Here is a 72,089-nt window from a genome sequence, read left to right as displayed (position 1 = left end):
AAAAAAGGGACAACATATATCAATGTATGAAAAATCAAATATTTACTTATAATATTGACATTATTTAATTACTTTCAAATACCTCGGGGGACGCTCCAGTAGCCCGGATATACTGCTCCTCAGTAATCAACCCGTCATTATAAAAGTGCTTCCTTGTATCTTCTCTGCGATGGTGGCGGTGGTAGGTTGTCTCGACAGGAGTAGGGTATCTACCCACGATATCAAGCTGCAAGATGACACAATTTGCGGAGGGGTTAGTACAAAGAAACAACCTCCTAGTAAACTACATAAACAATATAATTTGAGATCGATACTTACAAATTGGGCCTCCCATGATTCAACACCCCCTGCTCCAAAATGCACACTTCCATATTGCTCCATTTGGATCGTTTGTGCCTCCACGTGCTGCATACTAGGTTCCTCCCTCACTGACTTCATTGCTTTCTTTCACTCACGCTTGTGAGCGATGTGGGGCGGGCCCTTGGTGGTTGACCTCCCTTGAGCCTGGCAAGCTCTGCTAGTGCCTGCCTCTTAAGCAAACATCTTTTATTGCCAAGTATCGTCACAATCTTTGACTTGGCCCATTTATCTGTGAACTGAAGATTGGGGGGGTTAGGATACCTAGAGCGAATAGCAATGAGGGTCTCATCATCCAACCTCTTTGGCTGGTCTTTTTAGTGGATAAAGCAATCTCTGTAATTGTTAGCAATTACAGAGTGCATTAAGGTCATGATGTCCTTCCCCCGTGTATCCATCAAGATGCCTCCTATCTGAGTGATGTCATAGAAGATCGTACCATCACTCGGAGGCACATCTAAATCATCTGAATCATCCTCGTCCCCACCACCACCCCTGCCAAAGCACTGTGCCATGCATCCCCCATCGCTCTCCCTGCTACTACGCCTACTACCGTGTCATGTCGAGCTAGTACGCTGGCCACTCGTAGCTAGAGAACCGAGTCTCGACTGCACAGGAGTACGCCGATGGCTCTACGAGATAGAAGGACCTCCTGATGGCATGGGGGAAGGGGCATAAGACAGCATGGGGAAAGGGGCTCGACTGTGTAGCCGGCTGGGCTGTGCTGACTCCGCTGGGGTAATCTCAGCTAGTGTGGGGTTGGGGTGGTTTGGAGTCTGTAGTGCCGACTCTTGGGGGGTGTTTAGAGTACCCGTCATGTAGCCGTATAACTCCTCAGGACTAGGAGGGTGCCCTAAAAGGTTATATAACTCTCGAAAGATGGTCTCCCGAAGATCAGGTGAGCCTGAAGAGCTTCCTGGCCACATGATGAACTGGAAAAAAGAAAAAAAGAAGATTACTGATGAGCTGAGAAGAGAAAAAGAAGAGAAAAAGAGAGAGAAAAATTACCAAAAAGAGAGGGAAAGAGAGGATAATAGAGAAAAGGAAAGAGAGGCAAACATAGGAAAAGAGAGGCAAATCCTTTTCTTGGAAGTGGAAGTGGAAAAGGAAAGGGAAAGGGAAGAGGAAAGAGAAAGGAAAGGAAAGGGAAGGGAAGAGAAGAGAAGGGAAGGGAAGGAAAGAGAATGGAAGGGAAGGGAAGGGAAGGGTCTAAAACTATTGAAGCGCGTCTATAGATGCATCTGAGAAGCGCGTCTATTCTCGCATATAACAATGCATCTATAGACGCGGCTATCTATTTCTGAAAACAAAGTAGACGCGTCTATAGATGCACCTGTAGACGTAGTTTTAGATGCGCCCTGAGACGCATCCATAAACGTGCTCTGACAGATTGACTATTCTAAAAAGTCGAAAAGGACATGCGCGCGACACAAAAGCGTAACACTAATACCAAAATCATTCATTTCTTGGATACGACAAAGGACGAATCCAAAGAGAGCAACTTTCAAAGAAGATCAACCGTAAAGAGACTTACCTTGGATAGAGGTATGGAAGCTTCTTGTCCTTCTTCAAAGTTGCTTCTCTTCCTTGTTCACCCTCTTCTCCTGTGTGCTTGGAGATGATTGTGTAAGCCTAGAAGTAAGTGTGGGTGCCTTCCTCTTAAGTGTCAAACTGTGGATCTGTGAATAGCAAAGCAAGCAAGCCACGCGAAGCTTATGTGAAGAAAAGCAAAGCAAGCGTGCTAAAAGTAGATTTGAAAACCACATCTATAAGCGCGTCTAATGGCGTGTCTATACACGCATCTAAATGCACGTGTAATTGCGCATCTAAATACATAGAGTAGACACGGTTTTAGATGTGCCTATAGACGCACACCACAGAATAGACAGACACAATTTTAGATGCGCCTTTAGACATGCCACAAAGTTTTAAGATTAAATATTTGAAGAAAAGCAAATTTTTTTGGGTTGTTTATTTGTAGGATGTGTTCATCTTCAACAAGTAGCTCCAGTGAGGATGAATCCCTTCGTATCCACCATTGCAAAATGTGGTTGGAGCAAAAAATCAAATGTATGTGTGATCGATGTCAAGGAAACATGTATCGTGCACGCAGGATTACACTCAATCACATCTCAAAGTATGGAGAATCGATGTGACCGTAAATATGGTAAGTGTTAAAGAGTTAAGGTTGATTGAGATACCTATGGGTGTTCATATGTTTGAGTTATGATTCCGTTTTAATTTGATACAGGATGCAGTGCCACACCCGCATATGTTGCCATATGCTCATCGTGAGGAGGCGAAGCGTTGGCGATATGCGGTGGGATCTTCAGGAGGGACCGTTACGGATGCATGGAGTGATGGTGATAGTAGCCCTCTGCCATTACCTCATGAAGCCATGGAGGAGGTGTTGTTTGATGATGTGGTGCGGGATTTATATGTCCATCAATCCGAAGGGAGGGATGATAGCATGGAGCAGGACGATCTTTTTATCGGAGCATCGACTCCACTATTTGAGGGATGCACATTCTCTATTCTACGTGCCTCCCTTGAGTTACTAAACGTGCAAACCATCTATGGATGGAGCAATGCAAGTTTGAATGCATTACTCAAGTAAGCTTCAAAGTCTATTTTGCAAACATGGTGGATTATGCTAGTGGGTCAATTACTCGAATGCTTTTCCTCATTTATGGTCTTCATGTGCAGGCTATTGTGTAAAATGCTTCCAAGGGAGAATAAATTACCAACCTCAAGAGATATGGCAAGGCAACATGTGACCTCTCTTGGAGGATTAGATTACAAGCGCATCCATGCATGCGTCAACAATTGCATTTTGTTTCGTGGACTACATAAGGATGCAAGAGAGTGTCCTACTTGTGGAGAGGCAAGATATAGAGCAGATCTCAAAACTTTGGACGTGCCTCGTAAGGTTTTGTGACATTTTCCCATAATTTCTTGCATCCAACATATGTTCAAGTACAAATCCATTGCAAAGCTCATGTCATGGCATTCCTCCCATCGATCAACCGATGGCAGGTGGAGAACTCCTGCAGACACTCCTGCATGGAAGCATATTGAAGACACATGGCGAGCCTTCAAGGAAGAACCTAGGAGCTTGAGACTTGGATTGGGTATGGACTTGAGACTTATATGCAACTAATCAACCACCTCCTCGTGGGTTCAGTTCATACTACCTACTAGCATTTCTCGTAGTGCATCGAAGGACGTGAAGGATTATATTTACAAGATGGACGAGCTTGTGAGGTACTTTACATGATACAAAATATGATGCGTATCAATGCTCCATGCAAGGTGTTCATATTCCTAATATGGTGTACTTTTTCATTTCTAGGTATGTGAGCTCAAAGGAAATAGATCCCACCATGTTTGAGAATGCTCCAGTTATGTCAGTGGAGGTGGTTTGTTTAGTGGAGGAGACATTTCCACGTTCTATTCTCACAAGCCAACTACATCTTATAGTGCATTTGGTGGATGAGATTGCTATATGCGCTACTATACATGCTCAGGGGGGTCATTCATTATATGTAACCCTATCACGTGAGTTCAATAGAAGGATATTTTTAAAATCTAAAATTTACAAAAATTAATATACATAAGGGAGTTTTTTAAATGATTTTGGAAAAAATTTACAGATTTGTATAGAAAAAGGGTACATTTTATTAATGGAAAAATTATAGATAAGGGATTTTACAAATAGGCCTTGAACGCACGTGTTATTGAGGGTTTATACATAGTGACCCCCCCAAGTATACATGCATGATGGTTCTTCTTCCTCAAGTGCTTCATGAAGACCTTGAAGGGCTTCGTGAGACAAAATGCAAGACCCGAAGATAGCATGGCCGAGGGTTGGTTGGTACAAGAGTCACTTGTATATATTTTTGAGTTTCTTGTTGATGTGGATAGCTCTCTCCCACGACTATGGAGAGATGATGAAGACCTAAGGATGACCTCTATTGTGCCTCAAGGGAAAGGACGCAACAAAGTAATAGACACGGAGTTGCTTAATAATATCAACCTCTATTGCGTGCTTAATAGTGATGTGATGAAAAGATGGGTGACAAGATACAAGGATGCAAAAGAAAGAAGACAAGAAGAAAGGGCCCTCTTTCGTACACACCATGGATCTCGTGTGCAATACCCTCAGTATCTAAGAGCACTTCCAAAGGATAATCATGTGGATTGGCTACTTGATGAAATGGAGAAAGCAGAGAAAGACGAGGGGATGCATATCACAATGGAAGAATGGGAGTATGCTAGGGGATGCATGAGCAAGGTTGGTATATAGAATGTTATGCATAAGTTAGGAGCTTTCAATAATTTAGATTGCTTATTTAATTGATTTTTTCTTGGTGTAGTGCACTATGTTCAATGCTATATGGTGTGAGGGCAAGCATTTTCGAACACAACGGATTGATGATAAGAGAAACACACAAGATTGCGGCATCATTGCTAGCGTTGAGGGAGCCAATGGAGCCATTGATGATTATTGTGGCATAATCCAAGATATTATTAAGCTTGACTTTCCACGCTTCTTTGTGTATGTTTTGGATGTAAAGTGGTTTAAGGACGTGGTGGAAAGAGGCCCTAATGCAATAATAAAATGCCATGCAAGTGGCTTTGTAACTATTGACTCCACAAAGTTTTGGCAAAGTAGGAAGGACACACTAGTACTACTGCAACAATGTGAACAGGTACTGTGCACACATATAAAAATACTCGCTTTTAAATATTTGATACCTTCGATGCAAGGAAAATAACATGATTTTGTGTTTGAATTAGGTTGTCTATCAACCAATGGTGGATAATAATAGATGGTGGCATGTCATACCTATTATGCCTTGTTCCAAAGTGATGTATAGTACATTTCCTAATATGGAGCATATGGAGGATGATCATGGCCATGGAGGTGATGATGACTGTGATACAAGAGAGGAGGATGATCATGAGATAGGAGATAGAGGTATTGAGGCCATTACCCATGAGGACGAGCCTACCATTGGTGATGCTGATTTCGATGAGCACATGAGTAGCACAAGTAGTAGTGGGTTGAATGTATTTGTAGATCTAAACACTTGTTTGGATTTTGAAGTAGATAGTTTGGCAAGGGTTGATCTCATTGAGGATGAGATTGAACCGTAGCCCATCATTGATATTGGCAAAACTAATATTTTACATATTGTCTCATTCTCCTCACCTTACTTAATTCTTGTATATGTGGGCTTGCAAAAAAGCATTGATGTTTTTGTTAAAATTATGTGCTTTGGTAATCATGGGCAATGTTTGGAAAGCACTGATTACACCAAAATCTCACTTTCTGTATTCTCTGTTTTGTGTTTAAATACACATCTAATTCTCAGTGTAGATGCGCTGATAGACGCGCTCATACACGCGTAAAAAGATGCTCTGACAGATGTAGTATTAGACGGGCCCGTATTTTCTCAGTGTAGATGCACTAATAGACGTGTCAATACACGCGCAAATAACCAACCTATTAGATGCACTCTTAGATGCACCTGTAATTTCTCTATTCAAGCAACGCTTATAGATGCGCCCACTATTTTGTGCGTCTATCAAGCGCGTCTATAGTTGCTTTGTGTTGTTGTGAACTTAGTAGGTTAGACTCTATCCTAAAGATAATACTACTTCACATGAAAATCCCTTTAGAACTCACACTCTATTCCTATATATTTAGACTCTCTTCATGGACTACGACAGTCGAGTCAACTACCTTCCTAACTCATTCCCATTAATTGTTGGGCCACTCTTGTTGATTGGCCCATAAATTCCCCTTAACTCTATGCCTCATGCCTCTATGAAGTCTGGAGTCGCACCATTTGCCTATTAACACTCGATTGGGAAATTTGGGAATCTCCCAAGTCCCATATTAGAATAGCCCAAATTCCCAATAAAGTATTTTCTCATATAGAAGATACAAAATTTTGTCGGTGTGTCACCTGGTTGCTCTTCTCGATCTGCGCCTCTTCTTACAACCAGACACCTTGCATGGTGCCGCTCTTACTTGGCTTTTGGTCATAAGCCTTCGTTATGCCTTTAGTTGATTGGAGCACCGAGCCGTTTTCCCTTCTTCATATTGTTACGTAACTTGTGTGTAAATAAAGTTAGTGCTGTATTTAAATTAATATGGCATTTTATTACTTATGTATTTCTATATAATAATTGTGGTTTTGCTATTTAATCCTTTAAGTTATACTAGTTGAAGTTTGTTCTTATGTGCAAAATTTGATTTCTAACTTATAAATACTTTACTCCCTATGGTTGACGGTCATTCTAATTAAGTTCTTTCTAATTAGTCAACCATATGGTTTATGGTCTTTTTTTTTTTTGCTTTTTAAATCCCCTTTTTTTAGCATTACATTTAGTTATGTATTTATGTAAAATTCGATAAAGTGGTGCTCCTTATATATATATTTATATATATAAGTTAGTTAGTTATTTATATTTTTACATTCTTTTTGTTTTTTTGTTTTCCTAATACTAGGTTAAATGTTTTTAGGTTCACATGCTATATTTATGATAGCATATTGCATGTATTTAATCTGACATTTATACATATATATAGTGTATGTTACACTTTGATAACGTTGTGTTAATTTTTGTTGTTTATTTTCTCGTTATTCATTCTTAATGATTGGTTTATTTGCTTGATGCCTCTCAAACATTTTTTAGTAGGCTTACTTAATTAGAAAGTCGCGACCTTCCCGCCTCCCTGCTGCTGCAGCCCCGTCGCCCACGGCCCCTCGCTGCCTGTGCGCCGCTTCACCCCCCTCCCCCCCTGTCTTCCTCCACTTCCCCTCCCTCGCCCTCCTCCACCTCGCCTCGCACCCCTCTTCGATCTGATGGCAGCAACGGCTGGAGTTCAGCGGAACCTCCCTCGCCTGGGCCTCCGTAGACCTCGCTTGAGCAGCCTCGATCGTGTAATGGTGGGTTCACCTCTAGCGACAGAGCTGGCCAGTGGCGGGTTGGGTGGTCTGCACCCTTTGCCCTCTTGTTGGGGCATGCTTCGTTCGCGTAGGGCTTGTAGGTGCAAGTTGCTTTCTCGTGCCACCCGTGGCTTGGGGCATTGCATCTCCTCGGAGGGGAGCATTGTTGGCTGTAGCCTGCTCCTCCGCCCCAGCGGCTTGCATCACCTGCACCTTCATCGCAGCAACAGGAACATCTTTCAAGAAGCGACGTGTGTGCTCGGGACCTTTTGTCGAGGAAAGGTTTGGTACTACCTCGAGCTCAAGGAGATAGAGATGCGAGATGCCTGCTCCCATGGTGGTCAAGAGCTCTTCTTGATGGTCAAGCTCGACAACAGGGATCCTGGCGCTTCCGATCTCGGAGCTACACCGGCTCGTGGAACCTTGCTACCTCGATGTGGCTTCACTGCTTTCCTCCCAGCAGGGGTTCTTGATCGTGGTTGGCACCTTGGTCATGGTCGGCCTCGATTGTTGGATGTTGACTCAGAGGAGTCATATCAGTTGATGGTTCACTGTCTCGAAGACCTTCTTCCCACAGGGCGGCGGCTCTTGGCTCTATCCGCAGGGTTGCTGGACTTGATCCCTTCTCTTGGGGCTCTACTCTTTCTTGTTGTACCAGGAGGCACCCCAACTGGGTTGAGGCTTGCAGATGCATGGAGCGGGCTACTGGAGTGCGGACTCGCCCCCCGCCAGGCGGTGGTTGCTCATGCAGGCGGGTCTTTTCTTGTTGGTGCCCTCGGGCGGGCTCGATGGAGGGGAGCTCAGCGGAGGAGGGACCCTTTTTTGCTTGGGTCTCCAAGCTTCTCAAGACTCAGAGCTTTTCTCGAAGATTCTTTTTCCACAGGGCGGCGGCCCTCGACTCCTTCCTCAGGGATCCCTTCTCCTTTGGCTCTACTTCTTCTTGTCGTACCAGGAGGCTCCCCATGTGGGTTGAGACCTGCAGGTGCGTGGAGCGGGCTACTGGAGTGCGGACTCGCCCCCCGCCAGGTGGTGGTTGCTCATGCTGGCAGGTCTCTTCCTATTGGCACCCTCGGGCGGGCACGATGGACGGGAGCTCAGCGGAGGAGGGATCCATACATGCTTGGATTACGAGTATCTCCAGGATTCACTTCATCAGGGATTATTGGTCGGCCTCGATTGTTGGATGTTGACTCAGAGAAGTCATATCAGTTGATGATTCACTGTCTCGAAGACTTTCTAGTACTTCCAGGATTCACTTCATCAGGGATCCGTAGCTTTTTTGGTTTCGCGGTTTACTGGTTTTCAGAAGACCCAGACTAGGATTTTTTGTTTTGACAGCATTTTGCAACAGTCTTTTGCTTGGCCCTGTGTGGCTTGTAGTTTCGCAGATGGGAGTTATCCCTGTGCTCCAGCATTGCTGTTGAGTCTCTTGTATGCCTTTTCTCGAAGTAATATAATTAGCCCTTCTTTTTTCAAAAAAAAAGTAGGCTTACTTAATTAGCTTTTGGCTTATTTTTATGCTTTTGTTTGGCATGATTGTGATTTTTTTATAAGCTTTGGTTAGTAAGGCGAATAAAAGCTTTTAAACCCTTAATTATTTTCCAACTTGTTAAATTATTGTCCTTATTATTGTATTTTATTAAATCTATAATTTCCTCAAGAGGGTGGAGTATCCCCCTTGAGCACTAATTCTGTCTTTCATTATTGAAGCTATTATTTTTTTTAACCCAAAAATTTAAGAAAATATGGGTGTAGATAAACCCCCTTGCTTTTTCAAAACTTTTGGTAGGGCATAATGTTCCCCCTTTTTTTGAATGTTTTCTTCTGAGGGTGTGGACTATATGGCATGATATTTTCAATAAATTACTTGTGAATCTAGATGGATGTCTATGTTCCTATGTAAAGCAATAACACACCAAGGAATACAGGCATTACCTGACTACCCAATTGAGACTATGATGTTCTAACACCTAGTTTTTCTCACTACAAGACAAAGCACCCATAGACGCGCACATAGACGCGTTTACTGAACTAAAAAAAAAACTTACGGGCGCGTCTATTTTTGCGTCTGGAGACCCGCATCTATCAGCGCGTCTATATATCAGACACACGTGCGTATAGACGCGCACTTAGACACCTAAATAGATGCGCTTATAAACACGTTTATAGACGCAAATATAGATGCTTGTCGAACAGACAGACGCGTAAATAGACGTGTTTATAAATGCACTGATAGACGCACCCTTTTTTTTTTTTAATTTATAGAATGCTGTGTATGTTGTGTATGCTATATAGTTACAAGAATCCCATATCCACATTGTGTAATTCAATTCTTATAGCCAACCGCATTTTAATTACAATTCCAAATAAAACATTACAACTCCAAAACGCAATAAAATTGAAAGCACAAAAAGTGCTTGTATATACATATAGCACGAAGCTAAGCCACGTCATGTGGCTTCAAGTACAAAAAATAAGGAAGCTAAGCCACGTCATGTGGCTTCAAGTACAAAAAATAAGAGGAGTGTATATACAAGAGGCATGAAGCCAAGCCAGTGGCTTTAAGTACAAAAAAGAGTAGCTAGCACTACTTCTACGACTAATCTATGTTCTCCATGTCCTCGCTCCCTTCCACGCTCCCTTCTGCACTCCCTTCTGTGCCTCCTTCCTCGTCTTCCTCATCGTCTTGTGCACGCGGCTGTAAACAAGGGACAACATATATCAATGTATGAAAAATCAAATCTTTACTTATAATTTTGGCATTATTTAATTACTTTCAAATACCTGGGGGGCCGCTCCAGTAGCCCGGGTATACTGCTCCTTTGTAATCAACCCATCATCATAGAAGTGCCTCCATGTATCTCCTCTACGATGGTGGCGGTGGTAGGCTGTCTCCACAGGAGTAGGGTATCTGCCCATGATCTTAAGCTGCATGACGACACACTTTGCGGAGGGATAAGTACAAAGAAACAACCTCCTAATAAACTACATAAGCAATATAATTTGAGATCGATACTTACAAATTGGGCCTCCCATGATTCAACACCCCCTACTCCAAAATGCGCACTTCCATATTCCTCCATCTGGATCCTCCGTGCCTCCATGTGCTGTAGACTAGGGTCCTCCCTCGCTGACTTCATTGCTTTCTTCCACTCACGCTTGTGAGCAGTGTGGGGCGGGCCTCTTGGTGGTTGACCTCCCTCAAGCCTGGCAAGCTCCGCTAGTGCCTGCCTCTTAAGCGAAGATCTTTTATTGCCAAGTATCGTAAAAATCTTTGACTTGGCCCATTTATCTGTGAACTGGCGATTGGGGGGGTTAGGATACCTAGAGCGAACAGCAGCAAGGGTCTCATCAGCCAACCTTTTTGGCTGGTCTTTGTAGTGGATAAAGCAATCTCTATAATTGTTAGCAATTACAGAGCGCATGAAGGCCATGATGTCCTTCCCCCACGCATCCATCAAGATGCCTCCTGTCTGAGTGATGTCATAATAAATCGTACCATCACCAAGAGGCACGTCTAAATCATCTGAATCATCAAGATATTGGCAGTACAACTTGAGGGCTACATGTTATAGATGGCGTACTTACTACTGCTGAAGGTACAACACCACCACTTGGAAATGCATCCCACATTTTCTTCAATGCTTCCAAGGCACTAAGTAATTCTTGGGATCCTTCAATTGTCTAGTAAGGGCTTCAAGAAGTGCTTGTGCGTAACTCATAACTTGTAGACCACATCATCATTCTTCCCTTTGCACACAACCTCTATCAAATTGTTTTCTTTAATGTTGATGGTTGAGACCATGCCACCATTTCTTAATGCCTTTGGAGAATATTTCACGCTTGACACATTCTCGGCAGTGATCACCGTGCTCCATAAAATACCAAGCATGTTCAAGATATTTAAAAGGCACCGTGGAACCAAAACTCGAAGCCATAGTTTTCTGCAAAGCAATCAAAAATAAAAAATGAGAATTACAATGATTTTCAAACTCAAAATATTTAAAAAACTACTATTTAAATATTTAAATATTAAATATTAGAAATTAATTGAAATTTTAAAAGTTAAAATATATTTTTAACAATATATTTTTATATTTCTAGATACTATTTTTTTATCTAATATTTTTTTACATAAATAATTTAATTCAAAATATTTTATAAACATAGATAAAATAAAATAATTTAATTTTTCTAAAATTTTATTTTATTTATTTATTTAAAATTTTGTTTTATTTATTTATTTTTTTAAACTTAAATTTAATTTTTTTTAAAAAAAATTTCGTAGGAGCTCGAAAGGACCCCCCACTCTCCTTAAGGGGAGGGGATTAACCCCCCCCCCAACCTGTTGCACGCGCAACAGGTCGGCCTGTGCGCAACATGCCCCCTCCCTTGGGGGGCTTAGGGGAGGTTGGATCAACCTCCCCCCTGAACCTGTTGCCCGCGCACTCGAGGGGATCACTGATCATATGTAACCCTATTACATGAGTTCAATAGAAGGACATTTTTAATATCTAAATTTTACAAAAGTTAATTTACATAAGGGAATATTTAAAACAATTTTGGGAAAATTTTACAGATTTGTAAAGAAAAAGGATACATTTTATTAATGAAAAATTTACAGATAAGGTTTTTTAGAAATAGGCCTTGAACGCACATGATATTGAGGGTTTATACATAGTGACCCCCCCAAGCCTGCACAATAGGTTCAAGGGAGGTCGCGGGCTAGCCTGTTGCACATGCAACAACTTCAAGGGGGGGTTAATCACCCTCCCTCCTCTCCTCCGCCTCCCCGCTCCCCGCCTCCCCCTCGACCTCTCCTTCGCCTCCCCGCTCCTTGCCTCCCTGCTTCCTGCCTCCCGCCTCCCCCTCGACCTCTCCTTTGCTCCCCCGCTCTACGCATCCCCTCTCCCCTGCCTCGCCTCACCAACCCCTCCCCTCGAGCCTTGCTCCCCCTCCCTCGGGCCTCGCCAACGCCGCCTTGCCTCCAAGCCCCTGCCTCTACAAAAAAAAAAAGGTCGCCCCAAAGGGGAAGGGGAGGGAGGGAGAGGATTCAGTCGTCGAAAGGGGAAGGGGAGGGAGGGAGAGGAGGGCTGGAGGAAGGGTGAGAGGGAGAATAGAAGGAATAGGGAGAAGGAAGAGGGAGAGGGGATGAGAAGCAGGAGGAGAGGGGAAGGGAGGGGAGGGGGAAGCGGGAGGAGAGGGGAAGGGGGGGGAGGGGGGAAGCAGGAGGAGAGGGGATGGAAAGCGGGAGGAGAGGGGAAGGGAGGGGAGGGAGGAGAGGGAAAGGAAGGGAAGGAGGGAGTACCTGGGTGGGGAGGTGGTGGAGGAGCTCGAGGAAAGTTGTGAGAGAGAATGAGGAGAAGTGGAGTTTTATAGGAAATGGGTAGCTTTTAGGTCGTCAGCTTTTTTTTGTTTTTAAGGATTTTTTAGTTCTTTTAGGTTCACTATAAGTAGAACGTTCTTCATTCTCTCTTTTATTCAAAGTTCATTCTTTCACACTCCATGCTTCTCTCCTCTCATCAACATGTTGTAGGATTCTTAAAAATTTCAAAATGTTGCAAGAGGTGAGTTCATTTCCAATCTATTGCGTATGCAAGAACTTCTAAGAATTAAGTTTTTAAATTTTGATTTTTTTTTCAAATCTGATTCTTTTCTCAAAAACTTGTTGCGTACGCAACAACTTCAAAAAACCATCTTTTTCATTAAATCTTTTTTCCCATAAATTTTCCTCTCTACCTCAAACTCTCACAACCTATTGTCACAAATTTCTCTCAAACTCAAACTCTCCCAGCCTATTGGGCACACAATAATTTTTCCAAAAAAAAAAAAAGAAAACAATCTATTACAAATTTCTCTCTCAACCTCAAAACCACTCAAACCTCCCTACCTATTACGTACGCAACAACTTCAAAACAAAATTTAATCATAAATCTCTCCAAAAACTCTTCTCACGACACTTTATTAATGTGAGAAATCCATTTATAATATTTTTACTCCATGATATAATTAATTTTTATTAACTAATGTTAAAATATGATTTTGTTAAAAATATATATTGTTAATCTATAAATAAATATAATTATTGTATAAATATATATTATTAATATTATATGTTAATAACATTTAAAATTTTATACTTTACATACTAATAACCTTAAATTTTTAAAAATATAGTTAGTAAAAGAAATACAATAATTAAAAAATATAACAATGAAAATATTTTTGAAAGGGAGGTGTTCTAGCATATGTGCTTTATATCATACTTATTCTTCAAACAATGAAGAATTAGTGAATGTATTTGTAAGGTAGTTATTAATATGAAAAATCTCTACAATATTCTTCCTGCTATTAACTAAATATTAAATTTTAGTTTTAATAAAAATATACATTATTAACTTAAAAACTAATATAAATATAATATAATTATTGTATAAATTTAAATAAATATATAAATTATTAATATTATACATTAATAACATTTAAAATTATGTATATTATATACTAATAACCTTTAAAATTTAAAAAGGTAGTTAATCAAAGAATTGAATTAATTTAAAAAATAAGGAAATATTAAATTTCACACACATGCTTTAGCGTGTATGCTTTTCTTCCATGTGTATAATACTTGTTAGCCAAAGAATCAAGAATTAGAGAATGTATTTGTAAGGTAGGTATTTAAAACCATAGAATCTAGAAGAGGTTTAGCATACTTGCTTATCTTTGTTACAGTATATAATACTTTGCAAAAGCCTTAAATTTTGTTTAAGGCTTTACACAAAACTACAGTATCATTGAATCCATTGGGATATCATTTTTCTGCTTTAGCAACACAAGATATCCATGGTATGAAGCCATGATATGGAATACATATTTCTTCTGAATATTTCTTATCACATACTTCTTCATTTCTTTGGATACACCATGCAGCATGAGTGTAAGAAAATATAAATCGGTGTGCTTTTAGCCTATGTGCTTGTCCCTAATCAGTAGGATACTTTGACTAGGTCTTATAATTACTTAAAGTAAATGATGGCCCTCAATGTAAAGATATGGTCCATTGTTGCATGTCCCATAGCTCTATTTCCCACACTCTGCGTCTTAAGTATCATGAATGTCACAGGTGGATGTTGAGGAGGGGAGTGGAGGAAGGGCTTGTGACACAGGATCAAACGGAGCCTGCCAAGCCACTATATGTCATTGCTCAGGGGCATGTTCTGTATTTGTGTTTTCAGTGGAGTGCATTAATCGTAATGGGGGTTGATTGGACGTTGATGGAATGTTTGTTGGGTCATTTGCACGTATGGAGAGTAGTAAGTCTTCGTCAAAGACGATAGTCCTGGAGTAAAAGAAGCGTCTGCGATTGGCATCATACAGCCTGTACCCTTTCACTCCATGAGGTTCACCATAGTCAACAAGGATGGCTTTGATGGTGCGGCGGTCCTGGAGTTTGTGACAATGATCGGAAGGTACAAAGGCATAGGCAATTGATCCAAAAATACGCAGATGAGCGTAATTTGGGGGTTTTTGATACCACATTGTGTATGGGATTGCATTTATGCTTTGATGGTAAGTTCGATTTTGAAGGTAGCATGCTGTTGCAATAGCTTCCTCCTAATAGGAATTGGGTAAGTTTTCTACTTTCAAAATGCTGCGAGATGTGTTTACGAAAGATCTATTCTTTTGTTTGGCTATAGAATTCTGTTGAGGAGTGTCGGGTATCGTGAGACGTTGTTGGATTCCGTGTTCTTGACAGAAGTGACGGAATATATGCGATGTATATTCTCCATCATTGTTCGATTGGAGAGCTTGGATTTTAAAGGGAAGTTGGTTTTCAACTAGTCCTTTGTATGCTTTGAAGTGATGGAGAACTATGTCAGAGTGCTTATCTTTTAGAAAAGCAGTGACAATGAATCTTGTATAGTCATCTATAAAGGTGACAAAATACTTGTTGTTTGTTAATGATTTAGATGGTAGTTCACATAAATCACTGTGTATAATTTACAATGGATGAGTTGTTGGGGTTCGTCCCTTCATGAATTTTGAATTGCTCATTTTTTTGAATATGCAGCCTTCACAAAGTGAAAGTCGGCTTGACTATGGAATGTGATAATTCAACGCTAGTCAGTTTGTCGAGATGAATTTCATTGTTTGAATGTTTAAATGGCCCAAGCGGTAATGCCAGAGCAAAGTTCGATAAGGTTGTGGGTTCTCATGTGTGGTTGTTTGGCACTTCATGAGCCAGATAAGAGCTACGCCCCAAGAAGTAGAGACGACCATACTTGGGGTAGGTTACTACATAGTTTTGACGTGTGGAATGTCGATGATGTATCGAACAGTGTGAGTGATGGAACTATATAAATGTGTTTTGATCTGTAAAATTTACTGACAGATATTAGATTTTTAAAAATGTTTGGAAGAGGTAGGGAGGAAGGAGCAGGATGGGGAGTTGCTACTGTTGATGGGTAAAACCAAAATAAAGTAGTCTGCTGAAAAAAAGGCCAGGTTTTTTGGTAAAGTCATTTAATTGTGTTCTTGCAAGAAAACCACATACGGCTTCATCATATGTACATAATGGCAGAGGAGACATGAAGTTTTGGAGTCATAGAGGCCTTTGATATTATACAGTACACATTCGAAAGGTGCATTCATGGAGATTTAGGTTTGAAGCCAATTTAGCTTTAACATTATCTTGTTGGGGTAACAAAATAGAGTGTTGCATAACTTGTTGAGCTCATGGTTGTTGAGAAGAGTTAGACATATAGCTATTTGAGTAGAAATTGCAATAGCTAGAGTGGACATGAAGTTGAAGGAATACAGACGCAGAGTATGATTTTTGATACTGTGAAAATTTTCAATGACAAGAAACCCTACATGGGTATAGAACTTAGGTATGAAGTTTCAATTCCATCATTCAATGTCCTCAAGTGCAAGTACTTTGTGACCCATCATCAAGAGAAAAAACTAAGGTTCAAGCATGCCTCACAGAGAATGTTTGTAGCACAATGGCCATTCCAAAGATGAATTCTTTTTAAAGCAAACTGCATTGTCTATGCTGATGGACTCTAATCAATGCATTCATGCATCCAACATCTCAAGAGTTCTTCGAGTTCCTAGGAGCAACTTGTATCAGGCAAGATTAAGATTACATGCCCATCTTGATGATGGTAATGGACTATTCTCATTAGTTGCATGTTCGAAGCAACACCATACTATCCCAATCCCTGATGATGGTGATGGACTATTCTCATTGGCGCATATTGGAAGCAACACCATACTATCCCAATCCGTGATGAAACAAAGGAATTCATACCATGATGCCCATCTTGATGATGGTAGTGGACTACACCATATTATCCCAATCCTGATGAAACAAAGGAGTTCATGCACTCATTTTGGGAGACCGAGACACCTATTTCCCTTGATAACAAGGATATTTGCCAAAAAAGAGATCATAGAAATAGTTACATTGCACCGACTTGACAATCTTGAACTACAATATAGTAAAGTGCATCATACATTAACACTTGCAATATAGTACAATATAGTAAAGTACAAGTTACCACTGTCATTTCTCAATACCATTTTCATGTGTTATTACCACTATTATATGCTAGTTAGTGCTAATAATGCTGGTAACTACGTGTCATATGCTAGCCATCACATGCAATGCTAGTAACATGTCCCACTTAATTTACCACCTGCAATGCTAGTTACCATATGCTAGTTAGCGCTGGCAATGCTAGTTACCATTGTCATATGCTAGCCAGTACTTGCAATGCTCGCTACCACCAACACACTCAATTTAGCTCTCGCAATGCTAGTTAGCACCTACAATGCTGGTTACCCCCTATCATGTGCTTGTTGGCACCTAGAATGCTAGTAACCATTCACATATGCTAGTTAGCCCCTATAATGCTAGTCACCATTAGTAGTTGCCATTGTCATATGCTAGGTACCACTCTCATATGCTTGTTTTGACTGTATGCTTGTTTCTACCATCTTTGAGTCCTATCCCTCATATGATACAATATCCTTGTTAGCATCTAGCCAAGTGTTTGACTTTGGTCTTCATTGTGTACTTTCAAGGAATGGAATAGAACCTCTCTTTTCTCACATTCCCTTGCTTTGAGTGTCTTTGTTCTTCCTTGTGAGTTGTCTTATGATTGCTAGTTCTCCCTCACTCCCATCCCCCTCCTTCATGCTCTTCTCTCCCTTCTCTCCCCCTCCCCCCTCACTCTCCCTTTTCCTGTGGAATCACTTGCACATGACTCGTAGATGCTTGGGTGACACGAGCAGCTGTTTGTGCATATGGAGCTCCCATAGTTGTTCAAGAGTAGAGGTTTCGACAGCATTCCCCAAGATCCCCACAACACATGAGTCATCTCTGGAGACCCAATTTTGGGCACCGTTGTAAGAGTTTGAGGTATGCTTCCGTAATGCACAAGCTTCTATCGATATCCACCAATTGCACAATGATTATAGCTTATATAGAGGTGTTGTTAGTGGATTTGGATGGAGAGAGCAAAAACTTCAAAATCTCCAGAGAGCATCAAAAACCAATCTGTGATTGTGCCAGACTGGCAGTTGTTGCTATATAATGCAACGACACTGACACATGGAGTAACAATTGGCCACCCAACCCCACCCACCTCATGTAACTTCACATGGTAGTTAATGAACTCACAGCTATCACTTCAGAGGTCAACCCTCACTTTACAACTAGCGCAGTAATTGAGGACTTGTTGTTGGAGAGTGGGAGAGAATAGATGTATCATGACAAGAGGGAGTGAGAACACAAATGGGCCAAAGAGTGTGTTCTATTGATTGAGAGGGAAGCTTCTCTTTTATAGAATGAGAGAGAGAGTGGCCTAGATCGTAGGCATATCTCCTACATAATAGGCACCTCCTCAAGTGGGGCCTTGTACTGCATCACCACCTGTGTGAGGGTCCATAGCACTAAGTGTGCTTCTCTACACACACACATATAATCATATGACTGCTACTAGAGCAAGCCCTTGATCACACATATCCCAATATTCATCGCTTTATTGGTAACACAACAACTTTCAACTTGCTACTATAAGTAGTTGTTGCTATAACACCCGTTGCTTTATTCAGTTGTTGCTTTATTCACCTGCTGATATATTGCTAATGTAGCGAGACTACTGCTTTATTGGTAAAGCGATGACTGATAACCCAATGACTTCTTGAGTCACTGCTTTAAGGTTAATGCAATGATTGATGCTTTAAGGGTTGAGAAGTCCCAAAGACTAATTTTGACTCGGTAGTTAGGCAGAGTAGGCAACACATGCACCTGAGGTCTGGGAGGGTGATAGGAGTTGAACCCGAACCGGAGGATAGCGCTTCCAATAACATCCTAACTGGTCCAACTTGTGCCACACTATGAGTACCATCTGAGATCTCAACCTTAAGCTCATACTTAGTGTAAGATCCCATGCACACTGAGTCCTCAAGTTCAAAGGACACTATGAGTTTCGATGTTGAGATGGGAAAAAACATGAACCTAAATCCTGGAGCCTCTATGGCTCCTAACTCTAGCTCTATAAGGCCCCAATATCCCACTCCTTCTACCATAGATTTGCGAATAAGGGAGTCATTCACCAACCTCATTGGATCATTCAACTTGGCCGATTCTGACCAAACGTATTGGAACTGTTCTTCACAAGGAATTCCAAACCTTGGGTACCTATTTATCGGCCTTGTAGTCCCAAAGGGCAGAGGACCGATCATATGGACTTTGGGGATAATACCTTCCCAGAATCAAGGGCCCCTTGTCCCAATCTATTTGCAATGTGGGGGGCTCTTCCTTCCCCACGATTTCATCCTATAGGCTGGTTCCAAATGTGAATTTACCCGTACCAAGGCCCATACTGATAAGACCAATAGAACCAATCCCACTAGTATGCCGGCTCCAACTCCCATGAGGCTAAGACAATCCATTCCAATTCCTATCAAGTTAACAAACCTTTATAAATGACCCCAAGGACTGACCAACTTTGGCACTATTGCTATCACTCAAGCACCTCAGCTCGTACCACAGACGGTACTCATTGATGAGATGATGAGGATCCTAGTGCAAGCACTAGGAAGGGGTTGGCACCACTGGTAGTCATGGGGAGGGATACTAATGCCTCATGCAACCACCCGGTCATGATCTCTAAGCTCATCACTAAGTTCTTAGGTCCTGTCTCCCACAATGAAAGGTTTGAACAAATCTGCAAGACCTTTGGAGACATTGGTGACCTTGATAAAGTGAATGCGTTTGGGATTAGCCTTGATGGCAAGGCCAACCAATGGTATAGAGCCCTAGGGCTTGAAGAAAAGACCAACTGGAAGACCCTAAGGAAGGCCTTCATAGTAGGATTTTCTCCCACAGGCTCGAAGTGGGAGCCCGATCAGCCAATTGTACGAAGTTAAAGCAAAAGGAGCATGCAACCTGTCGAGAATATATTGCAAGGATCAAACATCTAAATTCCTATTGTGAACCACACAAAAGGATGAGCAACGAGCGTCTACTGCCTCGATTCCTCATAGGATTAAGGGATGCTAAGTTGCATGATCATCTATTCACCCTAAATCCCACATCCTTCGAGCTATGTAGCAAGATTGCTGCGCTCCTGGATGATAACATGAAGGATAAGGCCCAGCTTAGGAAGTCACTGGTTGCTCCTTTAGTAGTGTCTCATTCTAGCAAGAACATTAGGTCTATCAAGGGCAAGGATGCCACCTAAGTGACTAAGGGCATAGACATGGACGAGGTAGCCACAGATCTTTTGAATTGAGTAGCCCAACAACTCAAGGGTGGGTTGGGCAGGGAAGTCCCAAATAATCTGCACTTGTTTCCAAGGTGAGATAGTGTGTGGTGTGAGATATGCACAAGCAACCACCCAACAAATGAGTGCCCTTGCCTAAGGGCAAGGCCGTCACTCTACTACACTCATTGTGCTAGGTGGGAAAATCATGAAATTTCACAATGACGTTAACCTAAGCCAATCCCCCCACCCATGTACCAACAATGGCAACCACTGTCCTTATCGACGCCACCTAATCCATATAATCAGGACTAGGCCAACCAAGGGCTAGTTTGGGCTTAAAATTTTCCATTGCCACCACTAGGTCTAGGTCCACAACTCCGACCACCCTCAATCACTCCCATAAACCAAGTAATCATCGAGGAGCCACCAAGCAAGTGGAAGGACCCTAACTACATCTTACCAACACCCAAGTCATCTCCCTACGAAAGTCATGTGTATCAAACCAGTCAAATCAATCTTATGTGATGCAAGACCGAGTAGTACATTCTGGTGTATCAAATAGCTTCCACAATGTAGCGAGCTAGGGACATAAACACCATGAATTGTAGGTCAGCAATCCAGTGTTATACTTGCCAAGGTCCACACCATGCTAGTGAGTGTTCGTACAAAACTATTGCTAACTAGGCCATAGGCTATTATAAATGTCAAGGGCATCACTTGCTTAAGGATTGCCCATACAAGGATGCTCAAACCTAGGTCGACCACAACCGATTCGAATACCCCATTGTGTTTTGGTTGTGAGGTGGATCATCTTTATAAATATTTCCCTATGGGAAGGACGGCTCCCAACCCAAAAGCTAGTATTAACTTGCTAAGTATTCAAAGGGGCCAAGTATCCTCAGTATCACTGAATGTGATCACAAGGGACCAGGCCAAAGCCATGAGTAAGGAGCTCCATGTAAGTAGGCCAATAGGGAGAGGATGGCATGTTCCAGTCTAAGGGCAAGGGCTGGGTGAATGCAATTAAAGTGGGGGAAGGTTTAGATCAAGTCATTATCCAAAAAGCATCCAAAGTGGCTTGGACAAAGAGACTGCAATAATATCCACCTCAACATCATGAGGACCTAGTTGATCAAACATGGGAACCCATCGCACCGTGGTCTAAGGTAAGAGGCAAGGCTAGTGAGACAAAGTCGTGAAGACGGGATGCAAGCCCAGTGCGTCAAAACGTATACCTTAACTCGACCACCAAGAAGCAACACTTGGCTGAGGCACAACAGTTAGTCCAGGATTATCAAGAGAGATTTGAAAAATGGCTTAAGACTCTTAAGAATATGGACACCATTCACCCCTAAGAAAAAGATAGTAAATTAGCTTGAAATGAATGCCAATCATCTTCACTCCATCTATCTTAGTTGGAGCCTTGGGGATGAGCCTTGGTGCACTAGGTAGTGGTATTGCGGCCATATTATCAAAAGGCGTCTCTCAAGCGACTCAAAGACAGGGGTGGCTCTAATGTGCTAGCAAGACAAATGTAGGGAGTGAGGCCATGGGGGGGTTTCATCTTAACCCATCTCTCTTAAACTAAGCCCCCCTTAAAAACAATAAATAAACAAGCGTGCAAAAGTGAGCGTAGCCCCTCCTAGTGGTGCTTTTGGATGTAAAAGAGAAAACAAATGATTTCTAAAGGCAGTTGGCTATTAAAAGGAGATTCCATAAATGGTGATTAAAAAATATAACTGAATTATTATTTTTGATTAATTAACTTTTTAATTGATTAGTTTCATTTACAACACAAAACTTATTTTAAAAAATTTTAAATTACACATGGAAATTCACAAACGAGTTTCATCCTTCACAAAGGAGTTCCAATCCTTCAAATATAGCACTCCCTTTAAGGAAGCACTAACTTTAAGGAGATAGTGCTAATAAAACAAGAGTGCACAGTTGCATGCGGCATTGCCTCCTCATAAAAGCAAGCCCTTGTATGTAAAAGAAAAAGCAAATGATTTTTAAAAAGGCTTTTTTAAAAAGGCTTAAAGGGCAAATTTTGTAGGTTGATCTCCATATTTTGCAATTTGAAGCATATAAGTTAATTTTTGTTTTTTTAATGACCCTCTTTTACTTTTTTTAAAACTCACACACCAATTTTGAGTGAATCTGCCCTAGCTCTACCCTACAAGCACGAGGGCTGGAACGTGGGTCGCCGCCCTTGTAGGTTGCCGTCGCAACTTCTGCTGCGTGCTTAGAGGAAGTGCTATGGTGATGGATTGAAACTCTTATATGAATTTCCAAGTGTGGAGTGCTAAAAAAGCTAACTAAGGTAGGATTCACAATCGAGCGCGGATGTCCTAGCAAAAAGGATATCCGCGAATAGCATGCCTTTATTTCAATTGTCTGCCCTCAAATGGTTTCACAAATGGGCGCAGTCATGCTTATGTGGCATCCCAATACAGTTTGGGCAGAGGATTTTTCTTGGGCGGCAGTCCAAGGCCGCCCAAAAAAAATTGGAGGTGGACAGAGAATTTGCTATGATAACCACTTGGCCACTTCTCATTTGCTGATATAGTTAAATTTATATGTTTGTCCGGCGCCCGATTCTGTGAAAGTGCTTATGCCCAATTGGCCCGTGGTCCAATGTGAGGGCCCATTTGCGAAAACTCCCTAATATTGAAGCTTAGAAGCTTAATGGTTTCTTGAGATGCAAGTCTATTTTGGAATGCTTTTTGTGCAAAGATAATCCTTATTGCTTCTACGCCATCGAGCATGCGATTCTGTGCTCAATTCAAGAGCTTCGAATCACATTTGAAGAGGTGAATTTGCAGTTTGGAGGAATCAAAGCTGAAGATGGTGCATTTGGGTTCGTGGGGCGGTGTCCAAATTTTGCAATCTGAGGACTTCCATGTCTTGGATTGTTGGCGGAGGAAGTAAAAGGGTACGTCTCGGCCTTGTCCTTATTTATACTCTTTCGTTGTTTCTCCAAGAGATTTGCAGAAACATGGAATCACTGTTGGTATAGGTGTCGTCTCAAGCTTTAGAGAAAGGTTTTGCACGATGTTGATGCAAGTAGGCGGAGTGGAAGGTAGTCGGCCAACCTTCTTTGAGATGGCAGCAGCCCAGCAATTGCCTGCCAGTTTGCGAGCAGCTCTGCTCTACTCTTTGGGGGTGAGTTTTTCTTTTGTTTCTTTCATGTTCGATGCTCTTTGTGAATACTGCGTTAGTGCAAACTTTTTAGACTTTTGCCTCCCCTTAGAAAAATTTTGTACGAGCACAAGGCTTTCGAGTGTCTAAAACTTAGTCAATCAATACATAAGCCTGTCAGGAATGAGTTTTTTCAAGAAGATGAGGCGGTTATTCTGCGTACAATAGTAATTGTATACTATCTTTTAGATCAACTTGTTGGTTTCTCTTTAAGCGAAAGTAAAGGAACTCATTTGAATACCCGAGAAAGAGGCCCTGGTAAAAGATTGGCTGGAGGAAAAGGGGGGAATTGAAAGCCATATTTTAAACCCATGTGCAGGTTTTGGCACAAAGGAGACCGATTTTACACAAAGTTCTTGATCATAGCGATGAAGCTTTTGGTCTTCTTATGCTCGTACTTGAAGCTCACAGTCTTCGGACAACTGGTTAGAACCTGATGTTTTCTGACTAGCGATTCATTGCATATTTCAACCTGTTAATTCTGGAGATATTGCTGCTTGAATGACTGAAACACATGTTTTTCTCGTAAATGCCGCGCATGTGCACAGATGCCTCTTTTGCAGAGTCACTCTATGGTTTGCGGAGAAGGCCTGTAGCCATAACTTCAAGTCGAAATGAGCAAGGGTTCAAGAGTGCTTTTCTAACGAGGCGGCAGAGAATGCTCTCACTGTTTTTTCTGGTATATGGTGGAATGCACCAATAATGCAATTAAAAGTTTCGGTAGTGTCAAATTATATGTTTTTTAAAGCGGTTTATAAATTTCATGGACAAGACTTTTGCGAATTCATGCCTGAAGGTTTCTTCAATACAGGTCGGACTTCCTTACTTGAGATCCAAAATTCAGGCTGCTTATGATGCTCAGAGGGGAAGCATGCTTCATGCAGCCTTGTGGGGAAGGGGGGACACAACAGACATGGTCGATGGAGAGTTGTTTGGCAGCGAAGCTGAAACAACTGAGGTCAACACCATAGCTGAACAGAATGGTTCTTGGGGCAGGTTTCTGAGCCAAAGAGTTAAAGCTGCTCTTGTTCGAATGTATCCATGGATTCATGCGACTCATGAAGGTATCATAAATTGTTTGTTTTGTGAGAGTATCTAAAAGTGAGGTTATGTTTCTAAAATGGGGGGGCATCCTAAAGTGATGATCATGTTTCTAAAATGGTTGTAGTTGAACATGATTGGAAGAACTGCATTGATTGGCTCTCAAGATGGGAAATCATAGCATGGATTCCATATTTGCGAGTAGCAAATTTTATGGTTGAAGCATTCCTTGCATGATGTATATGTGCACAGAATGCGTGTACCTACAAATCGCGGATGTGCACGTGCACGTGCACATGCATGCAGCTGCACGCGTACACTCTTACAGAGTTGACATGCATACATACATATTGACAAATCAAGTTGGATAAAGGAAAACACAAATGAGAAAATAGAGAACAAAAGAGAATACATGTGTCCTTAGGTTATCTTGTCAATCCTCTACAACCATCAAATTGCGCATGCGCATGTGCACGTGCACATGCATGCAGCTGTGCGCGCACACTCTTATAGATTTGACATGCATACTACAATCCTATACATACAGATATGCATACATACATATTGACAAATCAGGTTGGATAAAGGAAAACACAAATGAGAAAATAGAGAACAAAGGAGAATTCATGTGTCCTTAGGTTATCTTGTCAATCCTCTACAACCATCAAGCAGGATGTGGTAGTGACCGTGACAACTTTTGCAACTGCCATGTACCATGCGGACTTTGATCACCCCTTACATTCCACAAGCCCTCGAAGAATGCACTTGGACAAAATCAGTGATACAGCTCTGACATCTTTGTTGATGGTGAGGAGAAATTTAAGTCTTCTGCAGAGTATTCATCTCCCCAATTGTCTTGGATTACTATTCAGAGTCCACAAGGCGGCTCCTTCGGCCACCTCGAGAGAGGCTATCAACACATGCTCTTAGGGATGAACGGCGTCCTTACTATCAGTTGGGCAACTACCGGGTGGTAGAGTGTGTTACGCCTACCATGGATTCTAAGGATTGCAGAATTACTGTCTCGAGTAGATAGGAGATGTGCCATGTGATAGGATCCCATGTTCAAGGATAAACTTGTCCTCGTCAGAAATTTGCATGAAAGGCAAGGCTTGAGCAATCAGCAAATGCATCAGACAATTTGTGACAACGATGATGTAAGAGACAGTGCCTGCAGAGGGAAAGGACCAGCTTTGTTGTAGTTATGAAAAACAGATATAAACTGTGTATCACCAAAAGAACTTGCGTAGTTGTAGTTTTGTGACAACATTATAAATCTTAAGCGACCATCGAAAACACTATCATGCAAGTATACATATACTTATACAGCAGAGGGTCAAGTAAACAGAGTGAAATGGAGGCTTATGAAGGTATAAATATCATCATGAGGCTGAAAATAGTTAAAGATGAAGAGGATGGACATTGTGATTGTACTTCAAGGTGTGCAGATTGTAGGAGTCACAGTCGAGCAATGGAAGACAGGGAAATAATGAGGGTTTAGAAGAGGAGTTTTGGAAGCGGTACGCACAAAGTACGAGAAGAATTGTGAGACATTGGTGGAGAGTGGGCATGAATATGAGAATGGGCATGAAGAACGTTGTTATATTGCCTTGGCGATCGTTGTCAGTAACCTGAGATTCTTTTGGGATAAATAATACTTGGTGGGCGAACTGCATTTGCAAACATTTGTGATCATGAACAACTATAAAAGCTGAAAGTCTGCAAGCTGCAAAATATGAAAGTTACTAGATAGTGTGTATGTATGTATATGTGTCAACACGTGTGTGGTTGGTGAAGAGTGATAGACCTTGAATTGAGTTGATTTTTGAAGTTTGAGATTTTGGGTTGTAGAGTGCTATTAGCACTCTACAACCTCCTGTCACTTTATCAATGTTATGGGGACATACTCGCTCAACTCAACTTTATTCCTTTTTGTTTTGACCCATGGAGGCTAATTAACCTATGTTTGTCCATGGTTTAATATATTTTATGCATAGGTTAATCTTTTAAGCTATGACTAAGAGGGGCATTTGAAATTCAAGAGGGGATTCGAACCCATAAAATTGTATTGCACACTTAAGCTCTATCACTAAGCTATAGAGTAGTATAGCATCTTGAAAGATAAATGTAATATTATAAATGGTTTCTCCTCCCCGTCCATCTCCCTTCCTCTTTAATGTGCCCTTTATAATTGGTTCCTCCCCCCTTCCCCAATCTCACCTCACGTGGCTCCTTCTTTAATGCCCCTACATCCATTATTCTTTAATCGAAACTCCTTCCCTATCCCTTTATCCCTTAGTTTAATCATGGCCTTGATATCTTCCTTTTCACCCCTCTTCTTTTCCCCATAACTAGTTAATAGGTATTTCCATTTTTTCAACATGTTGGTGACATACTAGATAGCTATCATTGAAAAACTTCAAACAACCAAATCTAGTCTGTTGCGTCAACCTTCCATTGGCTCTCCTTGGGTCTCTTTGCCTTCCTTGTCTTCGTCCTCATCCTCATCCTCCTCATCCACATTGAGCAACACATTATCGACATCAATTGTGGTGATTGGCTTCTTAGCCTCTAGCTCAGCTTGCAACTTCTCCAACGTGAGTGATCCACTTCACGTTCTCAAGCATAGCAAGTGTGACCTGAGAAAGTTTTAAGCCTTTAATCTTCTAAGTCCTCTAACTTGGAGAAGAGAGATAGGAGATTGAAAGTTGAAAGATTCAAGAGACTTCACTCACCTCCATGTTGAGAAAATCCCGTTCTATAATGTTCATTGGGAGATGGAGATTTGTATGTGCAAACACCGATCGAGAATGTGGACCAATTTCTTTAACAAGGAGAGGCACTACTGGATGTAGGTGGCTAGTCTTTGTAGCTTTGGAATGCTAGCTCCAAAAGACTGTCACCACATCTCTCCTGTGGCCATAAGAGACTTGTTCTTTGTAGCGATACGCGAGAATGATCCCTCGCAATCACGATACATATTCAATTGGTCTATCAATTTGACTTGAAATGGCCAGCAACAAGTCCTAACAAGCAAGATTAAAATTTCTACAGCCTGTAGGCCTACATAAATGTATCATGAAGCATGATGGCATACCACATATGCATTTCAAATGATGCTACTGAGATTATTGAAGCGAAGGGATTGAAAGACAAGTAGATTGACTAGAGACTAGCTTACCTGCAGCTGCATATCATTTTTGTTATACCACTCAATGGTGGTCATCCAACTACTTTGCACAGTTTCTTAACCCTTGCCTCTCCAAAGTGGATGAAGAACAAACACATCAGCATGCAAGGGAGAGTGCATCATATTCCATCTGAGTTGCAAACCATCATTGATAAATATGAGTCACTATCTAATTGGAAAATTTATTTTAAAAAAACCACAACTTACGAGTCAGTTTGACCCATTTCCACGCATAAGTCGTGCACTTTTTTACATGATCAGTTGAAATATTCATTTATCAAGAGCCTCCACCATTAGTTCATATACAAAGGGCTACAAATCAAATTGAAAGATAAGTCTTCTGCAAAGAAGAACTTTCTGCAAGCACTCATAGCCTTATCTCTTGCAGCCACTTGCCAAGACTATACAAGAGATTGTTGCTTGCTCCCATAGGTTAGGAGCAAGCTTACACCACTTTATACTTGTGCTGCATCAAAAGCCTCTCCCATCTTCACAAAATCACCAATGTCTTCTATCAAAGCTGCTGCATTATCTGCAGCTTCTAGCCGCTTGCATATTTCTACCACATCAGGAGAGGAGCAAGCAATACAAGGCTGAAGGCTGAAGCTATCTGTAGACTCCAGATTGCAAAATTCAACAAGACATAAACACAATTAAAAATGAACTTGCTGTAGCACTAGCCTGTCAAGTATCCAACGTAGGTCTAAGGTTGTGGTCTGCATACTTGTATAACATCAATGACTAAAGGCTGCTTCTGAAAACCTACAGTAGCAAGCTGCAAAATAGAGATATTGAAGGCTGAAGCCCCAAAAGTTTGAGTCACATGAGGTAGAAACTCGAGAGTTTGCAAGTTGCAGGGACGCTTATATTTGCATTGTGCAAATTGCAATTAATAAGGCTGCAGGCCGAAGCTATGTAAAGTTAAAACAAGAAATTAAAATCGTTAAAGTGAACAGGCTGTAGCACTAGCCTGTCAAGTGTCCAACGAAGAGTTTGATTAGTAAATGTATCTCATACACAAAAACACTTATTTCTTTACACACACACACACACTTACACACTCACACATGTATACTTCCCAACTATGAATTATTCTTTTATGTAGCCCTCCGTGAAATCTTCCCCTTACACTCTTTTTAACCACCCTCCACTAATCGTCCCATACCTCCTCTAATCCCTTATTAACTCATGCACTCATTCGCTCTTTACTCCACTTGTTATTTAAACTTCACTTGTAACTTAAACTTTTTTTAATTATCTAAGAATCCATATGGTTGTCTATATTCCTAGGTAAAGCGATAACAAGCCAGGGAAAACAGCCATTACCTGTCTACCTAAACGTAACTATGATGTTTTAACACCTAGTTTGTTTGGATGGTGGCAGGTAAGTAGACCCCGACCTCGGAACTTGGACTGCTCGACATCTTTTTTCAATATTATGTTTGTCAAACTCAATATTATTAAAAATTCTTAATTTTGCTCGAAATTTTTGCAATTTCTAGTTGTTGCATTTTTCAACTTAGATTTTTCAAACTTTTTTCCTTATATGTTTACTTTTTTTTACTTTTTATCCAATTGATGGAATTAATTCTATGGCTCAATTATTGATGGGACTTTTTAATCTACACACACACACACACACATGTATATGTTTATATTCATAGTGACGTATTTTTAGATGTCCATATGAGTATAGGAACATCATTGACATGTTGTTTCTCATGAATGAAGTATTTGTGAACAGGTTTATCTTTTGCATACCAGCTTTTGTACCTACTTGATGCCACAGGATTCTATACACCAGCCTTGCAGTTTATGGGGTTGCAAGTTTGCCGTGCCTCAGGACAAGAATTGGTAATTTTCCTTTGAAGTAATTGATTGATTTCTACAAGTCTTGTTTGAAATACCGCTTTAGCAACGTTACCCTTTTCTTGATAGATAGGACTTGGTAAAACCAGTCAAGCAATGTGCCATTGCAATTACACAATAATTGATGCCAGAGCTTTGTACATCACGAATCGTGAACAATAATTGGCACAAGATTTTTGCATAAATATTAAAGAGAAGAACTCTATCAACTTCAGAAGCTAACGCTAGACCAAGCTTGATATATTAGTGAAAATGGTTTCTCGATGTATAAATCTATAATTGGCATTGCATGTTATTGTTGTAAAGATGTTGAAGCCTGAATTGGGCTGAACTGGCACATTTCAGATGGATGCTACGACTCGCATTGCAGACCGGAGGAATCGTGAATTTGAACGGCTTCGTGGTCCACCTTTATTACAGGTTTGGACCTTGAGCCAATTTTCAAACAATTGATTAAAACAAATGTCTTCTTTCTCTTGGCTTTGATTATTTGTTGTTTCTTTAGTTTCAGCTGTGTGAACTGAATGCTATGTAGTTTATCCCAAAACTGCCCTCAAATATCTATTTTTTCTCTTAAAGTGGAAGTATTGTATATGTGTATTCTTCTTATGCAGCGTCTGCATAAAAGAGGCAGCATACACCCTGCAAAATGCACACAGCCATTTCTCAGAATGAAAATGTAATTGAGCACAATTTGCTAGCAGCAGCTTCTGAGGTAAGAGAAAAAATATTATGACCAAATTTTCTGATGAGTCAAGCTAATTCAAATGAGAAGGGTTGGAAAGAACCGCGACTCTTCTACTCCTATAGCAATCCGTTCCTTGCTTATGCTCCCTTAATGAAGTTAAAGCTTCAATAGCTCTATCCACACACTTACCCATTGTAGGCTTTTTGCATCAGCCAATTTCAAGCAACGCTCACCTTCACAAATTTTCATGCACCATTCAGGAGCTTTGTGCTCAAGGAAGCTCGTTTGACTTCAACTAGATGTTGTTAGCAATTACACTTTTCCAAATATTGTGTCAGATGTTTTGAGAATGTGAATTTGGTGAATGTCCTAAACATGGACAAGCCTCTCCTATTTCAGCTTTTCAATTCTCTCAAGCAATAACTCAAGGATTCAGAAAGTGCTGTCGTTCTTTCATTAAAGTTTCCTAACAACTGTATTGTCAGGCATCTCAATCACATTCAAAATGGTCTGTGGGTAGTACTTACCTGTATTTTCCCTCACTGTTGATTTCAAAAGCATCCATGAGTACCGTTCAGCATAGTAGGAAAGGAATATTGTTCATTGGGTCTTTGTTTCCTGCATGTTTGCAGTCAGAACAGACATCCAAGCTTGGTTTCTAGATCCATGTTGCCCCCATCTCCCTTTGCTTTGATAGGTTTCATGTCATGCCAATTCTCCCATTCTTTTATTTTGGAGGATGGTGAAGAGGTTATATAGAGAATATTGGATTGACTTGCTATTTTACTTGCCCTTAGTTTGATCTATGCACTCATTATCTCATGGAAATTTGGGGCACATAAATTATGGAGGAGATTTTGTTCATATATCCATGAGCTGTCTCCATAGCCCTCTTTGCACCATTATTGCGTTGTATACAACTGAGGGCCAAGATGCTTGTAATAGACATCTTTAGCTTTCACTAGGATACAAGCGCTTTTAAGGCAATGGAGCATAAATTGCTAGAGTTTTGTGATCTAGTTTCTAGTCTTCCTTACAATGCATATATATCTACCCAAAAAGTACATTTGATATCTCGCTATTATGGAAAATTTGGTGGGGTCAGTGCACCCAACAACACTTGCTCAACCAGATTGAGCATGCATTGGAGCTGATTATGAAACTTCCCTAAGAGCATAGGGTGTCACCACAATGTAAATATCCTAAGTCAAAGTACAGTTGACCATTTATTTGATCTTAATGTTATATGTGTTAATTACGGTCAAAGAGTTATTTTAATGGTCAAAGGATTGACTACGGTCAAAGATACTTGACTCCAGTCAAGTAAACCTGACTATGGTCAGAGAATGTTGACTTTGGTCAACAAGACTTGGCATGCGCCAAGAGGGTTAACCCCGGTTAACCAAGATGTGCCAACTCCGGTTGGAGAGACTTGGCTATAATTAAAGCGCCTCGACCTTTGGTCGAAGCTCTTTAATTATAATCGAGAGTGTTGACCTCGGTCAACCAGAGAAAATATATATATATATATTTATTTATATATATATATTTGTTTAGATGTGCACATGTGTTCAGTGGGGACGCCCACCGTGACTAGGATTAGTCCACAGTGTGTTATTTGCATGCAAAGCGCTAACAATTAATGGGTACCATGGTGGTGCGCTTTAATTAATTGTTGCAGGTACTAGGAAGGATTATTTTCCTAAGCGAAATGGGAGCCTGACAAGCACCTAGGAAGCGGTTCGTGTGACCGAGAGCCTGGAAGACTCCAGAATGGCCCTAAGTGGCTTGTAATAAGAGTTAGTCTAGATTGTAGACAAGTGGCATGTTGCCAATTTGAATGGGGTTTGAAGCCCTTGTAAAGAAGGATTTTCTTTTCACGTATGGAGAGAGACTGACGAGACAGCTTCCTGCTGAACTTTTGTAACACTTTTTCTGAAAGTAATAAAGACCTTCGGGGGGGTCCAGCCCGACAGTTTGTCCTGGGCCCTAGTGTTTGTCCAGAGAGAGAGAGAGAAGGGAGAGCTGTGGACAGTTTTAACTCAGTCGATGATGTAAATCCATAGCTGTTCATTTCCCACGATCAGTTCCGGTTTTATTGGTATCAGAGCGTTAGGATCTCCCTACCTTCCATGGTGGGAGCGATCAAGAGAAAAGAACCGCAGGCCATCGTATGGGCAGCGAAGCTATTGTGAGCAGGAGCAAAGGGGTGTCGGAAGTGCATAAATTTGTCTCTGTGCATAATTGGACCGAGATGAAGTAAGGGCTGAGGTTAGCGCAGGAAAGTAAATTCGTGGCGCAAAGTAATCAGACAAATGGTTTCCTTAGTTCGGCTATTGATGGGATTCGTGTAATTCTTACGGGAGATCAATGACGGATGATTGGCGAAGGCAACTGCTCAGAGTTCAAAAATTTCTGTCTACAATCGTTCGACGGGAGACGTGAACGTATACTACTTGGGCCTGGGTGGTGACGACGTCTGCAAGCCTAGCGATGCCTTCACGCGCAGCTATGGCGATGCCTACGTCTACTACGCATTTCCTCGCTGGTCCAACAAGCGCCTCTCCAAAAATGCAAAAGCCCGCGATGCGCGTTAGTTTCTAAGGCTCGATGGTCTCGACGGAGTTTCTTGCCAAGGTTGGGCAGGCGCTGACGTGGCGCGGGACACGTGGCGCAGCACACGTGGCATACACAGAGCTGACGTGGCAGGCACGCGTGGGTGCAGGACACGTGGCAGAGGTCTTGCAAGATGCTGACGTGGCAGCCAGCCTGGCAGACCAGTGGTTAAGTTAACCCTGGTACAGTTAAACCCTGGTTGGTTGACCTGTGGTTAGTGAAACCCTGGTTAAGTCAACTGCAGTCAGTTAACTCTGGTTAGTTGAACCAGTGTCCAGTTAGTTCAACTTTAGTCCAGTTAATCTGGCCTAACCAGATCAGTTTGGTTGGTGTAACCAGAACCAGTTAGTCTGGTTAGACTAACTAGCAGTCACTCCATCTGGTTACTGTTTTCAAAAAAAAAAAAAAAAAAAAAAAAAGAGACAGTTGCAGAGACAGTTTTGGCTATCAATTTTCTCCTGCCTGTCAGGTTTTTACTGTCAGAAAAGTAGCAGAAAACCAGAGAAAAGCAGAGAAAACAGAGATTTGCAGAAAAAGGAGAATGCATGCCTTTGAGCAGTAAAAAGAGGGAAAAACAGATGCCTTTTGAAGCCATCTGCAGCAGCCAGAAAAGGGCAACATAGTTGATGATGCTTTGGCAACTGTGTGGGTACATGCCTTGAACTGACAGTCAGTACTGGCATAGATTGTGAATGCAAAACACCTCTTGTTGAGGTACCTTTTCTGTTGGAAAAGCAAAGGTAGTGTGCATCAGTTACCCGCACTGTGTGAGAAATCTGCAGATCTCAGAATATGGATCAATCACCTATCCAGTGGGATTCTCAAGATAGGGATGAGCATCCAAGACAGAGGAATGTGCCACAAACTCAACAAGAATTTGAACAAATGGTACGCACTCGTATACAAGAGCTGGAAAATCTTAAAAGGGATCCCAGGGCTCAGCATTTGTTTCCAGCAGAGGCTATGCCTGATCCAGTATATGACGTGCCAATGCCAGAGGCACACTCCCGTGTACAGTCTGAGAGAGAGAGATCTCGTAGATCTCATAGGAGACGGTCCCATAGTAAAAAGAGATCGAGGCATCGTCACCGATCTCCTAGTCCATCACCGTCTACCTCGAGTTCGACTTCTGTGTCTTCTTCTTCCTTATCAGATAAACCATCCAGGAAAAGAAGGAAACACGAGAAGTCTGGGAAGAGAAAGTCTTCCAAAGCGACCAAGGAATTTAAAGAGGGAGGAAAATCTGTCAAGTTTATGACCTACAATGGACAGTATGGTCATACAGACAAAGCATTGCAGTTTATCAGACAGTTTGATGCTGCATTTGGTACAGAGAAATTTTCAGAATCCTCCAAATTAAGAATGGTCAGCTTACACTTAACAGCAACGGCTAGTGCATGGTGGAGTGCACTGACTACAGATGGGTCAGCCCCAAGAAAGTGGAAGGGCTTCAAGAAAGCCTTCTACCAGCAGGTCATGCCTAAACAGTTCAGAGACCATGTTCTTCAAGACTGGGACAGCTTGCACATGGATGCAGGAGATACAGTGGATGGGTACAACCAAAAGTTCTGGGATGCTTATTTGCAGGTTGCACCGTTCAAAAAGATCTCCAAAGGTACCCAGATGAGGAAGTACAGAGCAGGTCTCACTCCAAGAATTCAGGCAGTAGTGAATGCTTTGGGGGCAAAGAATATTCAAGATCTTATGCATTCAGCCTCAGTAGCGAGTCTTGTACCGCTACAAGATCCATCTACAGTGCCATCCTTGCATGCAGGACGTGCTGATAAAAAGAAATCTGATTTTCAAAAATCAGAAAAGAAAGAGTCCCCTAAGGCTGAAAAGAAAGGGTTTCAGCCTCAGAAGCCGAGGGGTACTCAGTTCTCAAAGACCTATAAAGGCAAATCTACTTTTACCCCTGAACAGATAGCAGAATTCCGTAGAGATGGGAAATGCTTCAGGTGCGGTAAAGAGGGGCATGTGGCTGCCCAGTGCCCAGAAAAGCCTTCATCATCGAAGGGAAAAGAGGCAGAGAAGCCACGAGGACCGCAAAAGCCAATGGCGGGGGGTATTCCTGATATACTGGGTCATGCTTTGAACCCAGAAGAACGAGAATTGCTGCTATCATGGGGCAAAGTTAGAGACCAGCAAGCGCTGATTTTATTTGATCCAGGGGCTACTGATAATTTCATATCAGAGGATCTAGCCCTGAGGCTGGGAATAAAGACGGAAGAGCTAGGCAGGGCTTTGGATGCCGATCAAATGTTTTGTGGGAATCCTGTGCCAGTTACTCCCTTGATAGGGAAGCTCCGTCTTCATATTCAGAGTTATGTGGATCAGGAAGACTTCTTCATTTCTCCACTGAAACATTATGATGTAGTTTTGGGGATGCCTTGGTTTCACCGCAAGGCAGTGAAGTTGACTCTTCCTGAAAGAGTGCTGGAATTTGTACATAGGGGGAAAAATCAGCGTGTAATTGCCAGGAATAAAGGGGACACTATCCCCATTGTATCTGATGTTTCATGCGGTAAAGCAATAAAGTCTGCAATTTCTGCGTACATGGTCTTTGTAAAAGAAAAAGAGACTGATATGCATGCTGAAATGAATGATGCAGACAAAGATAAGTTTCAGTTTTTGGTAAACTTTAAAGATTGCTTTTCTGATGTTTTGCCAGGGGAGTTACCCCCAGAGAGACCAGAAGATCATCAGATAGAGTTAATGCCTGGTAGTGAGCCACCAAACAGACCCCCTTATAGAGTCAGTGCGACTCAGAGAGAGGAGATTATGGCTCAAGTACAGGACTTGCTGTCCAAAGGCTTGATTCAGCCCAGCTCGTCTCCTTTTTGTTCCCCTGTACTGTTAGTACAGAAGAAAGATGGTTCATTCCGTATGTGCGTTGATTATCGCGCACTGAACAAAATGACCATCAAGAATAGATTCCCTATTCCGCGTATTGATGATGTCTTGGATCAGTTAAATGGAGCTTCAGTTTTCAGCAGGATAGACTTAAAGAGTGGCTACCACCAAGTGAGGATACAGCCTCAGGATGTGCATAAGACAGCATTCCGCACAACATTCGGGTTGTATGAATACTTAGTGATGCCTTTTGGATTGACAAATGCTCCAGCCACATTTAACAGAATGATGGATCGCATCTTCCGGAAGTACAGGCATTTTACGGGTACTTTCTTTGACGATATCTTAGTTTTTTCTAAGACAGAGGAAGACCACAGAGAACATCTTGCTATAGTGTTTCAAGAGCTGAGAAATCATCAGCTCTATGCAAACAGCAAGAAAAGTGAATTCTTCCTGGAAGAAATCCACTATCTGGGGCATATAATATCCAAGAACGGGATACAAATGGATCCAGCGAAGATCCGTGCCATTCAGGAATGGCCAGAGCTGAAAACTGTGCATGAAGTTCGAAGCTTCTTAGGCTTGTGTTCTTACTACAGAAGATTTATCAGACATTTTGCTGATATCGCAGCTCCATTACATGACCTCACTAAGAAAAACGCAGCCTTCACCTGGGGATTATCACAGAAGAAAGCATTCAATACACTCAAGGAAAAGTTGACTACAGAGCCCATTCTGGTAGTTCCGGATCTGTATCAGTCTTTTGATGTGGATTGCGATGCTTGTGGAGAATGTGTTGGGGCTGCATTGCATCAGAATGGTCATGTAGTAGCCTATGAAAGCAGACGACTTCGGGATGCGGAAAGATATTTAGGAATCTATGAGAAAGAGTTATTGGCTGTAATTCATGCTATCCATACATGGAAACACTATCTTTTGGGTGCAGATTTTACTGTCAAAACAGATCACCAAAGTCTGAAATACTTTTTGACTCAGACCAAGCTTTCAGAGAAGCATATGAAATGGGCAAACATGCTGTCAATGTATCATTTTCAGATTGTCCATACTCCAGGAATTAGGAACAGAGTGGCAGATGCCTTGTCCCGAAGACCCCAGGTCAATAATGTAACTATTGCTTATCATCAGGACCTGGAAGGCATGAGGGAACAATATGTTCATGATTCTGATTTTGGTGAAATTTTACAGCAGATGCAAGAAGGGCAATCCACCAGTCACTATTCCCTGAAAGATGGGTATTTAATGAAAGCTGATTGCCTATGCATCACCCAGGAGATGAGGAAAAAGATTTTGGAGGAATGCCATGCACCTCCCTATGCTGGACACAGAGGAATTACAGCAACAACTCTAGCTCTAGAGAGGTATTTCTTTTGGCCAGGAATGCGGAAAGATATACATCAGTTTGTTACTGAATGCCTTACGTGTCAGAAAATGAAGTATGATAGACAGAAGGCACCTGGCCTACTTATGCCTCTTCCCGTGCCTCAGGCACCATGGGAAAATATTACAATGGACTTTATTTTTGATTTGCCAAGATCAAAGTCAGGGAATGACGGGATTTGGACTATCATTGACAGATTCAGCAAGCAAGCTCATTTCCTTCCGGTTCGCAAAACCATAAAGGCAGATCATATGGCTAAGTTGTTTATGGCACAGATCTTTAAACATCATGGTATGCCTAAGTCCATTGTTAGTGATCGAGATCCCAGAATGACCAGTCTATTCTGGAGAGCTTTATTTGATAACATGGGGACGAATCTGAATTTTTCTTCTTCTTTCCATCCCCAGACAGATGGTCAAAGTGAAGTAGCAAATTCTACCATTTTGGATATGCTGAAATGCTACGTGGGTGACCAAAGTTCAGACTGGGAAAAGTACCTACCCTTAGTAGAGTTTGCTTACAATAATACAGTACATAGCTCTACAGGGAAAGCCCCTTTTGAAGTCATATATGGGAAGGTGATTTTGCCACCTATATTAAGGACTAAAGATGAAATATTTGCAGCTGATCAGTTTGTAAGAGACCTCCAGACAGCTTACAGCCAAGTCCGGACAGCAATTGAAAGGTCTCAAGAGAAACATAAAAGGGCTGCAGATAAACATAGGAGACAGCTAGATCTCAAGGAAGGGGACTGGGTACTTTTAAAGTTTGAAAAAGCTAGGCTCCGCAAGTTTAAAGGCAAACAAAAAGTCTATGCAAAGTTATCTCCCAGATACTATGGCCCTTTCAGGGTTACAGAAAGAATAAATGAGGTTGCATACAGATTAGCATTGCCAGAGCATTGGAGGATTCACAATGCATTCCATGTGAGTCTTCTAAAGAAATTTCAAGGACCAGAGCCTACAGAACCAGTATCAGAGGATCCACCGGAAGTGGATGAGCTGGAGGAAGTCCTTCAGCCAGAGCAAATTGTGTACCATACTGTACGTAAAGGCCCTCAGGGTAAGGAATTTTACAGGTATCTTGTAAAATTCAAGAATTATACGGCATTAGATGCCAAGTGGATGGACGAAGACATGTTATCCGATCATCCACAGCTTTTGATGTTTACAAGGAAGCTTTTCAGTTGAGGTCAACTGAATAGAAGCCGAGGGGATGTCACCACAATGTAAATATCCTAAGTCAAAGTACAGTTGACCATTTATTTGATCTTAATTAAAGAATGTTATATGTGTTAATTACGGTCAAAGAGTTATTTTAATGGTCAAAGGATTGACTACGGTCAAAGATACTTGACTCCAGTCAAGTAAACCTGACTATGGTCAGAGAATGTTGACTTTGGTCAACAAGACTTGGCATGCGCCAAGAGGGTTAACCCCGGTTAACCAAGATGTGCCAACTCCGGTTGGAGAGACTTGGCTATAATTAAAGCGCCTCGACCTTTGGTCGAAGCTCTTTAATTATAATCGAGAGTGTTGACCTCGGTCAACCAGAGAAAATATATATATATATATTTATTTATATATATATATTTGTTTAGATGTGCACATGTGTTCAGTGGGGACGCCCACCGTGACTAGGATTAGTCCACAGTGTGTTATTTGCATGCAAAGCGCTAACAATTAATGGGTACCATGGTGGTGCGCTTTAATTAATTGTTGCAGGTACTAGGAAGGATTATTTTCCTAAGCGAAATGGGAGCCTGACAAGCACCTAGGAAGCGGTTCGTGTGACCGAGAGCCTGGAAGACTCCAGAATGGCCCTAAGTGGCTTGTAATAAGAGTTAGTCTAGATTGTAGACAAGTGGCATGTTGCCAATTTGAATGGGGTTTGAAGCCCTTGTAAAGAAGGATTTTCTTTTCACGTATGGAGAGAGACTGACGAGACAGCTTCCTGCTGAACTTTTGTAACACTTTTTCTGAAAGTAATAAAGACCTTCGGGGGGGTCCAGCCCGACAGTTTGTCCTGGGCCCTAGTGTTTGTCCAGAGAGAGAGAGAGAAGGGAGAGCTGTGGACAGTTTTAACTCAGTCGATGATGTAAATCCATAGCTGTTCATTTCCCACGATCAGTTCCGGTTTTATAGGGATATTGCAATTTGGTTAAACGAATAGTACAACAAATTGGATCCTTGGGACAGTCTGCAAGGTATTGTTCAACATTGAAAATGTTCTATTTTTGCATGTTTTGGAACTTGATGGTGCTGTCTCTATTAACTTGTTCTTAAGCCGAATAGCAAGTTTTTGGTAATTTTATTTTCTCATAATAAATACATTTTATTAAACAAAGTACACCATTAAAGGAGAGTGTTTGTGCATGTCCCCAAATACAACAAATGTATGAGATCTGGACTGTTTTTAAAAAAAAAACAAATGGACCTGGCTCCCAAAGGTGGCTGGAATTGAAGCTTCAATCATTGTTAGAGGTGCATAAGGTATCAGCTCGCTATAGGCCAACTCCATTGCAGTGGAAGATTTATCCTGAATGCTGAGATAAAATTGAAGCTTCAATCAGTGTTAAAAGTGGATTTTGTATAAAAACATAGGGCAGTTGCTACTATAGGCCAACTCCCTTGCATCGCATAATTTATCCTGAGATAATAAGACACTTAGAAGAAAGACACAACTTAACCACGTGTGCTTACTGAACAGTAAACAGAGCAACACAGATCTGAAAGAGAACTCAGAAGTACAGCTAAAATGGAATATATATAATGGTAGAAACCATTTACAAAAACTGCGTAACAGATGTACCAACACCTTCAGTACACGACGACTTGAGGTAAGGTACCTGATTGTTGCACCCTTTGAAGTAAATTCCTCCTCTTCTGCCATGTGCCTCTGTGTACGGTTCAGGAGCTGCTTGAAGGTAGAGCACTTCTGCAAAATCTGCTCTAGGGTTCACTGCAGACAAAACTCCCTCCAACACACCTCCTTATGCTGTTTTAGAGGGTGTGGGTTGCACCTAGGTATGCTGCCTGTTGTTCCTGTAAGAACTCCCTCAGTGTGAACTGATCATTGGATCTGCTTCCGTTCTTCACTCTCAAAGATGATCTGCAGACTGAAACCAAGTGGGGCTCCTTATATAGGGGATAAACCCCACCAAACTGACTGACCTGTCTGTCAACTAGTTGACCTGGCCAGGCAGAACGACCCACCTAACTGCTGACTCAGTCTCGCACAGTGCCAACTCAGTCTGGTCCACTGATGACTGACAGGTTTGTGGTTGTTTCCGGCCCTGACCTGCTGCTACCTGTCTGCCTACTGTTGCAGACCTGACTGAACCTGCAACTCTTCATTGGAGGCCAACCAGGATGCCTGTAAATAGACTTTCTGGTGGCGGCATTCCTGCCCATAACAGGGTCTGCAGTAGCTGCCTCTGCCAGCCATTGATGCTGGCCAGGGTGGCCCTTGAGGCTTCTTTTAAACTATTTCACCATGGCAGGGCACATTGGTTTGGGGAAGACTAATGAGAAGGTAAAATGGAGCCTCTATTGGAAGGGGTTGTGGAAAGATTTGCTGAATTATGTAAAAAGTTGTGTGGTGTGTCAGCAAAACCGGATTGATAATGCTTACCCAGCAGGTCTGTTTCATCCCCTACCCGTTGCAGAGGGGAAGTGGACTCATATTGGAATGGATTATATCACTGTGTGCGCGACTCACTGTGGTCTCCTAGCATTGGCCCTATGTCTAACAAGAGCCACTGTAACCCCGTTGGTCATGCCCCCAATCTAGCGAACATCGATGGGAGATCCCCAAGCATAATCCGTGCATTAACCGGCTGTCGTGTGTGTGTGACATGTGTGTGTGTGTGTGTGTGTGTGAGAGAGAGAGAGAGAGAGAGAGAGAGAGAGAGAGAGAGAGGATCATTTACTTACTTTGAAAGCTTCTTTTCTTTATGCAATGCAGGCACTTCAGAGGTTTGCTCTCAAAACGGTCTACAACACACTCGATTATGCACAGACGGGTCTTATTGCTTCTGTCTTTCTTTTCAAGGTGAGTACACATGTTCAATTCTGGCTGTAGTATGTAAATTTGTTCAAGGATCCACTTTGATGCTTTTGATGAAAGTTGACTAAGTAAGACAAGGTACTATTGATGGAAGTGTTGGCATTGTCCTGCCTGCAAACTCTGATCTAGGTTAGCGCTCGAGCATGTATTCGTAGTTCAAGGAATGCTTGTGGGTTTCCATGTTAAAAATGAGAGACACGGGTTGCTTGCTGTAGCCAACGCTCCCACAGAAGCGGAAGACTGTGTATAGAAACGTAGCCTAGGAAACACAGTGTGTGTTTAATTCAAATCTCACTCTTCCTTTTTGTGCACTCAAATCTCACTCTTCCTTTTTGTGCACATAGACGTAGATAGATGACACAGATAATTACCCATGCACGGTAGAATTTAAGCAGTAAACATAATTGCTCTAAATATGGACAAAATCTTATACAAAGGTGTGCTCAGTGTGCCACCATCTAGCAGATAGGGTACTGCCATATGTGGACCCCTAGCACCTCATGTAATGAATGGGGGAAAAGGGACTAATATAGTAGTACCCTTGTAAGAGTTAGAAGGGATTATGGAGGAGACCATATAAGTCCAAGCCACTTGTTTTGTAGGGACTTTATCTAATCTTATCCTTGTATTCTCCTCCCTCCTAATGCTTGTATTCTCTCTCTCTCTCTCTCTCTCTCTCTCTTCCCCCTTTGTGCTACCAGCCCTCGCCTTCTCCATGAGATCAGAGAGCTCTCTCTCTTTATGTATCAGCATCACTATGATCATGGTTTTTCTCTTGTGTTCATCATGGGTGTTGATGCCTGTTTAGAGGCTCCACCCCTCAGCTCATTGTATCAGGTCTTTTTTAGTCTCATTGACCCTTTGGTCTTCCGAAGACTTCTAATATACTTTGTTCTTTCTTTCTCTACATATCCCCCCTTCCCCCCCGCAACACACACACACCCCAACCCACCCACCCCCCTCAAACTCCTTATTGGCATGTGGTAGGGTGCCACATGGACCATCATAGGTGGACGTGGCATGACACACGGCACCCCTCAGGACAAGTAGCATGGCCACTCGTGGCACATTTGTATTGATGATGGTGCTAAAAGATTTTTCTATCAATAAGCTTGCAGGGATTATCTAGTGTGCTGTTCATCTCTCTTTTGCCTGTCTGAAAGAAATGTCTCCTGCACTGCAAGGGTCAAAAGATCATTGATGCAGTGGATGCATCTTCTTCTCTTTGCTTATCTACCATATGAATCTGGCTTATTGGTAGCCAATCTTTTCATATATTTCCACAAATTTGTCAAATTTTGAGGAAAAAGAGGTCTTGCCCTTGTTCACCTTTGTATTTTTCTGCTCTTTGCGAATCTTTTCATTTGAAGACTTGACATGTCTTCACAAGTAAAAACGTGACTGCCTCAGTTTCATCGTCTCCTTGGCAACGAATAGCATGTCTTGCTATTCTATGCTTGCTAGAACCTTATTTTTCCGATCTTACATGGATCTGTCTCATTGAATTCTTGTGAGTTTCCCATTGACTTATCGAGATTAATGCAGGATCATCACATTTGAAAGCTCTTAATGCTGTCAGCACTTCTAACCTCTAAGATTTCATAGTAGGTGTTTAGGAATCTAGCATGCTGCTACAGAAATCGTCTTCGTCTATGTCAATCCCGGTGTGATTTTTTTCTGTCCAATCAAGCTGCGCTTGTAATTAAAGACCATATTTCCACAGTTGTATAAAATTATGCCACATCCTTAGTCTCGGCAACAAAGATGATAATCTGTACTCACGATAGTTGGGGTTAAAACTACACCATTTTTTTTAGGACACTCCTACAGTTATAGAATAAAATAGAATTCAGCATATCCTTCCTTTCTATCTTTAATGTTGCCTATCAGCTAGATGTAGGTGCTTGTTTGGGAGAGACTAAAATGAAATTGTTTAGACTTCATAAGCAGTTGTAGCTTGAATGAAGAGATTTTGGACTACTTTTTGATTAGCCTTCTCCTTTAGTGCTAGCCTTCGTCATGGCTGAGTCTGCCCTTCATCTCCGGAGTGCCGATAGAAACTCAGTACGAAGACTTCATATAAATGGATGCTCAGGTATGTGTGGGTGTGCGGACTTGTACGTGTGAGAGCATATTTTATACTATGGTCTACACCCACTGTTGGGCGCTGATCATGTCAATGGGGATGTCATAGTAGCTAGTCCTTGCTATACGTGATGGAGTTTATGGTTTTCAATCTTATGAGTGACTATCATGAGATTGAAACTGCACTATGTTGTATTTTCAGAGGATGAGTTTGGGAATGTTCTTGGATTCATCTAGGTATATGTATATCCTTCCTTTATCTATAGTTTACCATGGATGACTCTTGGAAGTTTGAATTTCTCATTGAGCAACCCACATTTTTTACTTCATTGCTGGCCGAGCTTTTGGTTTCTTTGTGCCTCCCTAGGTCCTCTTCAATGAAGCTTTCAGTGCCATATTGTTTGGAACGCACACCTTATTCTTCTCTAACGATAGAAAAACCACCAAGATGCATTGTTTCCATGGACTTTCCACTCTTATGACATAGTAAATGAGAATTTGAGGCATCTTTAAAGATCTTGACAAAAAAGGATGAGATTCAGTTTTCTGCTTAGGTTGTTGATTAGTGCTCAGTGAGGGGATTACTTCTTAGACAGCCAATGTGACCATGAGTTGACTGTATCATCTGCTGGTTTTTCTCTTCAAGGTCATTTGTTTGCTAATAGCCTTAATTCAAACTCTTGTAGACAATGTGTGCTGGTACTTGTTTATATAAAACTCTCATGGCCAGCTGTCACTTTATTTATGCAGCATCATATCAACATGCACGCTTACCTACATCAGAAAAGGGGAGGGGTTGAACTATTATCCCAGATTTTGAGGGCAAGATGTAGCGAGCAATAGTGACGGTTTACTTGTAGAATACATAGCTTGGAATCTTACACAGCACTCTTGAACATAGTGTATCATATTAGAATTTAGGGTGGGGCAGTCCTTGAATGATTGCTATAGTCAATGCTTCACCACCTCCATCAAATTTTCGTTGTTTCCTTTTCTTTCCTGATCTTGACCACAATGCACATTCTTGTAGGGACTATGGAAAATCTTACACTAAAACATAATATCCAACATGTGACTATATTAACACAACTGGGTGGATATTATCTTGAGTATTGAATACATATGGGGCAAAGCTGGCGATTTGCAGAGTGATCCCAGACATTCTAGCCCCTCCTCTCCCCAACCTCCCAAAACACTTTTTGAACAGGCTCAAAAAATTTGCAGGATCTTGGGACAGTTGCAGGGATTTATGGGCTCTGATTATATGCGTTCTAGTAGAGCTTAGGTACGGGGTTCGATTATCGCAATGCATGGAAAGATTGTCTGCATGTGAGGCAGGAGAGCACTTGGAACTGATCTGAAGTGCAACATCCTTTATCTGTAGATGATGGAGTGGTGGTACCAATCTGCAGAGGAAAGAGTGACTGCTCCTACTGTGTATCCAGCCCCCCCGCCGCCTCCTGCATCCAAGGTACACAATTGTCTTTTCAATAAGGGTGTTTGCTCCTGAATATGAAAGAAACAAATGGACATATCAAAATGGGAAATAAATTAACTGCTGACTTGGACTATTGTTCTGTAATGGTTTGTGAAGGTGGCAGACAAGGGCATTCCATTACCAAAAGACAGGAGGGTGTGTCCACTTTGTTCACAATTGCGCACAAATCCTGCTTTAGTGGCTACTTCAGGCTTTGTCTTCTGTTATCCTTGTATCTTCCCATATGTCTCTCAAGTAAGTTTTTTGAAAGGGCCACAATGCAGTGGGAAGATCGATCTATTTTTAATGTTTCATTGAATTGGGTCCCAAGTTTCCTTAACGTGGTTGTGCAACACTTTTCTCACTCTTCTGGGGATTTTGCAGTACAATCGTTGCCCTGTGACCTTGTTACCTGCAACAACTGATCAAATAAGGAGACTGTACTATGATTCGTGATCCTGCACAAGACATAATTCAAAGGCATCCATATCCTGTTAAGCATTCTCAAATTTCATAGAAGCGAGAATTGATCGATACCAATTGTCATATCAAGAGCTAAGGCTAAGTATAAAGGAGAGTTCTTACATGAGCTTCATCAATTGTCAGTAGTGATTCAAAGCATTTTGACTGCTTCCCCCTCATGGTAATGAAGCTACATGTATACAGAGCCTATGGATCTGGACGGGAATTGAGTGCAGGCCCATTTAAAAGATAGTCACTGGATGCACTTTGTCATTGGAAATTTAGAAAGGTCAATACATAACCTAGTTGAGCACCTCTGCGAAGTGCATAGTAGAGCAAACGGGATTTGTGCAAGTTATCCCGTTTGCATGTACAATGGGGAAAATTGCAAGGATTACCTGACATCCATGTGGTTGCAATTAATCAGTTGGACTGGTCTGATCAAATAAGCAAGAAGAGAAGCTGTGTTGCAGATCACGACGTCGTACCATTTTTAGGAGATACAGTGTTCTCCCAATTGATTGAATTGAAGAAGTTCAATTATGCTTTGAAACGGGTTTATTATTTGCACGTGAAATTGCATCATACTTACGATGTCAATATTTGGCTGATTGTTTACTCGTATAATTGTGTTGTGTTTATTGTTGAGATGGGGCCTGGGCACTGGAAAAATGATCTCTACTTTTGGGCATCCTTCATGTTATGTGCACGCAAAATGGCAGAAAAAACTGCCTGTCAACTTTTGTGGCTCTGCTTTGCATGCAAAGATTTAGATTTGGATTATTTTATTTTCTGTAACATGTGCTTGATTGGGTTGAAATGGAAGCATGGGACTTGTTACATGGTGCATTTATAAGGCAAAATGACAACCTTTGCTGGCATGTGGAATGATGCAAGCTTATTGCTATTTGTATGTACAAGGTGATTTTATTGAATACCAGTTTTCTGGTAATTGGTCTACTTAATTCCAGGTATGGTAATTCTTTTCACCTTAGCTTGCAAGTGATAGTTTTGTGTTCTCTTGGTCACTAAGCATCCTAGAGTGTTGACAATGTGCGTAATGATTAGGGGAGAATCATCCAATGTGTTTGGTGGCTCTGACCCAGGAAGATGGTTACGAGGTGAATTGAGCTTGGATGGTAGCAACATTGGAGGAAGTTTGGCCTCTCTCTAGGCAGGCCCGTTCTCCATCCTTGTCCCTGCTCTTGAACTGCGAGAAAGGGAAACCATTGTGCGAGATGTTGAGGAAAGGGGTGTTGGTGGTGCGGACAAGGTGCCCGATCAGCATAAGAGGTATAGTAGTGACCAGTGGTGGAAGTCCAGTAGGTACCTGGTCACTGATGTGACCGAAGAGTATTGTTGTTGTGCAGCTCTGGCTGTAAATAGGGCTCCAACCTTCCCAATCCCTTATTTTTGAGGAGCGTAAACTTTGGAGTAGCGGCCTCTTGTATTGTGTTGTACTTGTTCGGAAGCAATACATAGACTTGCATTGTGCATCTTTCATGAGTAGTTCTTTTGCACATGGGTCATTTACGTAGATTGTTCTTGTGGTCTCTATGTACGCACTTTGCACTTACGAGCTCATTTCTTATTTTTGACATGGTATCACAGCAAGATAAAGGTTGACTCTGAGAAATTCATGAGGTGGAGCTTGAAAGTTAGCATACTTGCATGTGGGGTGTTGTCTGAAATCGGATTTGCAGGGATATGTCGGTTCTCTCCTTTTGACACGGTATCACAGCAAGATAAAGGCTGACTCTGAGAGATTCATGAGGTGGAACTTGAAAGTTAGCATACTTGCATGTGGGGTGTTGTCTGAAATTGGATTTGCAGGGATATGTTGGTTCTCTCCTTTCGCTTTGTGCATCTTTCATGCGTAGTTCTTGTGCATATGGGTCATTTACGTAGATTGTTCTTGTGGTCTCTATGTACGCACTTTGCACTTAAGAGCTCATTTCTTATTTTCGACATGGTATCACAGCAAGAAAAGGCTGACTCTGAGAGATTCATGAGGTGGAGCTTGAAAGTTAGCATACTGTTGGAAAGGTCACCTCCCCATCTGTAAGCCCCCATATGAGGAGCATGGGGGGGGTGAACCTAGGGTTTGAGTGTCTGTCACATGGGCATCTGATTGGATGCCATGTGGCAAGAATCAAAGAGATGGTGGGTACCTGGAGCTAGGATGGATCTGCAGCAGCAAAAGGCGAAGCAGTAGCCAGCACAAGGAACCCGTACAGCTCTGCACGGAATTGGGAGAGGGCCTGGCAGAGGCGCAGTTATGGCAGCATGTGGAGAAGCAAATATGGCTGTCAGTGGGCAGAAGGCATGCCTTATATAGGCTGGACCCCTGCCTTGAATGGAGGGCCAAAGGGCCCTGGAAGTTTGGGCCAAAAGCCCTGGGTTGTGTGCCCTTATAGGGCTGGACCAGCCACAGACTGGTCGGCCAGTCTGCTGCAGGCTGGTCGGTATTTTGCCAGCCCCCTTGGGGCCTATATAAAGAGGCCATTCGGCCTCATTCAATCATCCAACAGTTCAGCAGAACCGGCAGCAGACAGGAGCAGCCAGAAGACATTTCCTTGGGCCTCATCTTGGAGGTGAAGGAGAGTAGGAGGTGTGCTGTAGACTGAGCTCTGAAGGGCTGAACCTTGGCTGTCTCTCAGGGCAGCAAGGTGTTGTGATCTGGACAGAAAGTCTACAGAAGCTCAGCACGCGGGCTCGAGTCTAGAGATAGCCAGCAAATAGGAGAAGGACCTTGTGGTAAGATCAGAGGACCACACCATTGGTGGGACATTAGGAAAAAAGGGAGCTCATTTTAGAAGAGAGAGAAAATAGGCTCTCAACCAATCAGGAGTGGGCCAACGTAACGTTGAAAATTCAACAAAAGAAGATGAAAATAAGAAAAAGAAATAGTACTATATGTTCGTAGAAGCATGTCACATTAATGAGGTGATTTGATTTGAATCTTTAAAAAATTTATTTTCTGTGCAGAATTTGGTGATTCTGACACCGCAGACGCGTCCGAAACGGCCCAAAATCCCAAGAACGGCACTGGAAACGTTGGAATCGGACATCCGGAGGTCCGGAAACGGTCGAAAAGTGTCATATCCATCGAGAAGTCCGTACTCCAAGGTCGGGGTCAAGTTACTTGCCACCCTCCAGATAAAACTAGGTTTAGCACATAGTAGTTTCAAATGGGTAGATAGATAAAGCTTGTTCCCCCTGGTGTGTTATTGTTTTACTTTGGACTAAGACATCCGTCTAGATTCCATGGGGAAAAAACTGTATTATTACTAACTTCAAGTAGTGAATCAAAGGGTTTCATAGGATTAGAAAGTAATGGATAAAATTGAATAAAACTATTTGTTTTAATAAAGGAAAAATTATGAGAAATTTAGCAAAACAATTAGGAGAAATTAGAGAAACTGATGGGGAGGAAATAAACAAAAAAGTAGGAAGAATCAATGAGCGTTTTCGGCCGTTTCCGGGCCTCCGGATGTCTGATTCCAGCGTTTCCAGTGCCGTTCTTGGGGTTTTGGGCCGTTCCGGACGCGCCTGCGATGTCAGAATCACCAAATTCTGCACAGAAAAGTGTTTCTCTTATATGAACATTGAATGTAAAGCATGTGAAAGAATATATTTATTCCTTTTCACACTGACATTTCTCATGCAAGTATTCATATTTTCTTGCTTTTGTAGAGAGAGAAAAGAGAAAATAGTGAATTTCTTACAGGGCCCCAAAATGAGCTCCCTTTTCTCCTAATGCTTTGGATCTCTCTCTCTTGTATTGTGTCCATAGTTTTGGACGGAAATATATATTTTGGTGGTTTCTCTATCTGGCTGGTTCATTGTTTATTGATGAGTCTGCACATCTATTGAATGCACATAAGTAAAGAAGTTTGTGATTCCACACCCCACACTGCACACTGTGTGAGCTCCTGGGCATTACTATAAGTCTTCCGCTGCGTGTACCCCCTCTATTGGGTATTTTCTAACACATACTTGCATTGGGATGTTGTATGAAATTGAATTTGGTAGTGCTTGGCATTGAGTTTTGGATAAGTGTCAATATACTCTTTGCCGGCCTAGAGCCTTAGTTTGTTGCGACCTTGGAAAAATATTCGTATTAGTCTGATATCATTGGAAATTTGGTATAAGAAGGCTCTCGTTTTTTTGAGGCTTGTGACAACTCTCATGATAGGATAATGTGCTCTCTCTCTCTCTCTCTCCACTCCACCCCCCCCTTCCCACCTTCTCTCTCCCTCATCATTGGAAATTTGGTATGAGAAGGCTCTATAATGTGCTCCCCCCCCCCCCCCCCCCCCCTCCCCCTCCTCGTCTAACGTTTTCCTCTCTCTCTCTCTCTCTCTCTCTCTCTCTCTCTCTCTCAACTCTCTTCCCCGCCCCCTCTCCCCCCCTCATCCTCCTCTAACTTTTCCCTGTCCCTCTCCTTTTGCATTTAAATTGTTTCAAGTTTTAGGTCTTGCTCTGTGTATATATATATTCTCGGCTTATAAGGTGAAGGATGCCGTTCAACGGTAGTACTGATAGCGATAAGGCCACCACGTGTCTAAGTTGAGAGAGTTGGTTTAGAGAGAGAGAGAGAGAGAGAGAGAGTTAGTCTATTAATGTCTGTGGAGGTAAATGAGACAAAGTACAAACATAAAAAGTAACTCAATTTGGATAATGAGAGAATTACAGAAGTGCACAAGGCTAGGTCCTCTCTAGTTTTTCCAGGGGATAGCTACATTCTAATACGATAATAAGGTGTCCTTTGTAACATCAGTTTAAGATTGAGAGTCATCCCTAATCAATACTTGCCCATCTCGTCAAACCGCCCCACTTATACAAGCCACAATGGGCTCAAACAAAGGGCTCGCTAAAGCCCTTGTCGAGTGCTATATTAATAAGCTCAAAAACTAAAAACTCCAAGCATAACCAAGTGCCATGGTGGCTCAAACAAAGGGCCCTTGCTGAGCGCTATATTAATAAGCTCAAAAACTAAAAACTCCAAGCATAACCAAGCACCATGGTGGCTCTTTGGTGGGTTGCAAAGATATCTCGTATCTGTATTTGCCAAGTCGTCTCTCATCGTGGTGGAGGGGGGCGAGATAGGTTGGACCTCCATAGTGGAGTTTTGGTCATCCTATGCGTCGTGCATGGTCTCTGTGCTCTATCACTTTGCGTCCCCTCTTTATCTTGATCCACTTTGCTCTCATGTTACCTCTACTCCACTATGTCTTGGGGCTGACTCAAATTGGTGACATGCCACTGTGCTCAATTTGTCTCTGCCCCTTGTGGGAGAGGAGAGCACACAACGGGATAGGAGACACCAAAAGTGGTGGAGCAAAAGCTACTCCAGCTTATTCCTCTATCATATATATATGAGTATACATGGGCACTGTACAAGTGGGTGGGCACACTGCCCTTTACCCCAACAACCTCCCACTTAAAGGCAGTGTGCCTTTAAGGGAGTATAGTACACATAATACAATCAGCCATAGGCTGAAAAACAAGATAACCAGACCGTCATCCTATGCCCATTGGCACTTTACAATGTGCAAAGTGCATAGAGGATAAGCTGCTAGCAGACATCAGGTTTGCACGATAGAAAATGACAAGCTGTAGATGCCTGTCAACCAAGATCTCATGCCAGATCTCACTGGGAGAGTGAACTCTCACCACCACGTGCTCTTGTGCTAAGTCCATAGCACCCGAACTGTCATTGTGCAAAGAAAATGTCTTTGTACCACCTGTGACCATAAGCACATGCCCAACAATAGTCTGCTGGTCTACCCAACCTGCATCACCTACATGCTGCTCCTGGAAGCATAAGGACCTGATGTCCACAACCGCTTCCCTACTGCCAAAATCTGCCATAATCATGCTACCAACTCCCACTGCAACGGAAGCAAGAACCGGAAGTGTAGCCCCAATGGCAAACATGTGAGAACCAAGTCTCAACACAGTCATGGATGCATGGAGTACTATGGCTGCCATATCAACCATAACTTGCTGCTCAACTAATCTGTGATCATCAAACCTACTGTGTTTCAAGGATGAAGCCAATACAGGCAACGGAGTACTCAGTAACTTCTCCCTCTCCATACTGAAACAACCAAGTATCTGACAAACATCATCAAGACCATGCAGCTCCCACTGCAAAGTATCCCTGTCCATAAGGAACCATATGGCAAGTAACCTCAGAAGGATAGCAACCTCCTGAATACTGAGACCATAACCTGTCTCACTGCGCATCACATCCTGAGCTCTCATAACGGTATCAAACCTATGAAGCCAAGCTCGAGGGGATTGCTTCTCGCCATGGAGGCACTTACGAAGCAAACATATCAATGATTCCTGCCCATGCGCAATATGACCTGAGTCAATAACTGCAGAAACCACATCTGTCCTGGCATAACCAGCCAATGGATCATACCGGGCATCATTAGCCAAGGTATCCTCCTCACCATGCATAGCCTCATCCTCATCTGCAAGAGGCACTCCGCATCCTGGGAGTAAACTGTAACTGTCCATAGAAGATGCATCAACAATCTCCATAGGAGTATAAACCTGTGGAATACTCGAGACATCTGATCGTCTCTGACCAAAATTAGGAAGTAATCGTGGCTGTCCCAACTTTATAACCTGCTCACCGTGGGAAAAACCTCCCACTTCAAGGGATATGGGCTGCCCCTGCAAAGAATTCGGAGGTATCAGTGCACTTACACCCTCCTGGAACACCACTCTCCTGCTATCCACAGTCCTGGGCTGTCTAAACATAGCATCCTCTCTGAAATAGACATTATGGCTGTGTATCAACTCTCTAGTTGAAGAATCCCATAACCTGTAGTCCTCACTGGACTCACTGTATCCAAGGAAGATACACCTCCTTGATCGGGAACCATGAGCATAAGCCTCGCAGCCAAACACACGTAAATGCTCATAACATGGTGCCCTGCCTGTCAAGAAGTCAAATGGCACTCTACCATTCAGAGATCTCCTGGGTGACCTGTTAAGCAAGTATGCAGCTGTCTTACATGCCTCAACCCAATAGCATTCGGTAAGACCTGCATACCGTAGCATGCTACAAATCCTGTCCAATAGAATCCGATTTATGCCTTCTGCCAAGGCATCGTGAGCAGAAAGATGAGGAGTGGTTAACACCCTCCTGATACCAAGTGTATCACATAGATGCTGAAATCTAGGAGAGGTAAACTCTGCATCACCATCAGTCATCAAGCTCAATAGCTTCTTTCCTGACTGATTTTCAGCATTACTTAAGAAGCGCTGAAATGTATCATATACATCATGCTTCTGCCGAATCGGATATACCCATATGTACTTTGTAGCAGCATCAATAAATGTCACAAAGTAAGAGGCGCCACCCAGTGAAACGGTAGGCATAGGCCCACAAACTGCACTATGAACCAACTCAACTGCAATGGCTCAAGATACCTCTCACTGATTGTCTTCCTCACAAAGGAGGATCCTGACTGCTGACCATCATCACAATCATGACATAAAATTTGAGAGACATCCATAACAGGAATGTATCTCAATGTTGTAAGGGCTTCTATACCTGCAGTAGAAATATGTCCAAGTCTGGCATACCATAAACTAGCTGATGGCTGCTTACTAATCATAAGCATCTTATCCTGGACACCTAATACATGCAATGCATAAGAGAATCCAACCCGTGATCCCCTAGCCATAACCAGATTGCCTCTAGCAATCTTCCATGCATGATCACCCAAAGAGACATGATAACCTGCCTCAACCAACTGTTCAGTACTGATCTTGCTTGTAGCAAGTCCTGGTATATGTCTAACCCTCTGTAGAACAAGAATAGAGCCACTAGGCATAACAAGGTGGATATCCCCATAACCATAGACATCCATAGAATGATCAATGCCCATCAAACCACTCTCCACAATACATTCTTGATATGCACTGAACCATGACCTATGAGTGGTCATATGACATGAAGCACATGGATCTAACATCCAATCACCAAGAATGGGTACATCAGTGGCCAAGAAGGAGGTGTCAGACATAGACAAAAGAATGCCTTCATCACTGCTACTATCAGTGGAAACCCTGGCATCCACGCCTTGAAGCTCAACATGCTTCTTCTCCTTCTTCCTGTCATTCTTAACCTTGCTCTTCTTCTTGTATTTTCTCAGCCATTTCCAGCAATACTTTTTCATGTGGCCATACTTTCCACAATAGAAACATCTAACACAAGTCCGAGAGCTAGACTTGCTCCTGGAATTCCCCCTTGAACATGACCTGTTTCTACCAATTGATCGACCTTTGGAGTGCATATCAAGGCTGTATTTCAGCCCATCAGGACATTTCAGCCCATCATGCTGTAACATAACACTATCATGGTCATACATCTGGCATATACGAGTATAAAACTCATATGCATGGTAGTGTACACCCTGTACACCATCCTGTACCTGCAAGTAGACTAACTTTGAGAGTGATGCCTGAATGATAGAGCATGCTTGCTCATCCATGTCTGAAAAGGAGAATCACTTTCCAGGATGTGAATCCACCTGCCTATGTTGATAGATAGCAAGCTGTCCATGCACCAAATATGCAAGAAATGGTACCACCAAGTACTCCCACAGGTATACAATCAAGGGTAGATGATGGATCATCTATTGGTGGAAATGATGAGCCAAATGTGGCTGATATGCAAGTGGGACAGCAAGCTGAAATGCCCTTGAGAAGATCATCTAGAGTGTCTAGACCGCCTGATTGGTTTGTTCCAGGGGTAGACTATGTGATGCTTACTGATTGCGGGGAGCCTTCTTGCTATAGAGAGGCTATGATGCGTGAGGATTAACGCAAGTGGGAGTATGCTATGCAATCAGAGATGAGTTCACTTATGAAGAATAAGACTTGGGACTTGGTTTCTTTGGCACATGGAAAGAAAGCATTGCCATGTAAATGGGTCTACAAAATGAAGGTCACAGGTGATGATGTGCCTAGGTACAAGGCCCGTTTGGTTGCTAAAGGGTTCAAGCAAGAGAAGGGTGTGGACTTTGATGAGATATTCTCTCCGGTTGTGAAGATGACCACACTTAGATGCATGCTTGGACTAGTGGCATCAGAGGATATGGAGCTTATGCAGATGGATGTCAAGACAGCTTTCTTGCATGGGGATTTGCATGAGGAAATTTACATGGTGCAGCCGGAAGGCTTTGAAGAAAAGGGCAAAGAGCATTTAGTTTGCAAGCTGAAGAAGAGTCTCTATGGTCTTAAGCAAGCGCCTAGAGAATGGTATCAGAAGTTTGATGCTTTCATTCGGTTCCAGGGTTTCAGAAGGAGTGAAATTGATCACTGCCTCTACACTAAAAGGGCTAAGGATAATAACCTAATAATTCTGGCACTATATGTGGATGATATGCTATTGGCTAGCAAGAATACTTATGAGCTAGATGCATTAAAGGCCAAGTTGCATGAGGCCTTTGATATGAAGGATTTGGGATTTGCAGGTCATATTCTTGGTATGCGCATCACGCATGATCGGAGTAGAAAACTCCTTTGGCTTTCACAAAAAGAGTATGTTACAAAAGTGTTGCAGCCACAGAGGGTTGCAAGGAGGCTATATGGCTTGATCGGCTAGTGGGAGATTTGGGGATTCATACAGGTGTACCGACATTGCATATAGTGATTCCATGAGTGCTATTCAGCTAGCACGGAATCCGGTCTTTCATGCAAAGACCAAACACATTGAGGTTAGGTACCATTTCATCAGGGAGGTACTTGAGGACAAACGCATAAAGCTTGTCAAGGTTCATACAGATGATAACCCTGCAGATATGCTGATGATGAAGAGTCTACCTAGTCAGCGGTTTGAGTATTGTCGTGTATTGATGGGCATTGGATAGTATGCTCACTGGTTGTTCTCCCTTAAAGGCACATTGTCCTTTAAGTGGGAGGTTGTGGGCGTTAAAGGTCACTGTGCCTTTACCCCGGTTATGTACAATACTCAAACACATATATAAATGAATGAAAAAGAAGATTAGGGTGGTTCTGCACCCACCAAAACTTGTGTGGCTCTCTGTCTCTCTCTCTCCTTCTTCCGTTCTTGCTTCCATTGAGAGCACTCTCCAAAGTCCCACACTTAGCACCCCTGGCCAAAAGCATAGAGCCCTTCTGAATTTTCCAACTTTGAAAGCCAAAAGTGGTGTGAAAACCAGCATCATCTAGCTGACCCACTGAAATAAGACTCTTGGTCAACTTAGGCACATGTCTCACATGTTTCAAAACAAATGCAGACCCATTTGCAAAAGAAAACTTTATGTCACCTGCTCCCACTATGTCACATGCATAGTCATTTCCAAGATGCACACAACCTGTCTTTCCACTATCATAAGTGGAGAACCATTCCCTATGGGGAGTAACATGGAATGAAGCACCAGAATCCAAAATCCAATCCTGGGAATATGCATCATCTGAAGTGGTAAGCAACTCTGCAGATAAACTAGACATGAAGAGAACGTCATTGTCACTATCATGTGTGACTGCATTGATCTCCTCGAGCTTCACTTTTCCTTTGTCCTCCCTTGGACTCTCTTCCTTTTGATTTGCCACCCAATTTGCATTCTTTTTCTTATCCTTTTGCTCTCTTTTCAGCTTGTAGCAATCCTTTTTCATATGGCCCTTCTTGCCACAGTGGTAACACTCAATGTTCCATGCCCTGGATTTGCTACGAGACTTCCCTCTTTCTTGGGACTTCCCCCTGAACTGTGATCTGCCCCTTTGCACATTTAAGGCTGCATCCTGCTTGTTGCCATCCATAGACTTCCGTCTAATCTCGTCGGCCAACAAGCTACCCACAACATCATCAAATTTCAGTACTCCACCAGGTGCAGAGTTACTGACAGCTGTACGGAAGGTATCCCATGAGGATGGCAATGAACATAAGAGAAATATTGCCTTAGTCTCCGCATCAAAATTCATCTTCTGAGCCTGAAGCTGGCTGAAAATAATATTGAATTCATTCAAGTGAGAAGCAATGGAGACCCCTTCCTTCATCTGCAGCTCAAACAACCTCTTCATGAGGTAAACTTTATTAGAGGCAGTTTCCTTCTCATAAGTGGCACACAGTTTCTTCCACAAATCTTCCGTAGTTTGCTCATTTACTACTGTGAAATAAACTGACTCTGCAAGATGAAGTCTAATAGTAGACTTTGCTAATGCGTCCAACTCATTCCAATCATCCTCAGACATATTTGCAGGCTTAGCTTCAATCCCTTCCAAGGTTTTAATCTGCTTCTTTTGAATAAGCACATCCCTTATTTGTTCTTTCCACAAAGAAAAGTTTGTCCCATCAAACTTTTTAATGTTGAAAAACTCCTTTTCAGACATGGAAGAGGATGCCATGATGCAAATAAAGCAAAATCCCAAATGCTAGTGCCTCAAGAGAGAATCACACCAAATACCAGGTGCACCCAAATGTGTATGCCACAATAGAGTGAAATATCACCAAAACTCAAAGCTCAAAGCATCTGACTCATGTGCATATACTATGCATCCATATGAGCAAATCTGGCCCAAAAGAAAATGCCAATAAGTGCCAAATGACTTAAGCATAAACACTGTCCACTGGCACATGCATCAATAATGTCTCATCCAAGAGAGCATAGCACTATCAGTGCATCACCTGCAATGTTTCAAAGCTGTCCCTCAGCATCAAAGCTGTCCCTCAGCATAAAATAGCATCCATGTGCAAAGCATCCATAAAAAATAGCATCCCACAAGGCAATTTGGGCCTATCAGCGCATCCAACAAGGACCGCAATGCATCCAAATGGCCTATAAATCATCCATTGCAACCCAATGCATACCACGAATGAGCGCACATTGCTCAAACTGCAACCAGAGTGATCTGCATAAGGTATGCTTAAGAAATCATAGTCCCACGGTAATGAGCGCTACTGAAAATAGAACCTGAGATGCTTCAAAACATGGGCGCCATTGCATAATCGGACTCAGCAAGAAAATATGCAAATATCTCTCTTCTGCCAGAACTCCAAAATCCCAACCGATGAGTGAGAAATGGGAGTCAACACTTATCGACTGCCATGTGGCATAAATCTAAGGTTTCAAAACCTTAGTATGAAAAATGCATAGCAGAGAGACGAAATCGAATACACAGAGATTTATAACTCTGAAAATCCTTCACCGAATCACGTAAGAACTGATAGGTAGGGGTTTTTGGGCGTCCGGAACGCAATGGGACAGACGGTTTTGGAAACCGTGGTCTCAATCACTGGGTCCAACACACGGACTGAAAAACGTTTTTGAAAACAGAGCTGTTTGTAAACTCCACCGGAGTGCGAATGATGAGCAACATAGAAGTTTTAGGACCTCCTGAGTCCACTGGAACTGACAGATCTGCAAATGGTTGCTCCAAACTTGAGTTCCAACACCCGGGCAAAAAACGCAGGAACTGACACAGTGAGTCAGAAATCCAATGAAATGATCCCAGATTCAAGAATGAAGGTGTTTCCAAGCTCCTAAAGTGAAGTGGATACCAAAAGCAAGCAATAGTTGCCTCTACAAGTCAATATGGAGTCTCTGTCATCAAACGGAACAGGGAAAAGCTCAAAAAACGACTTTTTCTTTGAAAGCTCTTAACAGGCTCTCAAAACCACTTCGCAAAGCAAAGTGACTTTTCCAAATGTTCCTCCAAGGTCTCTGCACACTCGGATGCAAGTAAAGTCGCCCACAAAGCTTCCCACAGAGCTTCTCCTTCCTCCCACAGAGCTGCTGAGCTTCAAGCATTCACGCACGCTCAGCTAGATAACCTGGCTCTGATACCAGTTGAGGGAGAGGAGAGCACACAACGGGATAGGAGACACCAAAAGTGGTGGAGCAAAAGCTACTCCAGCTTATTTCTCTATCATATATATATGAGTATACATGGGCACTGTACAAGTGGGTGGGCACACTGCCCTTTACCCCAACACCCCTAGTGGCACTGCCATCTCCTACTGTCGAGTTTGTTTGAGCAAGGTCTCTCGGTGCTACCACATCTCAATCAGATAGAGACCAATGCAGATTGTGTATTAGCTTGAGAGATTGGCCCAAAACCAAGCCCCTCTTGAAAGAGACAATGGTTTCGTCCATGGATCTCATAGTAGTCGTGGAAATCATAGAAAATGCTCCTCTTTCTCCACCTCCAGTGTGCATAACCTATAGATCCGTTGCTCTCTAGGTGTGCCCACAGCTCTCCTTATCTCAATCATTAGTTGATGGGATGAGATCCGCATCTACCCAATGGCTATCCTCAATCCATGTGAGACTCATTTGTCCTTCAGACACCAGGGTTTGAGAATCACTCCATCATTTGGCACTCTCAAAAAGTGGTAGTGGTAAAATGGGCTCTTGGTGGGGAACTCTTGGTCTTCCCCAAAGTTGTGTCATCTTGTGGGAGAAGGGGGGGATGGGGCATCCAAGTTGTACTGGAAGGGGGGAAGTCGGTCCATTTGAATACCCTGACTAGAAATTGATCTTGGATGTGTGCACGTATTGGGATGTGCTAAGACTCGGTAGTCTCCAACTAGGCAAAGCCCAATCTTGTGAAGATATGTCAATATTTGGAAGATGGCATCAATCTGGAGTGGTGTCATACTAAAATCTGCTTGTAATATTGGTGGGAATCGAGGGCTTACTCCGAATCATTATGGATCCCATAATCACCTGTAACCTCTCAAATCCGAGCCAATCAATCACCAAGAGATCACTCCCCCTGAAGGGAGTTGTATACATTGTTGTTGGTCTCACTATTGTATCAAATAGCCATCCATTTGTAGAGGGTTCCTAGATGTGTGCCTGAAAGCACTATTGCTTTGGTCATGCTAAAGGTCCTTGCCCTTGTGTAAGCCGTGCCAGGGTTGCATGAATCATCTTGAAAATTGGTCTTGTCAAGACTGCTCGAGATAAGTGTATGACTCCATGATCTCCATCGGCTCTGCTTGGTAAGTCAAGTTGTGTTGATGAAGTACTGCCTCTGAGGTGTTAAAAATCATAATCTTAGTCTTGACAAGGTTTACTATCAAGTCTCTCTCCCCACAAAACACCTCTAGGGCCTCTAGATGTCTTTGTAGCCTTGTTTGCTGAAGAGGATAATAGGACTATGTCATTTTCATATAGTAGTATTTATGTGTAGATGACAAGTTTTCTCCAAACTACAATGTCTTAGGCCTTTGGTGCATCTAATTTTGCCAAATTGTTTGAGGATTGGATTTTCGTATTGATTTGGACAAGCACGATATATGATTTCCTCTGTCATCTCTCCAAGGGGAGGAATGAGGATATGATATACTTGTTTATTAGACATATTCCTCTTTGGAGGCCTCTTCATTTGTAAGTCACAACCTATTACTATCATTCACAGTTATAACTAGCTAGATAGGTTGATTGATATCTATGATTGTACTCTAGATGCATCCCTGGCAATTATCCAACCATAAAGTCATTGAGCTTGAGGAAAAGTAAGAGCATAACGGTAACTAACTATGACATCTTGCATATTACGTATGCCCAAGTTGGCCAAGAAAGATGCTTTATGAGGATCAAGTGTAGCCATGAATCTGAGAAATTGAAACTCCAATGTATACTTTCTGCCCTGCACCAATTACCTTCCTATGCAAAACGGCTAGACCATTTAAGGTTGGAGGGCAGAGTTTTCCAGACATGGAGCAATTAGGTGGAATAGGGATGACCTGGTACTCTCCAACACCACTTCCTAGTGCGAGGGGATCCAATGAACATAGGCATGAGATTCCATTGAACCACACAAATCAGCCAGCATAATTGTCCGTGATTGCTTTTGAGCAAAAAGATATGCTATCAATGTTGCTTTTGGTGCAAGAACATGAGAATGAATACTACCATACATTCTCAATGGACAAATTCTCTCAAATCCTAGCAATCAAATATATTTTTTTGGGAGGAATTTGTCTTCTAAACAACTCCAATATCTGAGACATTAAGTTATTTATTCCTCTGGTTGAGCATGACAAAATTGGCAAGTGCGATTGAATGTATGCTACACAACGATGGATTGTATGATTATGAGATGGACGTGCATAGGTCAAGTTGACAATTTCCAACAACCAAACTTAGCTTTGAATTTGTCAAGAGCCCAATATTTTTCATATTTTAAAGATGCTTGACCAAGCGGATAACCTAGATATCTGACAAGCTGATATGGTTAAGCAATCTAGCCTGGTGGCCATAGCACTTTATACCAATTACAGGTAGTCAATGGAATCAAGTTGGATTTAGCAACATTAGTTCTACAACCTCCAATGCAAGTCTTTCTGGTGGTTTTTGGGCTGAGGCAATGAAGACTATAGTGCATGTGATCAATAGATCACCTAGTAAGAGTTTGGATGGTGGTATTCCTGAAGAGGCATGGAGTGGCAAGAAGCCCTCTTACTCTCATTTGCGAAAATTTGGGTGTGAGGCATATGCACATGTGCCAAAAGAGCTTCAAAAGAAGCTAGATCCTAAGTCTAGGAAATGCATCTTTCTAGGTTATGGTGAAAGTGGAGGGATGGACTATCGTCTCTGGGATCCAGAAGCAAAGAAGATCATACGCAGCCATGATGTGGTCTTCAACGAGAAGAAGATGCATAAGCCACCCATGAGGGATGTGGAAATGAGGAGAATCACTTTCCAGGATGTGAATCCACCTGCATATGTTGATAGACAGCAAGCTGTCCATGCACCAAATGTGCAAGAAATGGTACAACCAAGTACTCCCACAGGTATACAATCAAGGGTAGATGATGGATCATCTATTGGTGGAAATGATGAGCCAAATGTGGCTGATATGCAAGTGGGACAGCAAGCTGAAATGCCCTTGAGAAGATCATCTAGAGTGTCTAGACCGCCTGATAGGTTTGTTCCAGGGGTAGACTATGTGATGCTTACTGAGAGATGCTTACTGATTGCGGGGAGCCTTCTTGCTACAAAGAGGCTATGATGCGTGAGGATCAATGCAAGTGGGAGTATGCTATGCAATCAGAGATGAGTTCACTTATGAAGAATAAGACTTGGGACTTGGTTTCTTTGCCACATGGAAAGAAAGCATTGCCATGTAAATGGGTCTACAAGATGAAGGTCACAGGTGATGATGTGCCTAGGTACAAGGCCTGTTTGGTTGCTAAAGGGTTCAAGCAAGAGAAGGGTGTGGACTTTGATGAGATATTCTCTCCGGTTGTGAAGATGACCACACTTAGATGCATGCTTGGACTAGTGGCATCAGAGGATATGGAGCTTATGCAGATGGATGTCAAGACAGCTTTCTTGCATGGGGATTTGCATGAGGAAATTTACATGGTGCAACCGGAAGGCTTTGAAGAAAAGGGCAAAGTGGATTTAGTTTGCAAGCTGAAGAAGAGCCTCTATGGTCTTAAGCAAGCACCTAGAGAATGGTATCATAAGTGTGATGCTTTCATTCGGTCCCAGGGTTTTAGAAGGAGTGAAATTGATCACTGCCTCTACACTAAAAGGGCTAAGGATAATAGCTTGATAATCTTGGCACTATATGTGGATGATATGCTATTGGCTAGCAAGAATACTTATGAGCTAGATGCATTAAAGGCCAAGTTGCATGAGGCCTTTGATATGAAGGATTTGGGACTTGCAGGTCATATTCTTGGTATGCGCATCACACGTGATCGGAGTAGGAAACTCCTTTGGCTTTCACAAAAAGAGTATGTTACAAAAGTATTGCAGCGTTTCAATATGGAGGGGGGGAAGGCAGTGAGTACTCCATTGCCTCCATATGTGAAACTGAGTCACACAGATAGTCCCAAATCAGATGAGGAAAGGGCCATGATGGCCAAGGTTCCTTATGCATCAGCAGTTGGGAGTCTTATGTATGCTATGATAGCTACTAGACCAGACATTGCATTTGCAGTGGGAGTTGTTAGCCGGTATATGGCTAATCCAGGAAAGAGACATTGGGAGGCAGTTAAGTGCATCATGAGGTACATGAAGGGTACCAAGGAGATGTGCATCTGCTTTGGTAAAGGAGACATGCGTGTACTTGGGTACACAGATTCAGACTATGCAGGGCATGTGGATAGTAGGAGATCCACTTCTGGTTATGTGTTCACCTTTGCAGGTGGTGCAGTGTCGTGGATGTCTCGCACACAGAAGTGTGTTGCTTTGTCTACCACAGAGGAGGCTGAGTATGTTGCAGCCACAGAGGGTTGCAAGGAGGCTATATGGCTTGATCGGCTAGTGGGAGATTTGGGGATTCATACAGGTGTACCGACATTGCATAGTGATTCCATGAGTGCTATTCAGCTAGCACGGAATCCGGTCTTTCATGCAAAGACCAAACACATTGAGGTCAGGTACCATTTCATCAGGGAGGTACTTGAGGACAAGCGCATAGAGCTTGTCAAAGTTCATACAGATGATAACCCTGCAGATATGCTGACGAAGAGTCTACCTAGTCAGCGGTTTGAGTATTGTCGTGTATTGATGGGCATTGGATAGTATGTTCACTGGTCGTTCTCCCTTAAAGGCACATTGTCCTTCAAGTGGGAGGTTGTGGGGGTTAAAGGTCACTGTGCTTTAACCACGGTTATGTACAATACTCAAACACATATATAAATGAATGAAAAAGAAGATTAGGGTGGTTCTGCACCCACCAAAACTTGTGTGGCTCTCTGTCTCTCTCTCTCGCTCTCTCTCCCTCTTCCGTTCTTGCTTCCGTTGAGAGCACTCTCACTCCTTGCAACTATTTTCCTCCTTCTCTGGGTCTATTTCTGCGAGGATTTCAACCAACATCGTTTTCAGATAGAACAAAAGCATTCCAATGTCGTAGTAGGTGGATCGGTGCACAAAGTTTGGATCGGTGTACAGAGTTTTGGGGCTAGATTTTGTAATGGGATCTTAGTTGTGTTTGCACTGCACTTAAATAGGGAGAGAGTTCATTGAGCCTGACCTTCTCATTCTTTAGTCTCATGTTAGTTGTCTAATCTAAATCTTTCGTCTCACATTAGTTGTCTAATTGAAATCTTTCCTCTCACATTAGTTCACTAATCAAAATCTTTCAGTCTCACATTAGTGATCTAATCAAAATCTTTCGTCTCACATTACTTGTCAAATTGAAATCTTTTGTCTCACATTACTTATCTGATCGAAATCTTTCGTCTCATTATTATTACCACGCTGGCATGGATCAAAGGACACTATCTAGTCACTTAGCTGAAAAAACATTTCCCAAGTAAACTCTCGAGAAGTTTAGCAATTCAATAGATTACACACAGATTACAATCTTAAAGGCTCCTTTACTTTAGGTTACATCTCAAGGACTCCTTGTTGAGCTCCCTGATTATAGGCTCGGCCCTCCTTGCTCCTTTCCAGAATGGGGTTGGTTCCTTCTTGTAGGGGCCTAGCCCTTCCCTTGATGCCGCTTCCTCTTTCCTTGATTTGAGCTTTGTGGTTGCAGACTCAACCCCTCTTTCTCCTTTCTAGAAGGGGGATTGGTTCCTCCCTTCATGCTCCTTTTCCATGCAGTCAAGTTCAATCTTGGCCTTCTTCAATTTGAGCTCCTTATCTTTAAGATCTTTTGCCCAAATGGCAAATTGAGCTACATCTACTTTCTCATCGTAGATAGTTGTGCAGGCAGGCACATTTGATTTGTCCATGACCTGGGCAATGGCAAATGGCATTCTCTGCATAGTGATTTTGTATGCACAAACACTCCAAAGCAAAAAACATGCACAAGGTGGTAGCATGTAGGCCATCGGATATAGCAGTCATCTATGATGGAGGTATGGCAGACCATGTATTTTGGACCCTATTGCATAGCATGATAGGCATCCTATTTAACTATTGCAACCATCAATACCAAGTCTTGCTCTGTACATGACAAAGTTGCTTCTTGATTCCTTCCTCCCTTATCCTAAGGCTGTGGATGTTCTCCTTCATCTCCACTTTTTGCTCACTCTGTGCAATAGCTTCATCCAAATCCCTCAGCATCTACTGAAGCTGTGTAAATTGCTGAAAAACATCTAAATGGGCAGTTTCCAAGACTTCCACTCTAGTTTGGAAATCTCGCAGGACGCCGGACTGCTTTTCATAACTGTCGAAAGCCACAGCAAGCTCGTGCAAACATCCATCTTGATCTTCTTGTAGGATATTGTAGCTTGCTCTTTGGACTTCCAATAGTGTTTCGAAAAAATAACCCTCACCGTGGCTCTTGCAAATTGCTCCACCATGGTGGCTGGAACTAGCTCCACATCGTGGCTGGAACTTGCTCCACCATGGCTTCTCTCTGCATCCTTCTTGGCTTGGGGAGCTACCTTGTTGTCTTCTCCACCCTGACTGCACTCTGTCCCATCCTTCCTGGCCTTGAAGCTCTCTCTCAGTTCCTACATCACCTTTCTAGTTTCGGCATTCTCCCTTTTCACCTCCTCCATCATCTGGTCTTTTCAATGTTCAATGCATTCTATATGTTGCAGAGCCATTTGTAAAGACCCTCCTTTTTGGCTCTCTGATCTTCAAGGTCCTTTCACATCTTTTCTAGCTCCTTGTCTACCATGTCCCCATCATTTCACTTCTTCAAGCCTATCTTGGAGCTCCTTCATGCACTTCTTTGCTTCTTCTCTTCTATTCCTTTCCATGTCGACCAATTTTGTAGCGGCCTCAGCTTGCTCTTGTGCTTGCAAGGCTCTCACCTATGCCTCCTCTACCTTGGCGTCTGCAGCTTCCCTAAGACTTTTCTCAAGTTGTGCTACCTTTGCTATGTTGGTGGCTTTCTCTTGTAGAAAAGTCACCTTCTGAGACATCTGCTTCTCGTATTGCTCAAAAATCCCTTTGAGGGTACATGCCATCAGGTGCATTGCAACTCCAGTGGACTGAGATGACAATTGAGATTTACCATCCATGTAATTCTTCACATTGGTTAACATGAGGCTTGAAGATCACCCTTGATAAAGATACATCACATCCTTTCAGTTGCTCTACTACTCCTTGAACCTGCCAGAACTTGCAGGTTCCTCTCATATTAGCAAAGAAGTGAATGGTCTTCTTCAGCACATCTTGGAGGTCTATTGGCAAGCTCAAAATCTTGACTCCACCATCTTTACTAATCTAAGCATTGGGGTATATGTCTAGGATATCTTGTCTCTTCCACTACTTCTGAAAAAAGTGTGCTTGCAAATTGCCTCCAGAAATTCCTAGAGCATTTTCAATCACGCTTTCATTGATTATAATCTTCTAACCTTGACAGACTAGTTGCCCCTCCTTCACGTTCACCTCCTGCACCATCCTGGTGAAGTTTTGGAGAGCATCCAAATTGGGCTTTTGAATAGCAAGAGAGGAACTCCCATATGGCACGATTTCAAGATCAGCGGAGGAGGGGCTCTTGCATTGTGCTGCAGAGGGGGAGGAAAGATTATGTTAGGAGCACTCGGACTGTGCAGGGTCCATTATGAGAGAGGATAGAAGTTGCAGGAAGAGTGCAAGGAATAAAGAAATGGTCGAAAGGGATAGAAGATGAAGCAGTGAAGGAAATGGAATAGTGGAGGCTTGATATTGCAAGGGAGAACAAAATGTTCGAGAGGGATAGAAGAGGAAACGGTTAAGGGAATGGAATAGCAGTTTGTAGCCTAAATACATTGTCAAGGTGAGCGCCACTGCAATGGTTGTAGCCCGACTACTGTCAAGGAAGGTGAGAGCCACTGTAGTGGTTGTAGCTCGACTATTGTCAAGGTGAGAGCCACCATGGTAGATGTGCAAATTTTGAATAATTCAAGGTGGCAGTACTGACTTGCAGGGTAATGAATGATTAGAGGTGGTGGCATCTAACATTACCATCCACATCTGTGGTGGCGACTAAGATCCACCGGGTTGTCAGTTAATTACCAACCACCGAAGTGGCCCACAATTAATCAGTTTCCAGTTACCACCATTGGGCTTGCATGCATGATTACTACGAGTGCAATAAATTATGGTAATGAGGGAGGGATTAAAGGTGATTAGGCTTCATGATTTACTTTTGTGGGAATTACTGCTCGATGGTCATGGTTGTCATCAGCCATGTCTATCATGGCTACGATTCACCATGCCATTGCTCACCCACCACTGTGCTTTAGCATGCATGATCACTACAAGTGCAATAAAAATTACCAGTCACCGAGCTCGCATGCTTAGTAGAGAACTAGAGTGCATGGTAATGAGTGATTAGACATGGTAATGAGAATTACTACCGGTGGTGGTGGCTCTCATCAGCCACGTCTATCATGGCTAAGATTCCACCGGGCTGGCAATTAATTACTAGCCACCAGACATGGCATCTTCTTCATGATTACTAGCCCATCTGGGAGGTTCCACCGCGATGGCCTACAATTAATATGGATGGAATCCTGGGCTCTAGCCATCACGGTGGCTCGAACTTTATAATATATATAAGATTCATGGCATTTGGCATTTTACTACGTTGCTCTGATCCGCCCATGCTTTGCTACTTTGCTCCACACCCCTCCTCTAGATCTTTTTCGCCCCTACTCTACTTTGCTCCATGCTCCCTCCTCCAACTCTCATCACTGCATCTGCTCCCCTACTCATCTTCTACTCACCTGCTCATCTTTTGCTCACCCACTCATGTAGTTTAGCATGCCTAGTACCACCCCCCCTCGTTGCTCTATGATCCCAATAATATCTGCCTTCTCACATAAGGTGATTGTGTTGCACTGACCTGGAGTAGAAATGCTAGCACTAGTGGAGACCCTTCGTTCCCATAGGATTTGAGAACATATGGGTGGGTGGGCATGTGAAATTCCCCATTTGTGCTCATGCAAGGTGCATAGTGCATGAAATTCGCATCTATGGACCATGATGAAGTAGTTAAATTTTAGATGGTCATGCAACCATGCGTGGGTTTTAATTGGATCAAGTTTCATGTCCTCTCCAAGTTTCATGTCAATCAAGAAACATTTAGGCTGGTGGGCATGCACAATTCCCCATTTGTGCACATGGGTGGTGCATAGATGCATGACAATCACATGTGCAGACCATCATGGAATGGTCAAGTGTTAGATGGCCATGAAAATTATTATGGTCAAGTGTTAGATGGCCATGAAAATTATTATGGGTGTTACCTAGAGTATGTTTGATATCCTTGCAAACTTTTGTATCGATGCAAGAATATTTGGAAGGGGGGGGCATGAGAGATTTCCCATGCACATGCATGGTGCACAAAGTGCATGAAATTGGCATGTTTGGACTATCATGCAATGATCAAGTGTCCAATGGCCATGCAGCTTTGAACGAGTGTTAATTCAGAGTAACTTTAAAGTGCTTGAGTCAATGGGCATGCAAATTCCCCATTTGTGCACATGCATGGTCCATAGTTGCATGAAATTCACATGTGTGGACTATCATGGACTCACCAAGTGGTAGATTGCCATGCAACTTTTCATGGGTGTTGATTACAAACCATCATTGGTGTTAGATGCCTGTGCAAGTTCTCATGGGTGTTAAATAAATCAATTTTCATGTTGTTTCATGATTTCATGTTAATCGGGAAACACTTGGGTTGATGGGCATGCAAAATTTTCAATTTGTGCACATGCATGGTGTGTACGCACATGAAGTTCACATGTGTGGACCATCATGGAATGGTTAAGTGTCAGATGGCCATGAAACCATGCATGGGTGTTAATTAGAGTAGGTTTCACTCACTTGTAAAGTTTCTAGTCGAATTTGGAAACATCTGAGACAATGGGCATGCATAATTTTTCTACGCATGTATTGTGCATAGGAAGATGGTCATGCAACTTTGCACGGGTGTCAATCAAAGGAAGTTTCTTGTTATCGCAAAGTTTCGTATCATGTGTATGTCATTAGGCATGCAAAGCTCCCCATGTCTGCACATGCATGGTGAGTAGGTGCATGAAAATTGCATTTGTGGACCATCATGGAATGAACAAAGCATCCTATGGCCATGTAACTTTTCACAGGTGTTTATTAGAATAAGTTTCATGTCCTTACATGGTTTCATGCTGGCATGGGAAAACCTATGTGGATGGGCATGCAAAATTCCCAAATTTGGGCACATGCATGGTGCATAGGTGCATGAAATTTGCATCTATGGACCATTAGAGAATGCTCAAGTGTCAAATGTCCATGCAACTTCACACATGTGTAAGATTTATGTCTATGAAAATTTTCATGTCGATCAGGGAACCTTTGGTTGGGTGGTCATGCAAAATTTTCCATTTGTGCACATGCATGGTGCATATATGCATGAAATTTGCACGTTTGGATCATCATGGAATGGTCAAGTGTGAGATGGGTGGAGGGGTATTTTAATAGAAATCTTGGAAAAAATTTAACATATTTACAATAATAGGAGGGGTTTTTTAATTCAAATTTAGAAAAAAATATGTTAGTTCATAAGAAGAGGGGTATCTTTTTTGGGGGGAAAAAAATTAGTTGAGGGGTTTTATAAATACCCCTTTAATGCACATGATACCTAGGGTTTCTTAATAGTGCACCCCCCAAGGTCTCATTTCTGTCTGCATACCCTTTGCGCAAATACATGAGCTAACATATGATGGCCAATATGGGTTGAAAGGAGCGGTCATAAATGTTTTTGTAGGCATAGCATGTCCTTCTTTGATTTTTGAGTGACAGTACTACAATCTTGGTTGTACTGAAATGCAAGTTGCCATACATGCACAACTACGTGAGTGGTATCATGTGCCCCACAACCACAATGAGATATTTGCATGAACTTCTTCAAACACCACTCTATCATCGTGAATCCATTGTGGGCCCAATACATTCACACCTTGAAAAGTGTCGATAGCGAGGACAGATGCGCAAGCACTAGCTCTCCTATAGGAAGAAGATGACCTTACAACAAACACATTGGTACATGGGATTTACAAAATGTAGCAAGTTGTTGACTTTGAAGAGAAAACAATTACCGTGGCACCTTTGAAAGGCTTCAGCCCCTTGAGTATTTTTAAGGACAAGCATTACGAGGAGCTTGCCTTCCCCCTAATATTTTTCAAGAATCTAAGGTAGTATGCACTTGCAGAGCACACACCATACCAAGAAATAGCATAATGGAACCATATGGGAGTTAATAAATAAAGGGGATAACTTTGCAGTTGTTGCTACCCCTAGGGAGAACAACGAAGATGACCCATAGTTTTTGTAGCATTGCCCAAAACCTAAGCACAAGGTTGAGCTAGCTCATTTAAGGATAATTGGGGTGTTAGAGCTATATATAGCTCGCCCTAACTTTAACTAGGTCTCACCTATATATGTGTAACTAGTGATCAATATGAATCAGTCTTTAGGAGTCTATTTGGTGTGTCTATCGTCTCTTCTTCTTCTCTCAACATGGTATCAGAGCTACAAAGGTCTTGCTATTGTATGCTCACTATAATAAAGAAAGACAGGAACTATTACTTGTTGATTTGATTACATAGTGCTTTTGGTATCTCATCGCTTATTTTCTCTTGTCGATTTTTGACATGTCTAACTTCATGTGGTTTTTTGGAGGTCTTATGGTGCAAATTTCGTGTAGCTCTCATCATGCTCTTCATTTTGAGCACTTAAATGCCCCGATCAGACTTCAAAGCAAACAGTTATGTCCATTTTCGTGCTGACTACTTTTTTCTTGGTTTCGTGATCAGCACGCTCGTAGTGCTTTTCGCCAAAAATATTGTGGTTTCGTGATAAGCGTATTGGTTTTGTGATTGGCATGCTTGTACTGCTTTTTGCCAAAAATATTTTGGTTTTGTGATCATCAAGCTGTGCTTTTCTACAAAAATATCATGGTTTTGTGATCAACAAGCTCATAGTGCTTTTCTTTACATGTATGCTATTTCTAGCATACTCCAATCCCACGTTTTATCCTTTTTTGGCGTATCTCGAGTTTTATATTTTTTTAAGGCTCTCAGCAATTGCTGAGTTTTTATAAATGTTCTTAAGATCCTGTGTTCCATTTTTGCTCAGTATAAGTTGTTAACTTTTATATAACCTATTATTGGATGTAGATGTACATTGTAATATCTTTTGGTCAATTTTCACTTGATGAATTGTAGGTGATTATCTGGATGGCACCACCGAGCCTCCAGTCCACCGTGGTGGCTCGGAATGCTTTTTCCCTGATTTACATTTACTACAACAAGGACTAAAATACCAGTAAAGTAGGACTACAATTTCCTTGGTTTAGGACCAAAATAATGCTAAAATAGCTCCAACGACCCATTATTATGGTTGCATGGAGATACATCTAGAAAAATACAATTTAACTTTTAGAAAATGCAATTTATGATATGGACCTTGAGGGGTGCCCTCTAGGGGCAAGGGCCATACTGACATGCATTATACAATATCCAGGATGCCACTGGACAAATATGGCATGTCGATATGGCCCTTGCCCCTAAAGGGGATCCCTCAAGGGCCATATCATCAATTGCATTTTGCTTAGTTGCACAAGGAAATACATTTTCCTTGGGATGCAAATATATACCTCCAAGAACCAAAGCAATGACTATCATCGATCTCCTTCTATTTGCCAGTGTGGTGGTCCTCATAGACCTCCTTCTATAATATGTTAAAATAGATAACGGAGCTATAACTCCAACCACCAATGCGGTGGTCACTCCAAGACAACCTTAAATTCTAGGTGATGTGACAAGTCGTCAGGCTAGAGACTGGGGTGAGGCGATGTTCAAAATGATAGATTGCGTCTCATTATTATGCCAAAAAACTAGCGCGGTGGTCTCTCTAAGATAGCCTATGATCTCCATGGACATTCCTAGTGGCAGGTGGCAAAGATGCAGAAAAAGGCTGCATGATAACAAGTGGTCAGGACAGAGATTCTACTACTATGATGTTGAGAATGATAGATTGCATCTCATTATTACACCAAGAACCAGTGCAGTGGTCTCTCCAAACCAACCTTGAATTTTAATGATCTGCATGGACGCACTGCCTAGTGACAGGTGGCAAAACTGTGGCAAAAGGCTGCATAATGATAGGTGGTCAGGCCAGAGACTACGTTGTGTAAAGCAGTGAAAAGATGCACAATGCAGTGTGGATCTACCATCTGAGAGATCTCAACAAAGAAAGCAGAATAGAAGAAGTTGAAAGAGAGAGGGAGAGCCAAAAGAGAGAGTCGCACATGTTTTGGTGGGTGTAGAACAACCTAATCTTCTATGTCATCCATATATATATATATGTGTTTGAGTATTGTACATCATCAGGGTTAAGGTATAGTGGCCTTTAACCCCCACAACCTCCCACTTAAATGCCAATGTGCCTTTAAGGGAGAACAACCAATGGACATACTATCCAATGCCCATCAATACACAACAATAATCAAAGCATTGATTAAGTAGATTCTTCGTTAGCATATCTGCAGGGTTATTATCTGTATGAACCTTGACAAGCTCTATGCACTTGTCCTCAAGTACCTCCCTACCTACTGATAAAATGGTACCTGACCTCAATGTGTTCCGTGCTAGCTGAATAGCACTCATGGAATCACTATGCAATGTCAATATACATGTATGAATCCCCAAATCTCCCACTAGCCAATCAAGCCATATAGCCTCCTTGTTGTAACCTCTGTGGCTACAACATACTCGGCCTCTGTGGTAGACAAATCAACACAATTTTGTGCATAGGACATCCATGAAGCTGCACCACCTACAAAGGTGAACAAATAACCAATAGTGTGGGGGTTAAAGGTCACTGTGCCGTAACCCCAGTTATGTACAATACTCAAACACATATATAAATGAATGAAAAAGAAGATTAGGGTGGTTCTGCACCCACCAAAACTTGTGTGGCTCTCTATCTCTCTCTCTCCTTCTTTCGTTCTTACTTCCGTTGAGAGCACTCTCAAAAGGAGTCTCCATTGCTTCTCACTTGAATGAATTCAATATTATTTTCAGCCAGCTTTAGGCTCAAAAAATGAATTTTGATGCGGAGACTAAGGCAATATTTCTCTTATGTTCATTGC

At 42.2% G+C, this 72,089-nt stretch overlaps 1 protein-coding gene across 2 annotated transcripts; it reads left to right on the top strand.

The window, feature by feature from the left end:
- The first annotated feature begins 22,754 nt into the window (after positions 1 to 22,754).
- On the top strand, positions 22,755 to 45,753 carry PEX12 (peroxin-12). 2 transcript variants are annotated; one of them, XM_087400410.1, is made up of 11 exons: positions 22,755 to 23,033; positions 23,118 to 23,263; positions 23,619 to 23,724; positions 23,848 to 23,978; positions 24,111 to 24,363; positions 29,275 to 29,384; positions 29,745 to 29,819; positions 40,922 to 41,008; positions 44,493 to 44,579; positions 44,703 to 44,840; positions 44,970 to 45,753. In XM_087400410.1, exons 2-11 carry the CDS (start codon positions 23,153 to 23,155, stop codon positions 45,039 to 45,041), a joined length of 1,170 nt encoding a protein of 389 aa, XP_087256536.1. In that variant the 5' UTR covers positions 22,755 to 23,033; positions 23,118 to 23,152; the 3' UTR covers positions 45,042 to 45,753. The 2 variants fall into 2 exon arrangements, with proteins under 2 accessions (XP_087256536.1, XP_087256537.1); XM_087400411.1 differs by lacking the exon at positions 22,755 to 23,033 and having other exon boundaries at positions 23,044 to 23,263.
- The last annotated feature ends 26,336 nt before the right edge of the window (positions 45,754 to 72,089 follow it).

This window comes from Dipteris shenzhenensis, chromosome 29, assembly GCF_047967505.1.
Source record: "Dipteris shenzhenensis isolate YYH24624 ecotype China chromosome 29, Dip_SZ_1.0, whole genome shotgun sequence".
NCBI lineage: Eukaryota > Viridiplantae > Streptophyta > Polypodiopsida > Gleicheniales > Dipteridaceae > Dipteris > Dipteris shenzhenensis.
This window is presented reverse-complemented; position numbering and strand designations above follow the sequence as displayed.

Coding starts and splice junctions, on each gene's coding strand:
- PEX12 (XM_087400410.1), top strand. CDS start 23,153: ATGTTGATGCAAGTAGGCGGAGTGGAAGGTAGTCGGCCAACCTTCTTT. Junction 41,009..44,492: donor CTTCTGTCTTTCTTTTCAAG/GTGAGTACACAT, acceptor CTTTATCTGTAG/ATGATGGAGTGGTGGTACCA. Junction 44,580..44,702: donor CGCCGCCTCCTGCATCCAAG/GTACACAATTGT, acceptor TGGTTTGTGAAG/GTGGCAGACAAGGGCATTCC.